Genomic DNA, 60,948 nt, shown 5'->3' on the forward strand with positions numbered 1-60,948 from the left:
TACGTTAGGTGAGCTCGCTAGCGAATACGTCAAAAAATTCTATGAAGATTTTATTTCTTGAAAGTAGCCGCTAGGGGCGCTGCACAATATGTCATACATTTAAATGTCATTTTTTTACGCAGTCGCTAGCGAGCACACCTAACGTAAACTCATGGTAGGCACACAGATTCAATCAAATTACGGACAAGTGTGAAATGTGAATAACATTTCATTTATTTCTCACCAATGTACCAGACACTACTTGAAAATATGCTTTTTCATTAAACGAATTTTGTACCTATTAAATCGAGAGGGAAAACTGGAAATTATAATACAGACTGGTTTTACTAACATCTAAGGGAGAGATGTAGCATGATAGCAGCGTTTTAGCTAATGGCCGCTTGCTTGCTTTGTGTAGCTATGCAGGTAATTTTTATTTCGCAGTGATGAAATGAGAAAAGTTTGTTTTATTAACAAGTATTTTTATGATGGTTTTGTCGGCGGCGGGCATAAATTGCAAAGGGAAATAGGAGCTAGAAAATTTTAATTAGAAGAACATTTTGTTACACCAATCGCACTGGCTTAATACCATATTGTGCGATTACCATTTTAGGGTTTTTTTTAATGCAGAACTAAACAGGTATTTGACAGACTGCAATCACACCTGATGTTAAGTGAGATTCAGTCTAAGATGGTACATACCTGCCCTGCACGTGGCGATTCACTGTAAAATTAATGAATAAGTACAGTCGCCAGCATGTCAACGTTAACACTGATGGTGATGGTGATGGTATCTTACATAGTTGCGATAGGGGCGACTTTGCCGAAAATGTATAGCTTGATGTGCTGCCGACTGTACATTCTTTGATTTTAATATTATGTACCTCAGCGCTATTAAATAAATCCGTGATAATTTTAAAAACATGATAACTTTAAGAGATCGATAGTAAACGGGCCAGAAAAATAAATGAATAAATATTTCGCTTACATTGCAAACGATACAATAAATTCGAAAAAAAATTCATCTACATGAGTCCATCCCGGCGACGCGNTTTTTTTTATTTTAAAGTCCAAAATGACAATGTTCCGAAGATTTCCGAAATGCGACACTTGGTGATAACATAGCTTATATGTTGCATTACATAATACAAACGTCAATTTCTTAAGAAAGCTTAAGAATAACGAATAAAATAAAAATAAATGTTGAGCTCCATACAAAAAAAAAGGAAATTGTCAATAACTTATTAAATAATAACTTTATCAAGAAACGTTACATAACATAAAATATTCCTTTTTGGTAAAGGAACACATTGGCGTATTAATTTTTTCAAAATTCGGCACTTGATTTTTGAGCGACGCTAAGTCTATGAAGCTCTAATATCAGCCCACCGTGCGACGGTCCCTGGGTGTTTATATTTGTATTTCCGTAAGCTTTGACAAGCAATATCGGCGGAAAAAATAAAAAATATGGGAAGTTACGGAAAGGCTAGATAAAATTGAAATTGGTGAACGAATGTCCAAGCATGGCGGACGAGCTCTGAAAGTTGTTTTTTTTTTTAATTCGTGCTAACTTTTGCTTTGGGCTTCCGCTATATTTCGGTCCACATTTATCAATAATTTTAGATAGAACAATTTGACAGCGATTGTTATGTACTTTATTTTTTTCACGTCTCAAAGCTGCCAGAATTGTATTGTCGCCAATTAGATGCAAACATTTATTATGGTTATGTGTAAAGCACTTGATTATAGTGTGAGTACAACCTTATTCCAATTGTAACAAAGACGTTTTGCGAACTTTTTGGCTACTTTGGGTGTCAAGAACTATTTTATGCTGACTGTACATGCAATTTTGCATTTTGCAAATAATGTTCGGTGTGGTATCTCGGTGCTGCTGTAAAGTTATTATTCCTTGAATAATAGATTCAAGTTATGACTGCATTTAAGACAAAGCGGCTACTATATTATATCTGAAACATTTGTAAATTACGTATAAGGCGAAATCAAACTAGATGTTTTTGTAAATTTATTTCAGCATAATAATATACCTATTTGACATATTGTTGAGTAGTAACACAAAATATAACAGAAGGTAAACTCATGTATGTACCTCGCTTTGCATACCTCTCTCGCTCGCACGCTCGGCCGTCGCGCTAGGGTTGTCTTGTCATGTGTTGCGTTTATTTCGTTATGATAGAAAAATGTAACTCTTAATACTATGCAAGAAAGACAATAACAGATATCCACGTATACTTATTTATATTTAGTACGTTATTATAGTAATAGTTTGCAAACAAATACACGAGAAGGAAGTAGTATTTAGTTGAGTGGTTGACACTATTATCCAACTAATATTATAAATGCGAAAGTTTGGATGTCTGGATGTTTGTTGCTCTTTCACGCGATCACTACTGAACGGATTTTGATGTAACTTTACAGTATTATTGTTTATAACCCTGAATAATATATAGGCTATAATTATGACGATCTGTGACAAACTAAATTTCACGCGGGTGAAGCCGCGGGCAAAAGCTAGTTATCTAATAATTCCTAAAACCTCTCTAAACAATTCGATATTCCTAATAATTGAGTTGGCTTTCAATTTCAATTGAAATTCAAATAAATAACTTACTTACCTCCCCGAATCAACTGGTAATTTAAAAAATGAAAATTCGGCATTCAATGATGAGTTTAAGCAACCAAATACCGAACAATTAAAATACGACTTTTTCTGTTCACTCATTTTCGTCAATTGCGCAAAACAAAATAATATCACAGGCGGTTGACCGGCGCGTGACTCAAGCGAACCACAGGGAACATGTGGCGAACGTCTGTCTGTCGCGCCACGTCGCGCTCGCATTCGTCCAAGACAGTCTTGCTCGAGTGGTGTCTGTCTATGTGTGCGTGGCTCGAGCGCGTTTAGTATGGAGTTTGTCTTCTGTTATATTTTGTGGTAGTAATTAGTAGTAATTTAATTTTATGAAAGCCTATTTGTGATCGGCAACCGATAAAAGTCGGTTAATTCAAACACGAATTTTTCAAATAATAAATCATTAATGAAGATATTATATTCAATTAATCCAACTGCACTTAATGATAATGTTAAATTAACTAAATGTTGTCTGAGTAAGATGCCGACAATATTGAAAGCGGTACATCAATCATAAACATCACAATACTTATTTATATTAAAGAATTTTATTACAATAAAGAATAAATAAATATATTGCTCTTTACATATTTCATTAAATGTTCTCCAAACACGCGGCGGTTCAAGACATACAAAGGACAAAAAATTCACCAGCGTCTGGTACCTAATTATAATAGTTTTCTAGAATGGGCTAGACCACCAGTCCTATAAACGGGACTATTCCCAGCTCTAGTTCCCAGCGCTGCAACTCCTGTGTAGCCAGGATCTACAATTCTACAGCTTCTATAAAAACCCAACCAGTGGAGGTCAAGTTTGTCCCGGGGGAAAGTTAAACTGTCATTGGACGCGCAACGACATTAATTAGAAGAACATAGGAAGAGTTCGAAGTTAAGTTTCGACTTCACTCCAGTGAAGTAGACAATTTTTCAAATTGTTGTTCAGAACGCCACATGTCATTTAAAACCAGTTTATTGTTTATGACATTGGCATAATCAATAAATTGGATGCCATAGACTAAAGCAAAAGATATCGAGATTTGTGTTTGCGATTTGGTTGTTTAAACCGGGATTAACATTTCATTTCTGAGGGTCGGGGGTTTAATTAAGCTTGGATAGTCTCCAGATTAGAGAACGCTGCAGATTGGAAGCTTAGCTGCGAAAAAAACATTTTTACTTGGATTCAACTGCTGATAGGTATAACATTATAAACTAATATGTCCCATTTTCACTATAAAAATATCACTGTCACGGGATTTTGCAACAAACTGTGGATGTTTTTAAAGTTCACACGTAAATTAATCGCAAATTAGTAGCGTTTATTCAGAACATCATTGCGTGTAGTTTATTAATAAAATAACATCAGAAAAAATATATAATTATGATACTTGGCGTGCGTGAGCAAATACAATACACAATCAATCGTTTGAAGCTGCAGACACAATTGATAGTACCGTTAAGGTAAAGCAATAAGTTTAGGTGCAATTAGGGTATTTGCCACCACCAATCAATTGACATACTTTTTAAAACTGTCAAAACGAGACTCTCTCATAGATTTTATATGGCAATACTGGCTAGTGACGTCACTGTTCTGTCAACTCAATTAAACTACTTTTTTCAATTACAACGCAACCAATTAATAGGTAATTTAAAATTAATTGTGTTTTTAAAATCGGAATGAAGTGCCTTTATTAAAAAAGTGGTTCTTTAGAATTATTGGGGAGTGGTGGAAATACCCAATTTTTATGCTCAAATGTCATATACAGCAGTATAAATACGGGGCATCTCACTTGTTAGAAATGTTAAAAACGTTCGCAAAGATCACACGACTACGAAATATTATACATACATAAAACCAAACATATAAGAGGAAGAATATCATCACGCATGCAGCCTGATCCAGCACGCTATTTCAGTGCTTAAATCCATGGAACTAGTGGTCAAAATAGCCTAAAATTAGTCACCCCACACACCCAGTGCTCCCGATGCGTCAATCACGACCCTGGGACCATTATCTAATTGACTATTAGTCGGTCGCTGATAAGTTTCGTAGAAAGGCATTATGGAATGAAGGTTAGAAAGACTCGTAACATAACAAAAGAATAAGTAAATAGATATAAAATGAAACTTCCATTGTTTATATAACAAATCTTATCTTGAAAATTTCAAGCGAGTTAGTACTTGAAAGCTTTATTACAAACATGTTTTAAGATGGTCCATTAAAGGTGGAAAACTGGTGCTTCTTAAATAAGGTCCTTATTTAACAAAGAAGACAATTTTTATACTAGTAGTAATTTAACAGCGTTTTCAAAATCAATCATATAGCGTACTGTACCACGAGTGTTCAAAATAAAAGTGGGCGCGACTAGTCTAGGTCTAGACTAAAACAATCTATACATAGTGCTCTGGGTGCCCAGACCAATAGTGTTTACCGTGATCGAAACTGGCAGTGAAGGATGTATATTTAGGGCGCTTTGAAATTAGACTGCAGTCAAACAACGACAAGGCTGACGTACCTACTCACTAAGAACTCGTCATTTTACTAAATAGGTATGACGAAAAATGTTAATAACAAGAAGTAAGGCTACAGTCCTTGAAACTGCAATCTCGCAAGCTGATATAAAACTTTTAATGGGAATAACAACAATCATGAAAAATATATCAGATCCACCGTACAATATCGCCGAAGTAAGCATTTGTATGAAAGTTTACGGAACTTCGATAAGTAGGTACTCCCATAGAAAGTTGTATAGCATCTGATAACGTCGTTATCTTGCGAAGATGTCTTCGCTTCTTTATACATAATTATCTGTATTTTTAGATACTTTAATAACTTTTTCGATATTTTATTTTTATACAGTCTTGTAGTGACTTACTCTGAATGCGATGGCACTAATTAGTTTAAACGGGTCGTACATCGAGCTAACTTTATGTTTTGGAACAAAAATGTAACATCAAATGTAAACGAAGTGGCTTATAACTGATTTGCGGTTTCCAATCAGTGTACTAACCACATGCGTTTTAGAGCTAATTGAAGTGATGTAAATTAACACTACGCATATTATTAAAAGAGCAAACCGAAAAGGGGTTGGGAGGAGGCGCGAAAATTTCCCGGAAAATTCGACCGCACAAATCCAAGTAAAAACACGACAAAATTCACCAGATATTTCAATCCGAAGTTTCAATTTTTAGCAAGTGCACGGCTGGAACTGATATTGAAACATGCTAACAAGAAGTGTAGGTAGGGACATCGACGTTCTTTTTTATTGCCGCAATGGATTTACATGGAAGTCCGAACCGACATTTCGGACTGCCAGCACAGTTTTGACGTTTTGCTTTGACGAAACGTCCAACGAATAAAATCTGCTACAAGATACATGAAACGATATTTCGCTAGTTTTTAAACCAACGGTGAAACAAGGATTTCAACGGAAAACAATTTGGAAGTTAAGAGCGTTTACGCCGTTTGGCGCAAAAACAGTACTTTTTCAACTCGTTACAATCATTAACCAGTAATACTACAAATATGTTATAGGCATAAATAGTTAGGCAATTTCGTCGTCTAAATAGTTAATTGAGAAAATATTGCGATTAGTTTAGTATTTAAGAATTCTATCAAGATAAGTCCACACAGGTTTTGTAAATTTCCACTTTAGCGTCAGTTTACAAGCTGAAATTTTTATAAAAATACTGTGAAAACGATTTAAAAAACATTTATATCCTATAGCATAGATCCTTGGGCAAATAGTTATCTGAGAAAATTTTTAGATTTAAGCATTTTAAAAAAAAAAAAAAAAAAAATCATAAAGTTAGGGTCATCGTGGCTTTGGGAGCTACCCTAAAAAAACTGTCTGGCAAGGAGTTGGAATTGTCAAAACTATCTGGCTGATGTGGAAACAACTTCTAATCATTTCCCAAAAATTATGCATAAAAATCTGATTTTTTGGTGTTACGTAAGAAGAATTACAGTCTATTGAATATACAGAAAAAGCCACCGTAAAAGTTAGGCTAACGTTATAAACTTACGAACATTAAAAAGTTATAGTAACTTCAAATGTGCGATACTAAGTTTTGATGGCCAGTGAAGTTTTAAAGCCAGTTTTAAGTTCCGTATTGATCTTCTGAGTCTCTAACCCCCGTATTCACAAACGATGCTTTCTTAAGTGAAGCAACAAATCGAAAGCACAGCGTTGAATAGAGCTCTGTGATTGGTTCGTGTGTCACCCTGTGCGTCCACGGATACTGTGAGAACTCATAGTAATGTTTGTGAATACGGGCGTAAGAGAACTCATAGAGTGAGCAATACATATTAATTTACTCTCTAGAAGCCGCTACATAATTCCACTCAAGAGAGAATTAGCCGAACCTATTAGATTAGCAATACAATTATAGGTAGCGAGATACCGAAATACGCTTTAACAGGATCAGCGAATTCAGTTCGAGTTTCTGAACTAATCCTAGAACGAAACCTATTAAGCCTGAAATGGATTTTAGCATCTAATTCGAGACCCGTATAGCAGATAATTGCATAGTTCGCTGTTAATTAAGGGCACCGGTAAGGATAATTCACTAGACTAGATAATTAAAAACACCTTCATTGCATTTCAACCCCCAGGTTTCATTATGAAAATTCAATTTATCACACGACGTCGATGTGTAATTGGAAAACCAAACAGTAGGGTATTTTCAGGGAATTTTATCAATGGAATTTTCAATTAAAATTAATAAGCAAAAGCTTTTTCATAATGGGGAAAATCACAGTTTCCGTGACATGTTGAACGATGGAATGGGAAAAAGCTATCACGCGGAATATTTGTGGCCTTGCGACTACAAACAGTTTGGTGCCCAATCATTAACGTTAATAAATCAACATTCCATCGTTTGTGTTGCACTGAAATAACGACGTCGTAACACACAACACTAATGAAACAAATGAATAACAACAAATTCTAAAATTAACATTTTTGATAGAATTTTGTTAATAAGAAATTTTACATTCTTAAAAAAATATGGGTTAAATGAGGGGCCTTAATCACAAATCTTTCTAGAGCTTCTGTACAAATTGTCGTATTGTTGTAAAGTTTATTATTTGGTTGGATATAAATAGAGGCCATAAGCGCTCCTGCACACGACGCCGCTACCGAGCCGCCGCCGTGCGGCGTCGCGTACAGGAGCGCTAACGCTAGCTCGGGTATTTATGATGGCTTTGTAACTGACATCATTAGAAAAAATAAATGAAAGAGCCGTCAGTTAGCCGAGCGGCATTTATTAAAAAATGGCAGCGACATGTGACGTCATCGTAATTCTCAGCCTGATAACAAAGCATAAAAGATAAAGCATGGCTAGCATGAATGCTATGAAATATTTCAGTATCATTGAAATAATTATTTTATATTACTAATCTTAATGATTTAATATTTACCTTTTTAAATAAATCACTTGAATACGTGATTAATAAGAATTTGTAAAATAAGGATTTTAGAAATACTCGTATAAAAATCTAAGAACATTTCTCTGACTTTAAATATCAAATGAATGACTTCGTTATGATTCCGATATCGAGTTCTCAAGTGACTCGAGTGATAAGCCGCTATTCGAGTACTCGAGCAATCAGACAACCCGGTACTCGGATAGAAAGAGAATGAAAAAATTGAAAACTGATTCGATTAGGTTTGCTTTTTCAGAGTGTATGCAACTCCATCACAGACTTATCAATTTTTCCCCAAGGGTCAGTCGGATCGAGTTGAAATTAAATTGTATGTCCGTCAAAAAATAACTACTTGGTATGGTACAGAAAAAAAATACGTGATTTTCAGTGGCATATCACGATATCGTCATAATAAGGAATATGGATTTCATCTAAGTTGGTTAAGCTTTCAATGAATCGCTTATAATTATGTAGAACCAATAAGAGCGATTTTACAACCAATCATTTTCACTGGCACGATATAATCCCCAACGTTGTAGTCTGGTCAACCATGACGCAATTATATTCTGGTGACGCCTAAATTGCCTGTACATGTACAGTCAGCGTCAAATAGTTCGTGACACCCAAAGTAACCAATAGGCTAGATGACAAAATTTTAATTATTTGTCCGTCAGACAGATAATTAGAAAATATTAGACTCGTATTTTTTATTTTCTTTCAAAATTAAATAATAACAGTGCTACATCGAGTTGAAATGGCGCGTTACGTCACGCCTATGTAGATTTTTTACTCAAAAGTGACATCACGCGACATTTCAACTCAATACTGTAATTATTTGATTATGAAAAAATGAAAAAATACGTGTCCAATATTTTTTATTATCTGTCTGACGGACTAAATAGAATTTCGATTTCATTACCCAGTCATCATCCCAATTAGTTCGCAACACGTCTTTGTTATAATTGGAATAAGGATGTGTTGTCAACTTTTTGGCTACTTTGGGTTCACGAACTATTTGACGCCGACTGTACTCGATTGATAGATAAAGCCTCTACCGCGCTAGACTTTCCCCAAATATTTGACGTCACTACAAAGTATTCAAATGAACCTTTAATTAAGCTGTACCTAAAACCGGGATGAATAAATTATGTGGTCCGGCGGAAAACCTCCATTCACCGGACCGCGGAATGGCAAAGGTAAAACAAAACGAGCTTTTACTAAAATAGAGGACCCAATATGTTAATCCATTAGTTAATTAATTTTCAATCGCATTTTACCGACGCTTGAATGTGAAATTTTTGAATTTTTCATTCCATGTAGGTTCTGTACAGAAAATTTTAAACTAAAATAACCTAATCATTTGCTTGTTTTACAACAATGATAACTTATTTTAAGAATACATATTTAATTTTGCTTTTTATTGTATGTAGCAACGGTGACACAAAATAGCATTTGCGTTATTAGAGTATAGGATGAGAGTGTTATTATTTTTAGTCAACATACTAGTTATGTATTCGTGTAAAAGTCGGTGTTATAAACAAAATATTAGAAAAGTTCATATTAATATAATAGTGAAATACTGTTAGTTATATTTACATACTACGCAAGCAATCGAGTCAGTGCGGCGTGTTGTAAACACTCGGCTATTTCTGCATAAAAAAAATCAATGAGCAAATAGAAAGTTGCGATCTGGACCTGTCCCACCGGTCGCAGACACGTCTTCGATGGTCCATTAGCCGGTGCCGACTAAACGAAAAGATATTCACTAGCAGTCGCTATCGCCTTAACAATTAGGTTATGCGGATGTTAACATAACAAAACACAAATTCAATAAATACACACTATCGATCCGGCTAATACATAACATAAGAAGAAACCAAACCCATACAAAAGTTTACATACCTACCACACAGGAATGCAGGTTGTCTAATCCTTAAACCCAGTAAAAAGTACAGCAAGAATGACATCACACCAATGACCGCGCCACAGACAGCGAGCGATAGGTTCTTTACAATGTAGTGACTCACCCGAGTGGTAGCGACTCTCGTTCCGCGTAAGTCGCCTGTTGGTCCTTCCAGGTGGCGAGCGGAGCGCCGCGGCCGATCTCACTGCGACCCAATAAAGAACCAAACGTACACGTAACCACACGCACACAGTCAACGCAGCACAGATTACAGACGCCACGGATCGGATTTTGAATTTGGAATCGAGAACAATCGGCGGGAAAATGAACGTTCATTTGTCATTTGCGAACGTGCACTACATCATCTGTCGCAGATTTACAGATTTTGTGATAGTTAAAAAGGTAGGTAATTAGTTTAAAGTTGTTTTCGATTCCAAATTAGTTTACAAGTTTATACGCCATTGTTGGGTGATTAAATTAAATGCGAAACGGAGGCAACAATAGGTCATTAGCAACATAATTTGCCGGCACACAGCTAAATGGCGTTTAAACTTGTATTTGCTCTTGTTAATTTCTCAAGTGTCTGCGGCCGACAGGCACTCGTTCCTATTTGTTAAAGTTTTGTATCGTTTCGAGTGTTCACTACAACCACAACCACAATTTATCGACACGGAGGATTCTAATTGTACTTTGTACAAGATTCCACTACAGGTTACTGATGAGGCCGGTAAATCAGGAGAGTACAATTGCAATGCAATACCTAAATAAGCATTTTTAAATAGGAAAGAAACTATTAATTATGCACAAAATAGAAATTTATGTGAGGTGTACAGGTAGTTTCTTTTTTTTTCCTTTTTTTTACATGTAAATAAATTAAATAATAAACGTGTTATGAGTAAGAATATTTAAATAGTTCCGTAATCATTTAAATCATAATCATTTGAATGCATATTAATCATTAAACTTAATTGCGTTGAAACTAAATAAAATAATTTAATTAAAATATAGATTACTAATTTTTCGAAACAATCGAATAATGGAACGCACCGCGAAACACACGAAACTTTTTGCGATAAAAAAAAATTAATTAAAACTTTTTTCACTTTACGCAGTCACGATTATTTTTTTTAATTTGTGGCACTGACAGCTTCATATTCATTGACGTCGATTGGAGTTTGAATAAAAAAATATCAGATTTTTTTCTTGTTCCAGTTTAAATTATGAGTGTAAAATCTGAGCCTGATATCGAGGTGAACGTGGAGTCGTTGGATTCGGATGCTTTAAACGAGCAACTGCGGGCCTCGACGGCCGTTCTTCGGGAGATGATGACCAGTGACGACACCGATATCAATATTGTTGTAGAAGTGGGCACCGAGGAGTATATCACAGGGGACTTGCCTGCGTCGGGTTCAGTTGAGAAAGGGCACGCGTGCAAGTATTGCGGGAAGTTGTATAAATCGGCCAGCACGTTGCAGATGCATGCGCGCTTGAAGCACCCGTGCGACTTCGGCGATCGCGTAGAAGTGCGCTGCGCGTCGTGCGACAAGACGTACGCGTCACTGCTGAGCCTGCAGAAGCACCAGCGCTATATGCACCGCCACGCGCACCGCTGCGGCGCGTGCTACCGGACTTTCGAGACGCGCGACAAGCTCGCCGAGCACGCCACGAACTGCGTCAAGTCCGAGAGGCCGTGCCTGACCTGCGGGAGAATGTACGACTCGCAGCTGTCTCTAAGGAACCACGTGAAGTACAAGCACCCGGAGGTTAAGACGTACTGGTGCGGGTTATGTCGACGCGCGTTCACTACATCTCGTCGACTGGTCAACCACATCTCTATGATCCATCCCAGCGGGATCGCGTGCGGCAGTTGCAAGAGGACGTTCAATTCTGTAGCGGCGCTGCAGAGCCACGTGTTATACAAGCACTCGGAGAACGGTCACCGGTGCAGCCAGTGCAAGAAGGTGTTCGCGTCGCACGGCAGCCTGGCGCGGCACCTGGCCAAGAACCACAAGGTGGTGGTGTGCGAGGGCGGCAAGTACTGCTGCGGCGTCTGCGAGGCCCAGTTCCTGGGCTCCAGAGACGTCATCCAGCACGTCATGGAGAAGCACACCGGTATTAAAGAGGATATTGATACCTTGAAGGCAGGAACAAGCGATAACAATTGACTGATTAAAAATTTGCACTTCTTTTTTTTTATTTTCAATACATAGTTGGTGACCAAATTAAATTAGAATTTATGATGTTAATAAAATTTTGTTTCGATATGTCGCTTTTCATTTTAATTTCATTTAGGGAAATATTATTTCAAGTTAAGTATATTGATACCATAATATCTTGATAACTATTAGGCTATTGGAAAATCCTTTAAAAGATTTGAAGAGATAGATAGTTTAGTTATTTATAAGATATAACCATCAAAATATTTTGTACAAATAAAGTTTTGCCATTATTTAGGTAGGTACTTAATTCATTTAATATTAAACATTGAGTGCTAAATATGGTATACATTAAAATTACTTATTTTCCGTCCGGAACAAGCACCCAAAAGGTACAATTTTAGTATTTAATTCCACTGAAACTATTTTCTTAATGTTTTACTAGTGCATTAACTTCCACTCTTAAAATTACAGAATTCAGAGTTGGCACAAAATACTTAGCAAAGCATAAAATCAGTTGCTTGAAATATAGTCTTATCTCTCCGCCTATTTTAATTGATGTCAATTTATTGCAATTAATGAATTTAGTCCTTGGTCGGGGAGGTTTTAGTCCAGCAGTACGTCATTTGGCTGAAACGAACGAACGAATGAATTTAAATGGTTAATACTCGTAGACTCGTACACAAATTGATAAATTCCGTTGGTTTACATAAAATCGACACCGCGATATTGGCCAGCCCAAACGAATGTCTAATAACCGCAAAATTTACATAATTTACAATTAATGGCATTTCAGAATTTGGCCAACGGGGAATGTGCAATCATTATAACATTTATGCATTCCCAGATTTCACACGTCCCAGCATATAATTACGAATTACATATGTACTATTAATTTCAGATAGTGATGGAATTTGAATGGACAGAATATGAAATTTAAAGTTTGAAGCTTCGCGTGCTGAAATTGCTTTACACTGAAATCTGTAATTTAATAACTCATTCGGGAACGAGGTCCGGTGAGTCCGTATTGTTCGCAAACTTTTGTTGCCGTAAACGTTTTATTTATCTCACGTGTTTTGAGTGTGGGAAACCGATTTAGTCGGTTCGATCATACTGACTTTAGCGGTTCAACTCAAATAATATCAATGTATTCTGCATGTCTTCTAAATATACGACACTAGCTGACCCGGCGAACTTTGTTCCGCCTTAATGGCAATAAATAACGGGATAAAAAGTATCCTATGTCCTTCTCCTGGCTCTAAACTACCTCCCTGACAATTTTCAGCTAAATCGGTTCAGCCGTTCTTGAGTTATAAGTGGAGTAGCTAACACGAAAATTTTAGAATGTTCCGCTAAAAGCATATTTTTTATGTTTCTAGCAAAAATTTTGTATCTTGCATCAAAGATAGGAAGTTGATTATTTTTTTCAAAAATCTGCATTTAATAGGGAATCTGTCAAAAAAAAGAAATCTGAGAAAAGTCGACCCAAAAAAAAGATAAAAAAATTTAAAGCCTACTGGGTCATACAATTTGAAAAAATCACAAAATTAACGATAACTTCTAAACTATGAAAAATCGTAGAACATACATGGGGGTGAAATCGATAGGTCTAGTCCTCACCTATCACCTGCCTTCGGCTTGACACCTTACAAGAAACACCCTGTATAATAGATTATTTTTGTTCTTTACTAATTAGTCTTGCCGCAAGCAAGGCGCTTAGAAAACTATGATACATTTTAAAACTACGTTAGTATAGTCTTAACCCTTCAATAGTAAAAGAGCAGCCTTAGCAACAAAGTGCAAGGGGAGTCAATCTAGTCAGACAATTTCGGTGCATTGTCCGTCTTTTTTCTCCATTATCCTCTTATCAGTGAAAGAGACGGACAAAGCGAACACAGGAATTGAGTTACAGAGAGACCCCGAGCGGTGCGCAGTGACCCGCGCGCGTAAGCCTTGGCGACGCAATTGCAGCCATTAGCCAGCTGACCGCATCGCTGCATAAAATGACACGTTCCGAACTTCCGAGATAAGCCACAATGCTCGTTGCATAAAAACGCTTTTATAGTTTAAAAACAGCTTCGAACATAGCTTCGGAATAATAATATTCATATTTAGCTTCATTAATATTAAATAAACATAGCACCTGATATAACATGAATAGCATTATCGCAATAAGGCGTTAATAGGGATATAGAAAAGTTAATTAGGGGTTTCATTAAACTAACAACCTCATTAATATATCTGGGCTACACGGAAAAGCGCACTTAAAAGCTGCCTACACGCTCGGAAAACGGCAAGTTGATGAACGCTCTGATACACGGTCACACGTTTGATCGTGTCCGCCTACGCCCCGCTCCCGCCCCACGCAAAGCCCCGCGTGCGAATAAACGCACGCTTAAACTAATCCTCGACTGGTTAAATGGGACTACGAAGCAAACTGCTAATCCAATTCTGACACGAACGTACACGCCAATTCCCGAGGGAATCGCAATTTTACGATAAAACATTATATTGTTATTGTAATCCGATACAATACGACATGCAATCGATTCAATGAAACTCAAGACTGCATAATATCTGCCCACGTGAATGTGAGTACTACGCTACAACACTATAGACTCAGTTATGAATAAAAATCTTATGAATAACAACTTTATATAGCGTTGAAATAACCAGCAACATTTTCGCTTGAACGTTAAAATGCGCTTATGGACGACGTAATTAATTCTTTCAAGTCTATTGCAGCGCGGAAAATTGAATCCGCAGAGATTCTACTACGAGGGACGTGCTGCGAATAAATTGAGTATTCGAATTCGTTTAGACAACGAACGTATAGTTGTAGGTATGACGATAAAGGATAGTCAAAAAATGTCAAAGGACTCCCAACATGTTAGTTGGATACGTCGCGTGGCACGTGCTCTGAAGGGTGGTACAGACAACAGCAATCAAACTATAACATTTTTGTCGCAAAAGCGCTCTTATTCCAACTACATATGATGCCACAGTGTTAAGCTTGACGTGCTGTCGTCTGTACAAAACTTTCGCTCCGAGCCCGATCCGCTCAATTGTGCAATGGGTCGGAATGCGATCTTTTGCAGCGATCGAGAAGGATCGGATACTGGAATAATCTGCTCTTGGCGCTTGATAAGCCTTTGGCGTTGAAGACTTTTAACGTATTTTGTCTTTGAATTGCGAATCGATTTCGATATTAATTCGATTTCACATCCTGACCTATCTACGAAAAGTTGTCGCATAAAAACAAGACAACATTACGAGTACAGGCGTTAAAATAAAGACTTTAAACGTTTGTTTGAATACAATTTAAAAAGTCACATCGAACATTTCCAGTTACAAGCCTCCAAGCTTCGAGTACCTATTCATGAGAGCTATTTATAAGTTTGCACGTCGAGAGAGAATAGAATTGGTTTGAATGTATTAAATGATAGTGCCTTTTCGAATACCAGTGAGTGCCGAATTCCATTTGGATACATTAAGCAAGGAACTGTCACATTCCGATGCAACCCAGCTGTATTGAAGCCGCATGAACTGGATTGGCACTGCTATTCCAAAGCGAGTGCAATTTCAGATACTATTAAGAAACAATATCAGCTAGACGTTAATTTAATATTTCATTCCTCAGAGAATATGCTCGGAGTAGATATTAGTGTTGTCTAAAAGCTTTCTAGGATAATTGTGAAATAAATAATATAGTTGAAATAATATTCTATTCCCAAATCAGTTATTATTAGATTCGCATAATATCATTTTCTCTCTTTACGTCTAATAATGTTAGGGAACATGATTTCCTCTGACTTGTTAAAAATTAACAGCTATTCTTTCGTTCGACTTTTTCCTCTCCGTAGTCCATATTCGTACATAATAGTTAACTTTCGCCAACATTTCCCAAAATTTCCATCAGAGATGAAATTGAATTTTTCTTTTACATACACTGGAGAGAAAAAATCCATTACCAAGTAAGCAGTGGTATCAAAAATATTCGTAACATTTCATATCTATATTTGGATGACATTTATAGTACGGTCCCGCGTTAAAAGGACGCTCCAAAGCCGTGTAGGCGGAATTAAAATAAAAAAGCTTTTACATCACTTTGACACGATGCCTGTTAGCTGAATTTAACAAAGTTGGTACTTGCTAGCGCTAACAGTTCGGCGAGAGTTCACGCTGTTCTGCAATAATTTTTATTCGTGCTGCTAATTTTTATTTTTGAAACTTTTGACTGCCCGATGTAAAGCGGAGTGAATCGCCCTCCGCGCAATAGATTTTCGTACCATCATTTTTGGCATAGGTAGCCATTTTTTTTTATATTTTGTAAATAACTAATGGCTTTTGCCGCAGTTTTCACCGCTCAAGTTGCGTTTTTTACTTTTTAAATTTTTCCATTTGTTGTTGATTTCAACGAATATGTATTGGAAAAAATATTGGTTCAGCTGTTCAAGTTTTATGTTTATAGCGTTAAGTGTTTAATTTTTATTTGCACAGAATGTGGATGCAGTTTTCTAAACGACCGCGTAATATTTAGAAATATAGGTACTTTGGCTTCTCTATCCACTAAATGCTTTGGATTTTTCTTTGATGCATTTCGCCAGAGGGTGGGTGGTCGCCACGCTGCAGCGCTTAAAGAATGGCTCTATTAAAAATATCTGAGCCACTGAATCGTCTGTGCACGAGTCTGATAAACTAAGTATAAGATAAAATTTCATATAGAGATACTTGAAAATCAATATGAAAATTGAAGGGAGCGTTGTATGGAGACGGGAGTGCCCGCCCGGGCTAAGCTTTATTGCATTTTCAGAGTAACGAACTACATTCACATTTTTACCTCGTATGCATTTTGGGTTTCCCTTAAAATTTTACCCGGTATGCGAAACAATGTTTGACTTGCTATGGTTTATTTTGAATGTTTCTTTGTTTGATCTTTTAAAACAAGTATTGGAAATGTTTGGAGCATGTTTACAAAGGGAACGAGGTTTTAAGTTTTTAAAAACACTTGTGTTTATCAATCTCAGTTACGAAACGATATGTAAGAAGTTTAATTTAGATATATTGTTTTCTTTTTGTTTTACTAATATAACATTAATTTACTACCTGTTTATTATAATTACGTACATACAAATACTAATTATAACCTAACGTTTATTATAATCACTTAACTTTTACTTTCAATAAATACTCCACACACCTGTCCACACTGAAACAACTGAACATTCTGACGTAACGACACGAAAGTTAGGTAGGTACATGTCACACCATGTACATTTCAAGATTTCAAGGACAAAGTTCGTTAAAACAGTTATCCATAGCCCACAATGGCCGAAATATGATTTGCATGCATTTCAGGCATGCAAAAGTTTGTATGGATATCTTGATGTTAACATGTTTGTTACTCTTTGACGCAAAAACTACTGAACGGATTTTGATGAAACTTTGAAGTATTATAGTTTATAACCCAGAATAACATAAAGGCTATAATTTATGATGATCTGTGACAAACTTAATTTCACGCGGGTGCAGCCGCGGGCAAAAGCTAGTGTTTTCATAAGATTATTTAAACTATTGGCATTGCTAATAAATATCAGGATGTTGACAGGCTCATTAGGATCCAACCCTACGTTCACTTCAGGGTTTTGTTGCGTGCTGTTACCGTTATTAGTCCAGTCAATGAATGCCTTAACGACGGTGTAGAGAGAAATCCGTGGAACACAATTTCTGACCTCGGGACTTTATTTAGCCTAGTTAGGAGGTGAACATAGCAAAAGTCCCCGCCCTTAGCCCTTGGGCCGGCGGGCGGAGGGGGGTTTAAAGGTACCACTTTTCGGTTTTTCGCTTAATCCTCGGAAACTATGCGTCCTAGTGACATGACTACTAGGAACCAAATAAAGCTTATTCAATTTACTACAGGCGAGACTGTCAAGTTTTTCTATATCTTGTATAGTTTTTGCGGCATCTGCTCTCGAAGGTCTGTAAAATTGGAAATTTTATTTTTGTCTTATTTGTTCCTATCAGGAGAAAATCGACTAAATCAACATTGAGCAAACACTATAGACATGCGGGAGCATGTTAAGTCTAGTTCCAGGGAGGGGACTGCACCGTGCGTATATTTAGACGAACCAATTGTAGCCACTTTTAACTCCTCATCATTCAAAAACTACTGCGCATTAACACTTCAAATTTGGCTCATGTATTGAGACTTGCAAGATATACATCAGCTTCAAATTTCATAAATATACCTCAAACGGTTATTTAGGTATTGACGTTCAAAAATCGACATTTAGAACACTAAAATCTATCTATCACCTGTGAAATGTTAAAATTTACTGGTTTTTTATTTGTTCCTTTGTATTTACATAACTACCTTTCTGGATGCAAAATTTGAACCTTCGAGGTCATCTGGAAGTGGTTAGAATTTGGTCTATAGGTCAGACATGTAGATTTTTGGACGTCAATATCTAAAGAACCGTTTAAGGCATATTTATGAAATTTGAAGCTGATGTATATCTTGCAAGTCTCAACATATGAGCCAAATTTGAAGTGTTAATGCACAGTAGTTTTTGAATGATGAGGAGTCAAAAGTGGCTACAATTGGTTCGTCTAAATATACGCACGGTGCAGTCCCCTCCCTGGAACTAGGCTTAACATGCTCCCGCATGTCTATAGTGTTTGTTCAATGTTGATTTAGTCGATTTTCTCCTGATAGAAACATATAAGACAAAAATAAAATTTCCAATTTTACAGACCTTCTAGAGCAGATGCCGCAAAAACTATACAAGATATAGAAAAACTTGACGGTCTCGCCTGTAGCAAATTGAATAAGCTTTATTTGGTTCATAATAGTTATGTCACTAGGACGCATAGTTTCCGAGGATTAAGCGAAAAACCGAAAAGTGGTACCTTTAAACCCCCCTCTCCCCGCCGGCTCAAAAGCTAAGGGCGGGGACTTTTGCTATGTTCACCTCCTAACTAGGCTAAATAAAGTCCCGAGGTCAGAAATTGTGTTCTACAGTTTTCCATCTATAATGCTTTATTGACTGGACTATATGCTCTGCCACCGATATGTAATTTAAAACAGCAACTAATTTCACTTATAAAATCACTTACCTACTTAAAACTATTCAATAAATCATTTATGTATTTTTTCAATTTCGACAAGTTAAACGATTAATTCATGCTTTCCGGAAAAACGATAAATTCTTACTTTTTACACTTACTAATTGATTGTTTGATTTGTTTTTGTAACAACCCAATATTTTAAATTGCACAAGTTTACTTTATTCCTTTATTTTGTAAACATTCACTTGTAATTTTTTGTTGTTTTTTATGTAATACAATACACTAACAAAGTATGTGTCTTCATTAGTTGTCAATCTTTTTACCAGTAGGTGTGATCTTTGGCGTATCTGTTGCTAAGTTAGTTTACGAAGTGGGAAAATGGATTAAGAATGTTTAAGCCATACCCTCGAACAGTTTGCGATCAAACCGCCCTTTCATGACGTAATAGTCCGTCAACCACAGTGTTTGCGCGCTGTGGCCGCTCGCCGCATGCCTACGACGAATCACTTAGTGCTCAGCGCTAGACTGCCGCAAATGGTTCTAGTGCATTATTAATTAATTAATCGATTGATGACGTTGACCGACATGCACTTAACTGTTGATAATTATAAGACCGCGATCCGTATGCATGATAAAAGAGAAAACGGAACACTTAGAGAGGGAAGGTGGAATGTCAAAAACTTAGGGATGATACCTACTCCTTTCCTGTCTGGTAGCCAGGAGCAGGAGCCTGGTTCCTTGAGGCTCTTATATTCTTATGGAACAAAAGGCAGTGCATGGGATGAGTAATTATCCGTCATTTCGCCAATAGCGGCCCAAAGGAACACGCGGAAGTTTTAAGTAGAACATACTTTTTGATGAAAAGAAAATATTGAACAATAATAAAAATATCCATAACACAAATCATGCTCGCAAATTGCGTAATCAATACGCTATTGTTTAGTAAATTGGCCATCTTCCCTCCAAGTAACCACATATCTGGTTAATTACTAAGCAGTAAGCACAATCCGCTCACCTTTGTCCCGAGACGCGTGACAAGTCCACAATGGGGTGTCACGTCACCTCACGCGTAGATCAATTTGATTGCCCACTAATATCGGCTAATGTGCGATAACACAATTTACGGATTGCCCGACGACAATACCCGGCGATAAAGCAAAAACATTAAGAAACATAACACCACATATGGGTGAACTAATTCGCGGTCAGAGGGCAATGTGAGTACAGCACGCCATACACAAATGATGTATGACTTTTACACGGATGCAGGGGTAGTTTGATAGTGACGTTTATCATTATGTGTAGTCAGTAAGGTCAGTCGGTCATCATCAAATAATACTCGTAGTATAAAATACGTGCTTCTTGACGACGTAGATGGTAATATTTTGCTATAATTTAAATCCAGATAAGAAAACTTTGAAGGCAACACCGCTGAAGCGCCTGTTTAAAGGCGCTTCTTACTGGGAATAAACTTACTCGGAATAACAAGACTTATAAACTACTTTTTTCCATTAGTGAGGAGCTTTAGAATTTTCATCGCCGATAGCATTTTTAAAACCTCAGCACCGCTTGGAAAAAACGCCGAATTACTAAGTTTTTCATGTCATGAATTATGTAAGGTTTTTCTATATTAAGGGTCTAATATTTGTTTAGCAAACCGAGCGGTTGCCAAAAAGCAATTAGAAATGGAAGACGTAAAAAGGAGATAAGACACATTCCCGTTTAAGGTAATAACTGCGAATGAGACCGCAGCGGGAGCGATCGCCCTAAATTAATGTAAAACACAATAATTACTAGTATTGATAAGTGCCATATGAAAAGTTCTAATTAAATATTAATATAAAAATTATGAGTTACTTTAACGTAAGAAACTTCAAACATGATTAAAGTACGGTCGCCGAGCACGTAGAATTTCGTTCAATGACCCAAGCTACCCATCCTTATCGCTCGCGCGTAATTATATTGCTGTCGCGACTGTGCGACGGGTGGCCGCAGTAAGTGTGCAAGTGAATAAGCCTTGGCGCATAAGGGCTAAAATTCTTCTTCTCATTATGGTTACTTCTCAATTGGGCTACATCTCATTTGGGAGACTTCTCACTTGGTCTACTTCTCAAAATTTGGTAATGTTTATGGAAATAAGTACTGTCTTTGTGTATAAACATACGGTAAAAACAATATTTATGTAAATGCAAAATATGTAGGTACGTTTGTTTTACATAACGACGCGCCATCTTAAAGTTCAAAGCGCCGCAACACGCTCCGCTAAGCACAAAATGTCCTCCCTAACTTACTAAACAACCTTAAGGAATACTGAAGGACACTACAAACTAAAGTGCCTTTGAGTTTCAGCGGCTCACAAGTGCCGAATCGAAGCTGGCTGTTTGAAGTAAAAATTTATTAATTTTGACTCTCAATAAATTCATATAATTAATTTACTTTTAGTAGCTTTTAAACCTCTCAACTCTAACATTGCTTTGGGACAAATAATGTGGGCTAAAGCTGAAATTAAGCGGCAGATTCTATCACCATAAGCCAGCTAAATAAAACCATAAAAAATTCTACCCTGTAAATAAATACTTAGACGTCGTGTTGTCTACTATACATAACATTACATTTACTACAACATGTAAGCTTACCTACATAGTTAAATACTAAATAATACACAGTCTGTCTGGGATGAGGCAACAAGGCTGAGTGGCTTTTCCACTCTCGTCTTTACAATAACAATTATATTCAGTCTCAAGGTAAGCACATCTTCATTCATTGTCGTTTGATTCTTTAATCGTGTTACCAGATTCATATAAAATTCGTATCGTATCATAAATAGAATAAAATAGAATTCATTCATTGATCGACCACTTCAAGTTTCGTTTCAGGAATTTTATTCAGTTAGTTTGTGTTGTGAAAGAACCAGTGTGCTTACCACGAGTTTACGTTAGGTGAACTCGATAGCGAATGCGTCAAAAAAATCGATGACGATTTTAGGGTATTTATTTATTTAATGGAAGAAACATACAGCTTTTATATCTGGGGGCACTGCAAGTCGAGCAAAAAGCGGCACGGCCGTACCATCCTTTTCTCGAAGCAATTCAGGCCATTTTCGACCGCCTGTAACTTCGTTGTGGATAAAACTAGAAGGCTGAATTTTCATTAGCTATGCAGGCATTGTAAAGACNGCGAGACTTGGTTTTTTTTGACAAGTATTGTTTTTGATGGGATTACATATAGGTACAGGAAAAGTTTAGTTTATTCATAAGCCAAAAAAGTTTCCAATGTTAGTTTGTCAATAGCGAAGACATATTGTTATTATAAAAAGTTTCGTAGTAACTAGGTAATTTCGTTCATCAGAAACAAGTTTTTGAAAGTAGCCGCTAGAGACAATCTGTCATACATTTAATAAAATATCATTTTTTACGCATTCGTTAGCGAGCACACCTCACGTAAACTCATGGTAAGCACACAGATAGGCAAATACCGCAATTTATTTTCTCCCTGGGGATTTTTCTAGCGAAACCGTAATCCGTGCGATAATACGGTTAAGTCACCCATTAACCACGTGGGCGGCCGCTGGTCCAGACAATTTGATTTTCATTGTGTCTGCCTCGCACCCTTGATATTTGTTGAAGGGCAACAATTGTGCCATATTTAGAGCCTTTAAAAACAGTAGATAAAAATACTCTTGCAGCACAAGTAAGAATAGTCGAAATAAGTTATTTTTCATCATCATCAGGTCTGTTTAGTAATGAATATTAAATAGGTACTAGCGACCGCCCGCGACTTCGTACGCGTGGACCCGGTTTTACACCCCCTTAGGGGTGGAGTTTCGTAAAATCCGTTCTTATTGAGTACCTACGTCCTAAAAGGAACCCCTATGCAAAATTTCAAACTCCTAGCACTTAAGCCTTGGGTAGACCAAACGCGGGGCAGTAGCAGCGCAGTTTGAATGCGGGCCCGCGCAAGTTGTAATACAAGAAACTTTTTGAAGTATGTCACACCAAATTTGAACGCGTGCCCGCGCTCCAACCGCGCCGCACTGCAACTTCCGAAATACAAACGAGGCGGCGCGGGTGCGGGACAGAAGAGGCGCGAGCGCGGGCCCGCGCTGTTGTATTACTATGGCGGACATATTAGCATGACACACCGGACGCAGGGCGGTAGCAGCGCGTTGAAAGCGGTTTTCGAATATTTAAATTTTTGACAACCGCCCGCGTTGCAACTGCTTTGAAACTGCGCTGCTTTCAGTGTGCCTCAGCCGCGCTGCAACTGACCCGCACTGTTTCTGACCTGCGTTTGATCTGTGGAAGCCTTTAAAGTTTCTGTAATTTTGTGTGATGAGTGAGTCAGTCAAATTATAGATATAGCATTCAAATCCTAGCTAACGACTGTTCTCACCTCAGCTTGGCTATTTCATCCTGCATGATAGTTTCCTTCCTGCCGTAGCGAGGGCGAACTGCTGCAAACAATGTGATATACATATTCTCCACAAGACTATTTATTACTGGACAGTCCACATAGTATGTCCAGTCCAAGTCCATCTCCAAGCCTGAGCTGTTCAAAGACCACCATTCTGCTCTTGACTATCTTTATTTTCGTCATCACATTAGTCCACAAGTACATTTTTTACTGGATAGTGATTTCTTAGTATGCCTGAGCTTTTTCTACTCTTGGCAATCAGACATCTGACATCTGTGTGTCAGCGCCGCCAGCCGGTCTGGAGTAGTCGATTGATTTTCCATTGTTTGTGCACGTCGACGTATTAATTGGCAGAGCGAGGCATCGCACGCGGTAGGCGTCCACCGCAGCGGATGTGGACTTCCGCCACCGCAGGGCTGCCGTTACATCGACACTAATATATTGCTGATGATATAAGGTCACCTATTATACAGTAACCACCTCTAAATTCACTATTACAACTTCGTTAAGATGCCGATGCCACAGTATTTATCTTGATATACCGTAAACGACGTGACAATCAACTACAACGCACCTGACATTTAAATATCTATTCATCTTCAGCGGGTCATTTAGTCACTACAGACAGGTGCACGACCCTCTATGACCTTCAACTATAACAAAATACATATTTTGGTTTATTTGTTGTTTTTCTATACGTATTTTTACCCGCCTCTGTGGTCTAGTGGTAAGACCACCTGCTTCAGACGCAGAGGTCCCGGGTTCGATTTCCAGTGGGGGCAGATTTTTCTGTTCGGTTTGGTTGGTGGTAGGGCTTGTTCTAAGTCCGCCTGGCTAGCTACCACCATCTTACCTAAGTCTGTCGCCATAACAACAGTGTTAACAGCATTGTTGTGTTCCGGCAGTTAGAGGTAAGATAGCCAGTTCCTCCGTGGTTGAGGATTCCGGGTGAAGCTCGCTTCCACCTTCGGCCTGATCGTCACTTACCATCAGGTGAGATACAGGCCAAGAGCTTCCTCGTTGTGTATAAAAAAAAAAAAAAAATTCAATAAAAAAAACTGTATTTTGTGTATTCATGTCTACAAAATACATTTCTAGAATCATTGTGAAACCCACTTACCTACCTATAATTGAATATTCATGAGCTTTTCATTACAGAAATTTAAAACTAAAACTTTTAGTTAGTATAATATTAGTGACAGAACTATGCGTGCAAAGCGGGAAAAGTAATTACACGTTTTATATGACGTATTTAGATAACAAGTGAGTTAACTGCACATTTACTATCACGTCAAAACGTTATTTCATCGTCATTAAAAATAACGTGTCTATCATTTCGTTTTCAACATCGAATTAATGAATCAGTTTAAAAAATTGAAAGATAATTATGCAAAAGAAAAGCATTATTTAATATAATGTGAGACGATGTGGAAAATAACCGATCAGCATGAATTTATAACATCAATCGAGAAGAAAAACATTAAATCAGTCTTCAGCTAATCTTACGGTATCCATATCTTAACAAACTTAAGAACTAACTTTACTTACGAGTTCTGCAGTCGGCAAAGTTTAATAAAAAAGAACTGAGCGTTTAAGAGTTAGTGGTACTTCTATCTAAGGTTAGAGAAGTACCGTTTATCGAGGTTTAAAATTTCAGTTCTAGAAAGTATATAGTGGCGGCAGCCCTAAAGGATCGCCTAAATACCTGTACATAATTAGGGCTTCTGTCCCGGGCTCTCCACGTACGATAAGCGGTCATCGTGGTTTCACTTTTGCAATAACGTTGTTTATTTGTGATAAAAAAAAAACCATGAAATTGACGGCCCCATGGCACATTGGTGCAATAAATCCGCTCAATTTGAGTTATGCCCGTTTTCACCATCACTCCATAATTTTTAAGTGACCCCTATGAAAACAAAATTCCTGTTATGTGTTACCACAGAGGTCACTTAATAATCAGGGATGATAGTGAAAACGGGCTTTAGTATCACGAGGTGGATCAATGAAGGTAAACTATGATTAGTAAGTTGTCGTGTTGTAAAGTTCATGCAGATATTATAATAAGGTATCGAAATTCAAGGCTAATAAGAACTAAGTTACAACTAAACTAAACTTTATTCAAAACTAGCTGACCCGGCGAACTTCGTACCGCCTTAGCGTAGAGATTTTCTTAATATTTTTTTCCGTAAGAACCATCCTTGGACTTCCACAAACATTTAAAAAAAAGAATTATCGAAATCGGTTCAGCCGTTCACACGTGATGCCGTGACAACGCGAAACGGGTTTCATTTTTATATATATAAGATTATGACAAGGAATCAAACGAGTATATTTCCCATGATATACTTGCGATAGTTAGATACTAATACAGCTTTAATTGTGTCGACAATAAGCCTTTATCGGAGTATCTAAACACGTTGCTCGATCGCTAATTCTCTACCACATAATCCCATGTAACAGCGGATTATGTCGCAAATAATGTACAATAGTATTGCCGTTAAACGCTTTAGTTTTATTAATCAACAGGATCTGTAATGAAAGGTATTTTCTTGAGTAAAATATAGATATAAAATTAAGTAGACCTAAGACACTTATTATACTTTACTAGATATTTTTATTTCGTTTAATATGACGTTTAAAATTCTCAATGTCCAAAGGTCGTAAACATTTTATTAAGGATCTCCTCCTCGGATAATCGAAGATTAAACATTTATAGCGACGGAAGATAACTAGGAATAAATAGAAGATTATAGACCTACAAACGACGGTATATGAAAATAATACGTAATTAAATTTTAAGAAGTGATTTTTCATCAAATCTTTAACCTTTATTTCATCAAAATAATTACTAATTACCTACTTATTTATTAGGACGAATTATTAATATTTATGTAGGTAGGTATACCATGATTGATACTTTTGGAGTCGGTGCAGGCAAACTTTACATGTTTCATAATCTTGGCACCGACTCCAGAAGTATCAATCATGGTATACCTACCTACATAAATATTAATAATTCGTCCTAATAAATAAGTAGGTAATTAGTAATTATTTTTCTACTTTTTAGTATTAGGTTTTTTGGAGTCGGTTTTATTTTTTTTTATAAAATTTTACTTATTAGATATCTTGTACAGTTTAGAAATAATCGAGTGAGATCACTTATCGTTTCCACCCTGTATGCATACCTCATCAGATATGCAACGGCATTACGCTTTTAATTCCTTTTGTATCTTTATGAAATATATTTTCAAAATAACTATCAGGGGGTGATTAGTGGTCGATACTGATGCCAAAAATGCAATCAGTAAAATTTTTGTCTGTGTCTGTCTGTCTGTCTGTCTGTATGTTCCTTATAGAAACAAAATCTACTCGACGGATTTATCGAAACTTGGTACAATTATTCTTCATACTCCTGGGCAGGTTATAGTATACTTAGGAATTCCCACGGGAACGGGAATTAGCGAGAAAATCTTTTTGTATGAAAAATCTAAACCGCGTAAGATAGATGAAGGGGGTAAAACGGGATCCACGCGTACGAAGTCACAGGCGGCCGCTAGTACTTACATAAACGGTGTTTTATTAATAAAAATCAGTCTTGGACCTCCAACACTGATTTTTATTAGTAAAACACCGTTTACCAAGTAGGTATCACCAGCCTCTAACAATAAAACTTGATCATTTAGTATCTATTTACTTACAGATTCGGGAATAAATAAAAAAGTCCAAGGAAATAATTTAGTTAGTATAAGTGGAATAGACTACTTTACTTCCTAATTAGGGCCCGACACAATCATCACTATTCACCATCCACAAGTAGACTTTGGCGATAAAACCGATTTATCTAATTTACAAGTGATACCGTAGATAGAGCTCACACTGAACTTGAACAGGTAGTTCATTAGTTAGTCAAATAGAAAATATCTTATTTTATAATTATCTCATATTGCGGAAGATCAACAATTACAAGACGCAGAGGTCCCGGGTTCGATTCCCAGTGGGGGCAGATTTTTCTGTTCGGTTTGGTTGGTGGTAGGGCTTGTTCTAAGTCCGCCTGGCTAGCTACCACCATCTTACCTAAGTCTGTCGCCATAACAACAATGCATTGTTGTATTCCGGCAGTTAGAGGTAAGATAGCCAGTTCCTCCGTGGTTGAGGATTCCGTGGGTGAAGCTCGCTTCCACCTTCGGCCTGATCGTCACTTACGATCAGGTGAGATACAGGCCAAGAGCTTCCTCGTTGTGGATAAAAAAAAACCCTCAATAAAAAATTGCTCAGTTTTTTTTATGAAAAATCGTAAATATTTTCCCTCGATTAAAGCGAAGAATGTTCGATCACATTAAAGTTAGGTCAACTCATCTACCTAATTTTAATTTAACATGGTATCATAAATATTAGAAAGAAAAAAGATTTTGTGACAACAAGGGTAGCGGATCGAGGCATACACAATTTATAGATTGTAGCATGAATTTATTCCTTACAACATACAAATATTGATGTCCTATTACAACAATAGAAGTACTAAAATAAAGGTCTTAACTTTATGGCTAATATCGTTCTCCTAGTTCATACCTATGTAATGATCTCTTTTAATTTATTAGGCTACACAATACAATTGAATCTGCACGCGATACTTTAGGGATTATAGGTAACATAAGAAAATCCATAAAGCATCGCGTTTCAATTAATTTCCACTAGCATAGGTAATGTATGCACCAGACTTTCGTAGCTGCTACGAATCCGAAAAAAAAATCGCTGGTCTAAAATTAAATAGCCAACCAAATACCATTTTTAGATTCTTTAAAAAAGGAAAATCGATTGTTTTGTTTCTTCATGACGTTTTCAAATGTCACATTGTATTGTTTCAGAGTGCAGCGTGTGCGCCGCGGCGGCGGCCGCAGCGGCAGCGGCGGCGGCGTGGGCGAACGGCCACGGGCAAGGCGACGCTAGCAAACCACCAACACCGGTGCTTATCCCCAATGGCACCGTCGTCAATGGCGGGCCACCCATATACAGCACAGCAAAGATTTGTAAGTTAATGATATGATCGTTTTGGATGTATGGTTTTTATTTCTCATGTTTTACTAGCCTCGGCATTGATTAATCAGCTATTAGGTTACTTTTATAAAATTTTCTATACTAGGTATATGTACTTGAGTTTTTTTCTTCTTTATGGCTCTCGCGGATTGCGTTTACACACGACCGGGTTCAATAAGTATTGAATTCAAGTGAGTTAGAGAGACTCAAATACTCGTCACTTGTCATTTGGCTGAAACAAATGAACGACGAAATCCCGTGTCGTCACACATGACGTGATAGTCTGAAAAACTTAGTTGCTATGGTCACCTTTTTTATTTATGGTAACATGGTCCAATTTCAATATTCGGTGCTTTATTTTGTTTTGCCTTAACAAAAATTATGAAGTGGTACATTCATAATTAATTTATTTGAAAACCTACGCATTTTACTAATTGTGTGGTTTGGTGATACGAGTACGTCTCTACAAAATACATTTTCAGACTAGATTCAATTTATTTAACCAAAATGAGTAAGATCCTAATGAAGTTATTCGCTCGTTGAGTCACCCATCGTGTTCTATGGGCGTGTGATCTTGGAAACAAGAACGTGACCTTATATTTATTTCAATCTAGAGCGTAGGTGTCTATTTCCGCTAATTATTTTACCGTTTTCGTCACTGAGGAAAGATGAGGAAAAACTCATGCTTTCCGGCGCTTTTCCCTTCTCTTAATATCATGTTACAGGTTTATTATCACAAATTATCGGTAGGTATGTGGCTATACCATTTTAAAGGTTTAGTTAGTTCACATTTATAGAGATTCGATTAAAAAGTAAATTCGAATAATTTATTGAAATCGTTTCAGAAGTTGCAGATGTTAGATACTAATTCCTACAAAAACACAAAAAAACCTTCGAACCTGAATTTAATTTTAGCATGATTTTGGACTATAATATAAACATTTACAAAAAAATTAAGTATACTCGTAAAATAAACGTAAAATTAATAATAGAGCCTCGCTTACATGCACAAACTAAAAAAAGTAAAATCGATATTTATTTATTGATAAATCTGTTCTTTTATGACTTTTTAGGATATCTTATTAGAATTTTGTTCTAAATTCAAATNTCCAAAATGAGTAAGATCCTAATGAAGTTATTCACTCGTTGAGTCACCCATCATGTTCTATGGGCGTGTGATCTTGGAAACAGGAACGTGACCTTATGTTTATTTCAATCTAGTGCGTAGGTGTCTATTTCCGCTAATTATTTTACCGTTTTCGTCACTATGAGGAAAAACTCATGTTTTCCGGCGCTTTTCCCTTCTCTTAATATCATGTTATAGGTTTATTATCGCAAATAATCGGTAGGTATGTGGCTATACCGTTTTAAAGGTTTAGTTAGTTCACAACTTATTTTATAGTGTCGATTAAAAAGTAAATTCGAATAATTTATTGAAGTCGTTTCATCTGCATGTTACTAATTCCTACAAAAACACTCACAAACCTCCGAGCCTTAATACAATTTTAGCATGATTTTGGACTATAATATAAACATTTACAGAACATTTAAGTCTTAGTATACTCGTAAAATAAAAGTAAAATTAATAATGGAGCCTCGCTTTTTTAAGCGAACGTTACACGCACAAACTAAAAAAGTAAAATCAATATTTATTATTGATTGACAAATCTGTTCTTTTATGACTTTTTAGGATATCTTATTAGATTTTTGTTCTAAATTCAAATTTCGAAATTGAAATTTGACAGCGATAATATAATTAAATCATAGTTTTTTTTTAAATTTTTAACGTTAAGAGTCGCATCTCAAACTAATTTGAAAATTATAAATAACTTGAAAATTAATTAATATTATTATTTAAAACTCGTTTAATTAATATTATTATTGTCATTATTTTTTGGTTGATTAAAAAAACATTCGTTGTATCTTGTTCATCGTAATTTTCTTCAATATAAATACCTATTGTAGAATAGGGCTAACGCAAGCACCACCCTTCGAGGGAAACGCCTCTACCAAACATAAACATAACAATAGGTACCCGAATCGAGGCCCTTCGTGGCAAAGCTTAGGGGCGCCTCAAAGTTGAACTTAAAAGTTGCTATTAAGCTCTAACTAGATGGCAGTGTTGTGCTACGAGAATGCCGCCATCTATAGTTTGAATACTGTACTTTAACTTTGAAGCTTCGGAGGATGCGGAACCTCGACTAATATGATCGAGAGCTTTTATAAAAACATGTAGAGTTTTGAAGCCATTATAGATGGCGCTGTTGTAAAACTTGTAAAGTTAGCTAAATTATGTAGAGTCATTTTTAAACAATGCTGGAATGTAATATTTTGTTGAGTATAATATTCTTGGTTATAAGTTTTTAATGAGAGAGAGATTTTGTTTGTGACGAAACGATCTAAATCACTTAATAAAACAATTTACTAACTAATAACTTCTGCAAATACTTATGTAATTCTAGTTTCTAGGAATTTGACAACTGTACAGCTTTTTATAACAGATTCATTATTTATTTACAAATTAAATTACAAAATATGCTATACTTACTAATAATGTACGTATAATGCATTTGAGAGTTTGTTGAAGTATTTGAAAATATGTATAATAAAATTAAAAAGAATCAAATTACGTCTAAAATAATGATTTATTATCTCTTATTTTTTTTTTTGCTTATTCCACACTTTTAGAATTAGCAATCGTTTGCAAAGCAATTTTAAACTTTCAGTGATCCAAATAATATTTCTTTCTTTTGCAAAGTAATACCATGCGCATTTGTTCATTATAATGTTGTAGTTTAAAAATAGAGGATACGGAAGTGGACCTAAATAGTAGGTATTGATCTCTTAAGATATTACAAATTAAGTGGACCGTTAACAGTAGATTTCATTTGAAATATTAATTTAATCTTGTTAGCAGCGGTTTTAAGATTCGCACCAAATTATTTTTGATTGTTCGCTGTCTCCTCGAGATTGGGGAAGAAAATCTGAATGACAAAGGCCGTGATTAGCGAGTGGACATCAAAATTAACATAGTGCATCATAGAAAATAATTCAGCTTACGTCGTGTCTAGTTAGTAAGCCGTGGGGTGAGAGATCAGTGAAAGTACACGACAATCGGTTGAGTTTCATTATTTTCAAAACTTGTCTCTATTGTGGGTCTTCTATTGTCGATGCATAATCATATGTGGATTAGAATAGTGACAATGGGTCCGGTTAGGTCCGTCACATTTTGACATCTCCGCGAAGGGGCTGCTCCTTGCTACACGGGTACTGAAAACATCGAAACGTGGAAAAAGTCGACGTGAAATTGTCACACTAATAACAATAAAGCTTTATAAATAGCAAACATTATAAATGCGAGGGGTTTGTATGGCAATTTTTGAACAATTAGCTTACCTTTTGTGAGTTTGTGATTATACGACTGATATTTATTTAGAAAGGACACTTGCCCTTTGAAGGTGACAATCCTGGTTAAAAGATAAGCTTTTGCGATTTTTCCGTTGATAACAAATATGAATGTAATGGGTGTTAGAAAGTAGTATCGAATTACCTTCGTACAATAAATAGAACAGCACAGAGATTACGATCTATCTTTACGTTTAAATATCAGGTGTTCTGAAATGTAAATTGAAAACTGATGCATTATCTAACATTATAAATAGAGACATAAAATCGTAGAAAACTTACTAAGCAGTTGAGAAGATAGTAATTAATTAAGTTGAATTATGCACGTGCAAAATGGATGTATCCCTCTTGACTTCTCTTCCGTTTTAATATTGACCAAAAGTTTTATCTTCCTGTTTTGGCTATTATATTCCCATCCTTCAGGATTTTGGAATAAACTGAGAACCTTTAATAATACGATAGTGAATCTTAACAATATTTAAGCGCAAGAATTTACTAATGATCCTTATTTCGCGGATGCCGAGCTAAAGACAAAGTTAGTAGATGCCAACTCCGCATTCCGGAAACTTGAGCCTTGAGGCCGGAGGAGCTTGATCGGGATGCTTCAATGCAGGATAGTAAGGCTAGTGACACATAATGGTGATTTAAAAACTCATCGATCACCTGAACAACTGACAAGCTGAATAAAAGAATAAGATAATACGTTTAAAATTGACTCTACATAAAAATAAGTAAAAAATGCCACCTAATTTAAACTTTATTGCAGAATATTGATTCGTTATCATCCCCACCAGGACATTTCCTGATCTTGGTGCTGTATGTGTATGCTATACCGCTCTACCTTTTAAAAAAATAACTCAGTTAAAACAATCAAAACCATTAAATTAAGTCAGATTCAAGAATTCAGTGTTTATAATAAAAACAGATAAAAGTGTTAATAAAATCAAACAAAACTACGGCGATCGCGCTGAAGACGCGCTTTTAAAAACAAAAGAGGCATCAAAACTTGGATATCCCCAATAGATCCCTTTACGGCTTCGGTTCTGTATTGAGAAATGTTTTTTGTGGAGTGTTTGTGTCGGCGGCGCGGCCGGTGGCGCTGGGTGGTGCCGTTCACCCTGCAGCGTGCCCTTTCTGCCTTCTGGTGGAAGCGTAGCTCGAGACGCGGCGCACCGTCAAGTGACACATTTCGTGTCGGGGACTTGGGGTAAAGCGGCCGGCGCTTTCGGGCAGTGCACACGTTCCGTTAGATTCTCTATTTAAAAAATTACTTGCTTAGCGATATCCGGGAAGGGACCGACCGCATCGCCGCGCCACTCCGCTGCTCTGAGCCACTGTCACTAGTTTTCGATGCAGTCGAGCTGCGTACGCGTCGTAGGTCGCTTCGCGCGCACGCGCGTTCGGTCTCATGCACCTACATTTTGATAGTTGATAACATTAAGAAAGCGCGCAAACTGTAAATTTAAATGAGAATAACCTAATTAAAGTGCCTTTTATTCATGTGAATGATGGATATTACGAAGAGGTGATATTTGTGGTGCCAGTTATTTTTTAGTTACTTACATACCATGAGCGGGAGGGAAGGCGGAAATGCAGTTCCCTCTTCGAGTAAGTATAAACTCACTCAAGATTTTAAATTTCTCACAGCAATTTGTTTGTGCTTTCAGTTACCTGGTTTGTATTTGTAGTTTAGATTGACACGTGGTAAGGGTGCGTGCATACGCTTAAGTGGTCGACTGTATTGGAACTTGAGTCCTTATCGAACGGATGTGATGTATGCAGGGCTCGGGAAGCGAGTCCCAAACAGTTGTTTTTTACATCAATGGAAATATTTGAATCGAGGTTAATAGTGGCCCGATCCCGATCCGCTGTCACACATGTGTACCATGTTTACTGGTGGTGTTGATCAACAACAACATACATTAATAAAATTATGAATGTTTTGGAAGCTTTAACTCTATTCTTGTTAAGTCGTTATTTGCGCATTTGTTATTCGCTTTGATCTGTGAACACCAAACGAATGACGTAGCACTATTATACCAATAACAAAGCATACATAATTTTATTTCCAAATATTGGTAAACATCTATTAGTTAAACTGACTTTGATCGCAACATCAATTTGTATTTTATTGAACGAATTGGAATATTATAAATAATAGAATGATAAAGTAGTTGCATGAGTATTTATCTAACAAGGTCTACGCATCGAAGCGGCAATTGTTTACTATGCCTACGACTCTGTTTTACTCGCGTGCGAGCGATTGCGTGCACCGTTCTGTGCCGACGAGCACTCTATAACGATTAGAATAAGGTCTCAAATGCGACCGCTGCCGTTTGGCTCTAGTGAAAAACACTTGTGTGTGCTTAGGTAGGCCGACTGCATTTTAGAAGGACCTTAATCTTCGCTCCCGATCCCCACCATTCCTCCACTACGTGTTTTTGTCATCGGCATGCCGAAGCTCTAGTGACGAACGCACTGTCGATATTTTTATGCTGATTAGACAATTCTGTTTACACTGTTACACAACTGCGCACACAGTATCAAAACTATAACGTATTTTAGGCGCAAAGTCGACAAGTTTAAGTCATTTTAATTAACAACTAATCAGTCTCAAATTAATAGTTATTTGAAACGAAAATATTTGCTATGAGCGCGTCATTCCAAGAGGAACTATTTGGAATGTTTAGAAAGTCGATGTTAAGTAACGTTACGTCCCTACGGCAGGGTCCGAGTTCGTAACCAGTCAATTAAATCTGAATGGTGGTACATTCGGCTGTCTCTTTCCCTCCTAGCTTTAGATCCCAAAGCAAAAGCGCCACTTGACGATGATTCACGTTCAAATTCCATACCGACGATTGATAACAGCCGAACTAGTGAATGGCAGAATGTTTTAGGTCATTTCATTTACTTGCTGGTCATGCATCACACAATCAATGCAGATATGTGTTTTGTATACCAAATCAAGTAGGTAACTATCTAAGAATTTGTGAATGAATGACAATTTAAATATTTGGCTATTTTGGCAAAGATTTTATTTCATTCACGCAAAAAAGGAATATATTTTCATTAAAATCACCTAATTATAATGTTTAGGCATCAAAGAGTGTGCCTTGATGATGTAACGAAGTGTTGCTGGAAACCTCCACATTTTGTACAGCACGTTGCATGTCAATGACCTTATGGAACGGGAATACTAGGCCCAATGTAATCCTACATTTTTGTCGCCGTCACACGATGCCATGTTGATATTCTCTGAATATGTCACGACTAATCGGTTTAACGTTTTCAGGATTGTATTTTTTTTACACAATTTTATGAATGTAAAATTAAAATCTTATTATTTTTTTGGTTTTCCTATCCCATGGTGTAATATCGTAGGTATATTTTTTCATTCAAAATTGTTTGGTTGAGTCATTAATATCATGATGTCAATGAGCTTCCGACGTAAATGAACACGTGTGCTCTACGCCTAATGTCCCTAATAGTATTATTGTGTTAGTCCAGCTTTTATCTTCATACAAATTGTTTCTCACGATGATTATTTGCAATTTGGGTTTCTATGTAAATAATAATAAAGTTCTCAATAAATACACGCCTTTATTTATGAAAAGCTTTTAAGTAAGTAATGTACTAAGTTTAGTTTATTCAAAAAATTATCATGAATTATTTCTTAAAAATTACCGAAATAAAAATCGATAATAGTTAAGAAAATCATTAATAAAAGATTTTAATATTCATTAATAATTATTTTTTTAACTTAACGACTTAGTAAGTAAGTATTGGTCGCGAAAATAAATTTACACCGAAATCAAATCACGTGCTGTTAAGAATAACGCGTAAAAATAACGAATTATAGTAGTTAATTCATTCATATAAAAATAAGAAATATTCATCAATGGTTTTGGTGCCAAAAGAGAAAAAAAATGTCTTTAACCAACAGGGTTATGTATTTTGAAAGATTTTATAATGTTAAAAGTTTAATTTAATTCACGAAAAACGGTGTGTTCAAATCTTATAAGATTTCCGAGGTAAACAAATTTTTTGTCTCTAAGCGCTTTTAGAACTAAAAAGTTAAGAGCCTAAAATATAGGTAGGTAGGTAATAGATAAACTATATTGTTTTAATTAAAGTTATTTATCTGACATGACATTAGAATCTTATGAAGGTACTCGTATTATGTTATCACGAGTTCACTCAGTTATTAAATTTAAATTAAGCAATCAAATAATCGAAAATAATTGGCACTTCATACGCTTTTCATATCTATGTTATACGTATAGGGGAGAGGGGGGCATAGTGGAAGGGGTGGGCAAAGCGAAAAATTTGATTTTACCAACACTCTTTCACCCAACGGCACTCGTGCTTCACGTAAGCCAAGCACAGGGCCGACCAAGGTCATTGACCAAAATCAGTCCGGCTAGCGCCACCGAGCTGGCTACATGACTGCGCGATGTAGATCGTGTGAGTTTCTTACGAAATTCAAGGATTTTGGAGACTGGATATTATTGTGAAAAGTGAGTAGTGATGGTATTTTTATTATTTAAATCTAATATCTGTTTATCATAGATTCCTTTGACATTTTGTAGATTGAACAAATTTTAATACTTTCTTAGTTATCAATTGAAAACTGTAATTATTATCAAAAAGGCAAAGTGGAAAAAATTACAAGGGGGCAAAGTGGAATGATTCCCACATACATATAAATATTTAATTTGTTTTTTCAGATGGTTCATAATTATTACAAAAGTAAAACGAACCAAGGCTCATGGAGAGAAGATCAAATGAGAAGAGCGACGCGATGGAGGAAGCGAGTCTTACTACGATTAGTTCGGCATCAAAAAATATGGTATCCTAATTGGAACTCTTCATTATAATTTGAAATCTGGTGATGCATCGAAGAAGATTGATAGGTTTCGTCCAGTATTTAAAAAAATCTGGCAAGCAAAAAATATATGATCTTGCAGTAGTAAGGGACAAGGTTTTTATGGCCTAAAACAGTTCCTAATTACTAAATAAGTTGTTTATGTTATTTCATTTAATTGACCTCATTAGCAAAATGCTCAAATACAGTAGATAAACGCTTAATAAGTGCCTTTTTCACTTTGCCCAAAATTCAATTCCACTTTACCCTTGTGATAAGGGCAAAGCGGAAAATTATAGACTATAAAAAAAACTTCTTTTATGCCAAAATAGTTAATAATTCGTAAATTTTTTTTAGAGTTATCTATAATATAATACTTGTAGTATCATTTCGATTAAAACTTGTCTTCGTAACTTATCTGGTTCTTTTTATTTTTTCGATTGAAGTTAAGTACTCCACTATGCCCCCCCTTCCCCTACTTAGATAATAGTAACATAGATAAGTAATAATAGCTTAATGTGGCTGTTTTTAATTACAAAACTTACCTATTTCATTATATACGACAAATAATGACAATGTGTAGGTTAAATGAATAAAAAAATCAAAGACATCGCCGAGATTTGACATTTAGGTACTAGTTAAATTATATCATCTTGTGACATCATAATAATATGTGCTGAAAAAAACTTGTATAGAAGGCCACGATGAAGACACGAAACTAAAACGAAAGCTGCTAAAAGCTTGGGCGACCAAATCCGTAAAAAACTGTAAAGCTGTACAATTTATCCAACTCTACATTTCCTTTAGGGTAATTCATTTTCAGAAAATGTTTTAAAGTTGACTTAGGGCCGATTTTTCAATCGTCGGATAACTTTTAATAAAGGAATAAGTTTGGCACATTGACAGTTTCAGTATGGGAAATATGTCAAAATGACAAGCTTATTCTTCAGTTAAAAGATATCTGACTATTGAAAAATCAGCCCTTAATCAATGAAAAAGACGGACAATTATATGTCAAAGCTCATTTAAAGTTCCTGAAACAAAGAGCTACAGCATATCACGCTGTATTATAAGCTCAAAACATTGCACTCTTTAAACAACTAACTGCCTTAAATTATTATCAGCAGTAGTTGTATTAAACAGTTTTTGTTAACAAAACAATAATAAAAGTTTCCTAGCTATTTCTCAAGATAAGAGTCGTAAGCTGTGTGCGCGTAAGCTTAAAATGCCCTACTTAAAATATGCGTAGAATTTCCCCTTCCTGCTTTTAAAATAACACGAGCTTAATTTAACTCAAGTTCTAAAATAGCATAATCGCCGTAGGAACTAACAATAAACATGAAATGTCACGATTGCTGTCTCCCGCCCGGTAATTTGGGCGATGTCGTCCTGTTAACATTTTTCCGGAAACGCACGTATTTAAGTGTTTATTTTAGTATGGAATTGGCTGTTTATTCGAATTGGATATCATAAAGTTCGGCAATGAGTTGCAATTGAAATAATTCAATGGGATCTTAGCGGCGCAGTGTTTGTCTGCGAAGCGTGCTGGGAGTGGGAGGGTTATGTTTTACTATCAAATATTTGAAGGCTCGCTCTGAACGGAATGCAACGAAATGTTACGCATGCGCAAGAATTTTGGTTGCATTGAAATTCCGGCGTGTGAGTATGTCGGCGCGGGCGGCGGCGGCCGGCGGGGCGCGGGCGGGCGCCATGCTGAATAAACAGAACTACAAAACAGATACACGCCTTCGCTGCGCTTGCGCTGCCGATTGTACGCTGCTACCACATTATATTAATAAGCGCCACTCTATTCAAGCGGGCTGGATGTCATATTTCTCAATCCCCTTAATTCTTAGTGACGTCTATTTACGTTTTAGTGGATGCAGTTCCTATGTTTCCCTCGCATTTGGAGTGTAGTTGAAACATAATTTTAAACTTTCACGTTGAATTTTAAGTTATGAAAGTAAAATGTCGTAGCAAAGGAATGTTAACTACAAATACGATATAACTTCGTTCTTTAAATTCAAGGCATCACCATAAGCATTTTGATAAGACCCTTCATAGATAAGTTCATGGGTGTCCTGAGATAGTCTACAAGAAGTGTTCATTAATGAAATCGGGTTGGATAAGAATCTCTTACGAAACGATTTTATCTACTCGTAATTAGGCGCTGAAAAAAAGTTTCATTAAATACAATCGGAAATATGTACCTCATTATCTATCATTAATGGTTCTCTCACGTGATAGCTTTAAGAAACAAAGAAGATTATGTGAAGAAAAGAATAACCCGTAAGAATCTGTACACGTTAATTCATTAACAAAACTCTATCCGCAACCATTTTTCATTCCCATTGAAAACACTATAACAATAAAAACCAAATAAAAAACATCCAAGTTACCCTAGAAAAGGTAGCTCGTACTTGCAGGCGCGTGCATGTTCTCACGTAGCGAATGTCAAAACAACAACATTCATTACGACATAAGAACTGTAAACAAGTACTTATTGTCAGCTTTCTAAAAGCTTTCAGTGGCGGCTCCGACTGGATTCCAGAGTGAACATCGATTTTGCTTGGAATTTGAATCGATGGTGCATTTAATCGTGAGTTCGCTGCCTTCGCGGCGGCCTTAGGTGCAGTGCTAGAGCAATGAATGAAAAGGTACCAGAAACGCAAGCCACGCAACCCAAATACCTCGCATTCCTCGCCTCCCCCCGCAGCCACGTGTGTGCGCTCGCTTTTACCTCCGCCGCGTAGCCAGAAATAATTTGCTTAGCTTTCATACCAGCACATGGAAATGCATATCGAATTAGCGAAGACTTGAGGTTGTTGTAGCGTTCGCAGCATGCCGGAGGACGAGCTAGAAGCTAGGTGTAATTAAAATGATGCATAATTTATGATAATATGACTCAGGAGCAGCAAAATTTCAGCTTCCTCTACAGCATAAGACATCCTTAACAACCCAGTATTGAGGTTGATAGGTACGGTTAATATTTAAGTATTTTGTGAGTTTGAAGTTATTTTAATACATTTTAAATTAACTTGGTTAGGTTTAATATCACTGTAAAGATAACGACATAATTAATTACAAGAATGCTTGATATACCTACTATAGTTTGAAAAATATAAGCGTATTTTTATCAGAGTATGTCGTCACACGATTAATCTGAAAGCAAGTAGGTAAGGTATATCGGTTATCTGCTCAAGACATAATGATTCAAATCAAATGCAAAATAAAGATATGAATGGAATTCTCGGTAGTATTGTTTTACCGTATCACTTAGTCATCGTGACCTTTTACATCCGAATTGTTCAATACACAGTCACACGTTCAGCGGAAGCGTTCTCTTCATTAGTCATTACCAAACTTTGATAGAACACTAAAAGTTGACTAATAAGATTATAAATATTAAGTTATTCACAGAATATAACCGATGCCGTGATTTATAATGAAACTTAATATGCTTAAGTACGTCTTTGAGGTTAATAGCTATAGTGACATATAAAAAGAGGAGTGTATTTTTCGATTCAGTTCCCACGTTCTTTTTTGTGAAGCAGCCGATAAGGGGAATGGTATACCCTTTCTTAGTCCAGTAAGCGATCGTGGGCCCTTATTTATTGCTAATAGATTTCCGAACGGCAAATGTCTATGCATGCATTTACGAGGGGACAACCCACTTAATGCAATCAAAGTAAACCGAACTCCATTCTATAAAATTGTAATGTATGATTACCAAATCTCTATCAAAGACGCGCAGTTTTCGTAAAATATTATTACTAACAACACTAACTTGAGTTAGTGAGCTGGGAAAAGTCATTGGGATCTGTTGGAATGTACATACACAATCACAATGTAGATTTTTATTGGATTTAAAAGTGTTATGCACCGTAATTTGTATGGTTATCAAAAACTATTAGCTGATGTAACTAGACACGCGTATGTATCCAATACATGTACTGAGTATCGAATTCGTTTGGTTCAACAGTCGTAAATAGTCGTAATAGAACAAGACTATGATGTAATTAAAGATAAAGTGGTTTTATCGAATAGGTACCTATCCACATATCGTATAAATGTAACAGTTACCTACTATCTTATTCTACAGTTACATTGACTATTATTTTTAGTTTAGAAGTTTAAATCTCTACTAATATTATAAAGCTGAAGAGTATGTTTGATGAACGTGCTCACTTCGGGAACTGGTCTGATTTGAAAAAAATATTTTTGTATTGGATAGCTCATATCGAGGAAGGTACCATCACGCTAACCGACATGAGCAGAGCAGCAATGAAAAATGTTGCGAAAACGGGAAAAATATTCAAATGATTTTCACGCATACGAAGTCGTGGACATAGCTAATCGAATAAGTTATTACTTTTACTTTATATTGAAGAATGAAACTCGATGTTTACCTTTGTAAAAATGGTTTACTTTATTTAAAAGACAAGATTTGTAAGTAATTGTAATTGCATTGCAGGTGCAGGGGGCGCGAGCGGCGCGGCCGGCGTGATAGGGGTGACCCGGCGCGGCCGCTGCAAGTGGTTCAACGTGGCCAAGGGCTGGGGGTTCATCACCCCTGACGATGGCGGCCAAGACGTCTTCGTTCATCAGGTAAAAAGACACAAAAAATCGCTTATTTTAAGTAGGTATGTTTTAGTTTTTTTACCTGTTCCAATTTTTTCATTTGTATTACTTATCTCTACAATTCGGGACAGTAATAATGTGCCAGTGCTTAGAAGAGGCAGTGCAAGAAACTCAGTCAACTAGTATCAAGCAATTTGCTTTAATCTTGGAAATTGTTTAGACTCTACATATATGTATTTGTAGAGCTTCTTTTACCTAACGAATATAAGATTTTTCCAAGATATCTATCTGTATTCGTGGATTACTGTTAGGAAAACCTAATTAACAAAAATAAATGCACGTAAATTTCTCTTGTTTGCGCTTGTTTAATACTCTTCCATGTCTTAATATCTTTAACATTACCCGTAATTAAAACCTAATCGATTACTAAAGTTTTACAGCGATAAACAATAACAACGGGAAATCGTTAAATCTTATTACTAAATCATAAAACTTTTACTACTGTAAGTTCATAAGCTCGGTGATAATTGTTTCACTATTAAACCTTACCGCTGGGTCGACATGAGGTAGTCAATAAGATGCTTTTCTATGGAATTCATTTGGAGCGCAGGTGACATTTTACGATGGTCGTAACCACATTCTTCACAACGCATCGTGCCGCGGGGGGCTGTTCACAATATTCATAATGCAATAAAGAAATGCATAGTTTTATAGCCTCATCTTGTCTTCGGCAGATTTAAAAAGGTTACTAATTTGACATTAGTAGAAATATTTGAGTGATCGTAATATTATAAATAATAGACCTAGCGAGTATATTGCTTTCTAGAAATCAATTTTCTTAAACGATTCTATTTTAATTTTTTAATTAAGTCAATTTGAAAAACCCTTGTTAGTTTTTGACTCAAACTGGATGCGTTGTTTGTTTATAACTACCGTTTCAATTCAGACCAGTTATTGTTAAAACGTATCTAACATAACTTTGTAAGCGTAGGAAAACTTTTTATTATGGATGACACAATTTGAACACCTGTTGATGAACACTTATTAGCATAATTGCTTAAAATGAAGTTAAATGCGTTGAATTTTAAATGTAAGTTCCACCCTATAATTGGGTAAGATGTTCCTGATAACGTATAAAGTTCGTTCCTCGACATCCGGTTCTTTAAGGGCCTATCAATTGTGTGCCTTTGTTTGAGCGCGTGTTTTTTATAATTGAAGTAGTGTCGAGTATTGCGTACTTATTGGCTAATGCTTTATTTATTCGGGTATCTACTCGGACGACGGAATTGCGCCGTTGTGTTGCGATAGGTCCTGCGACGTACTCGGCTACTTGCTACGAGCGTGTTTGTAACGTCTTAAAATATCCAATTTAGAATAGATTAGATTACTTCATCATCAAACATGTGTTTACGTTTTATTTATTCATACTCACAAAGGAATCTAACCACTGTTAACACAAATTTTAAATGGGATTAAAATTATGAATTGCTATTTAAGGAAACAATCTATTACTAGGTGTCCAAAGTTTGGTGTAGCAGAAGAAAAAGTAAAATCATTGACAAAATATGTAGTCGTATCTAGCGGTTGACCCGATAGAGCGCTTATTTGTTTGCTCGGCTTATCAAGGCCGGATGTTTTTTCCATACATTTACGCCACCAAACTTGTACTTCGTACGCTACAGCGAGACGTTAGCAGTAAAATTTAATATTGGGTCAAGACTATATTGTCGGAAGTTTGATAATGTCATTTTTTCTCGTAAACGATACGTTGGTTAATGGTTTTGTTGCATACACATTGATAACATTTCAACTTTCCACACACGTTTGTAATTCAATACATATTTCAATTGGATTTTAAAGTTCATTTCACTTTATCTATTACGCTGCCTGCTCGAAGGAGGGTTATGTTTTTGGTGCATGATATCTAGGGTGTTCGAGCGTGTCTATCACTACATATTGTTTCTCCTTTACCGTTAATGGGTTTCCCAAGTACATATTTGATACGTACAAGACATCTAAATATGTAGATAAAAAACCGAAACCATTGTGTAATATTGTATTTCTATTATCAAATAGGTAGGTACTACATAACTAATTAACTTCGGCAAAGGCTGAATTTTTTTTGAGTATTTTTGTGGAACAAGAATAGAAACAAATACTAGATTTTTATCTATTGGACTTCTAATCACTTTCATTTCATCATTCTTAAACATGACGCTAATATTTGAAAACGTATCCTTAATAGAGGATTATTAAAAAAAACCTTTATTAAAACTACTAAGATGCATAATATTTTAATCCGAATATCGAATTCCATGCGGACGAAGCCAAGGACAGAAGCTAGTACTGTATAAATCTAATCTAACATCTCCACCAAAGGGTTAATAATAACTGGATTCATTTATTTGTGACGTTTGTGTTATCTGACTATTCCCATAACAGTGCAATATGTGCATCCTATGATTAATAGTTAGTACACGTGCCTCTAGTCCCTCATGCGGGTAATCAAATGCGTGGATAAGATTTTACTTACGTGTTCAATAGTCAAGTATCCCGTTTTATAATGAAAAGTTAAAAATACTTAACTAGTTCGATGAGTAGGTGCTTTGAAGTAGTATTGACTGGCACAAACAGGATTAACTGAAAAAACCAGAAAAACTTTCACGATTACCACTTCTAGCTTTCTGACCTAAGCGCTGTTACATTTCCAAAAGTATTATCTGGTATTATCTGGACGAATATAAATCAATTTGAATTACTTTGGTCATTATATTCAATTGATGGTCAAGTTTTAAGGAGTGGGGAATGGGTATATCACTAGATTTAAAAGTCCTATAATACATACTGATCTGCTATCAAGTTCCCTTTCTACAAGAGACGTAAAAGAATTTGTAACGTGATGGGATCGAAAGAATGCTAAGGAGCTAGTCTTGTATTTTATTAATCTAATTTGATAACATTACTTTTTAGGTGGTTAAACTATTCCTTCCTCCATTTGCGAGCCCATGGTGTAAATGTAATGCATTTTTTTCAAACATCTAATCTTACCAGTGCTTACTCAACTTTCTTTCTTCAGAGCGTCATCCAAATGCACGGCTTCCGATCGCTGGGCGACGAAGAGGAGGTGGAGTTCGAGTGCAAGGAGTCCGACAAGGGGCTGGAGGCGACGCGCGTGTCCGGGCCCTCCGCCGTCGACTGCCAGGGCTCGCATCGCCGCCCACTCTCCAAGAAGCGCTTCAGGAAGATTCGGTGAGTTCCTTTGATGAGCGACGAAGAGCAGGTCAAGTGCAAGGAGTTGGACAAGAGGCTGGAGGTGACGCGCGTGTCTGGGCCCTCCGCCGTCGACTGCCAGGGCTCGCATTGTAGCCCGCTCTCCAAGAAGCGCTTCAGGAAGATCCGGTGAGTTCTCTTGATGGGCGACAAAAGGAGGTGGAGAGGGCAAAGAGTCCGACAAGGGGCTGGAGAAGCGCTTCAGAAAGATCCGGTAAGTTTTCTTGATGCCGAAGAGGAGCTGGAGTTCGAGTGCAAGGAGTTTAACAAGGGGCTGGAGGCGACGCGCGTGTCCGGGCCCTCCGCCGTCGACTGCCAGAGCTCGCATCGCCGCCCACTCTCCAAGAAGCGCTTCAGGAAAATCCGGTGATATCCTTCATGGGCGACAAGTGCGAGGGTTAGTAGATTATGAGTGCCAAATATTTATAAAAAGTTTAACGTCAGGTGAAGTTACTGACTCTTTGACATTCTATAGAGCCTTTTCAGAAGTTTCAGTGGTACCAATAGTTGACAGATACAGTTTGATTCTATTTCACATAAAATTAGGCTTAATAAAAGCTCATGGACTGCTCTAGGCATGCACCTTCGCCATAACATGTCACTCACAAGACAGTAGTACCACATTTGAGTTGATACGTAAAAGTAACAAAATACTCGTAGTAGTGTTTTCTGATATTTTTACTACCACAGGTCCTCCTCCCCAATTTAATATGAACAACAGTGTAACCCGAAAATATTAAATTATCGAGGTAAAACGTGTTGTAAATGACATGAAAATAATATTATTATTTTATTTCTCATTCCAGCTGCTACAATTGTGGTGAGTTCGCCAACCACATAGCCGCCAAGTGCAGCATCGGGCCGCAACCAAAGAGATGTCACAACTGCAAGAGCGAAGATCACCTCATTGCCGACTGCCCAGTGAAGGTATTATTGACTTAATATTTAATTCTTACATAAAATTATTACAATAGGAATCAGTAAAAAGGATTTTAAGGAGAATTTTTACAATTTCTATTGCCATAAGGAAATAAGAATCGTAAAAATCGGTTCTTCACAGTGTCTGAGTCCCCCAACTTTATGAAACAAAAATAGCTTAGAGTTTGACTAACAAGGATTAAGTAGATTAAAGACGTTTCTAAACTCATAACTGTAACTTTGATTAACGAATACGAGTATTATTAATAATGTGAAATTATTTATCAAATTATTGGTGACGAAGAAGAGGTGGAGTGCAAGGAGTCCGACAAGGGGCTGGAGGCGACGCGCGTGTCCGGGCCCTCCGCCGTCGACTGCCAGGGCTCGCATCGTCGCCCGTTCTCCAAGAAGCGCTTCAGGAAGATCCGGTGAGTTCTCTTGATGGGTGACGAAGAGGAGGTGGTGTATGCAAGGAGTCCGACAAGAGGCTGGAGGCGACTCGCGTGTCCGGGCCCTCCGCCGTCGATTGCCAGAGCTCACATCGATGTCCGCTTTCCAAGAAGCGCTTCAGGAAGATCCGGGGAGTTTCCTTGATGAGCGACAAGGCTTAGCTACTGTTATAGCTGTACATAGCTTCTGCGTGCTAAGGGTTAGTAGATGGTGATTGCCAACTATTTATAAAAAGTTTAACGTCAGGTCATTATAGAGCCTTTTCAGAAGTTTTAGTGGTACCAATAGTTGACAGATACAGTTTGTATTAATTCTATTTCACATAAAATTAGGCTTTATAACAGCTCATGGCCTGCTCTGGGCATGCACCTTCGCCATAACATCTCACTCACAAGACAGTACCATATATTTTGAAACACATCTTTATATTGACACTCACTTGTTCTCTAAATTCCAAGTTGGTAACTCCAGATACAAAACATTTATTAAACTAAGTTGATACGTAACTTAAAAACACTCGTAGTAATGTCCTCTCCATGAAATGCATAGCGATGCACTACCTCACTTTATAAGGTACGTCAGTAAAGATGTTCCTCTGATCATTTTTCTACCACAGGCCCTCCTCCCCTTTAATATAAACGACAGTGTATTTCAAAAATATAAAATTAGTGAGGAAAAACGTGTTGTAAATGACAAATAATATTGTAATTGTATTTCTCATTCCAGCTGCTACAATTGTGGTGAGTTCGCCAACCACATAGCCGCCAAGTGCAGCATCGGACCGCAACCAAAGAGATGTCACAACTGCAAGAGCGAAGATCACCTCATTGCCGACTGCCCAGTGAAGGTATTATTGACTTACTATTTAATTCTTACATAAAATTATTACATTTAATTAAAAGTAAAAAGGCTTTCACGGAGACTTTTTACAATTTCTATTGCCTTAAGGAAATAAGAATCGTAAAAATCGGTTCTTCACAGTGTGTGAGTCCCCCAACTTTATGAAACAAAAATAGCTTAGAGTTGACTAACAAGGATTAAGTAGATTAAAAACGTTTCTAAACTCATAACTGTAACTTTGAATAACGAATACGAGTATTATTAATGTGCAATTATTTATAAAATAATGAAAAACTAATTCAAAAATGTTATTGATATGGATACAAAATATTGTTCAATTGTTATACGTCTTAAATCATAATCACCGATTTCTAGGTTGAGAAAAAGGATGATCCGCAATCGAAGAGTTCAGGCAGCTCCCAGGGGAGTCAGCAGGGGAGCCCGCAGCAGTCATAACTCCTTCATTTGAATACATCCACCTTATTCACGGCTGGCAACATTTTATCATTTACTTGTTAAGCGCATTTACCTACTTTTACGCCGAAAGTACAAAATGTAACGATAAGAGTTCCCGATAACGTAAACTAATGCATTTACCAGTTCTTTAATGTAAACACAACTACCTCATTTACTTAATATGCCTCTAGATACAGTATCAACTAGAATTACAACAAGACTGATCAGTACAAATCCATAATGTAGTACAAAAATTATACATATTTTTATTGATAGAATCTTTATTACCTAAGTTTGCAAATGTAACGTAAGTACAAATTTTATGTGTTCGAGTGTCAATATCTTAATTGATTTACTTTATATTGTATTTACCCAAAGTTAAGTGTGTGTTTATATCACTATTATTAATTTGTTGCTATATTATAATATTATGACAAACTTTATGTTAGAATTTTAGATCGTAGCCGTAAAATAGATTTAGAAGTATTAGAATGGCTATGAAAATATTTTATGAACTTCGAATAATTTATACATACGTAAAAATAACTTGATTTTACAGTTTACTACATTTTCTACCATACTATTTCAGAACCAGAATATTGGAGAAACTTATAACTATTATTATCATAATAACTACAAATAAGAAAATAATGAAGTACTTTTTACAACCTGATATCAATTTACCTGTCTAACAATAAGCCAATGTTATTAATAACAGAAATGTTTTGATAGATATAGTTTTAAATGTCATAGTTTTATTGTAATCTTTCACACTGTTAAATTATGAAAACGTGCCAAAGCAAACATTATTGCAATAATAATTACTAAGTATAAAATACAAAGAGCTAAACTCATAGTGTCCTGAAGTATAGCAGATAAAGTTGTAAGAATGCCGCCTTTAATCAGAGCCTAGCAATCAGAAATATTTTTAAGTTGCTGATTTTAAAGTACAAAACTACTATTGTTATACTAATACTGTACAATGACTGCATTATTGAGACTTTTGTTTGCTCAAAGTACTAATCATAGGTTTGTGAAGTTCGTTAATATTGCGTAAGTAGACATTGGCACTGCAGTCGTGAACAATTTTTTTTAAGTTTAAGATGTGGTATAACTTTTGCAATAGTTACATTTATTATTAAGTGTGTAAACTAGTGGGAGATTGGCTTAGTTTTGTGTTCAATATTATTATTATTTTTTCATTTATTTACCAAATAGAAAGAATTACAGACAATTAATTTGTTTTGACAGCATTCAGGATTCTGAATTCAAGTGCCAACAACAATGCTAAACGGAAATAATTAAGTCAAGACATTGTAAGAATGCTTACCAAGCGAATCAATTTATCAAAAGAAACATTCGTACAGCTTATGGGTGCAACTAACATATTCACTATGCAAAATGTTTTTTCATATTTGTTATTGTTACTAATCACCCAATTAGCCAGTTAACCAAACATATAGATTCAACTGGTAATGTCTGTTGTAGTTGTCTAGATACCTCTTAATTATTTATTTGAATTTATATTTAATTAACACTTTCAACTTCATAATAATATCGTCCAGGCACATTTTGATCCCACTGCACTAGACCTGCTTACAGCGCCATGTACCTTTACTTTTAATTACTCGTAGTAATTAAGGCTTTTTACGAGAAGTATCAAGACTACTGGCATTTCAGAAAGTACGCGTTTGTTTTGTGCATTTTTTCCGAGTCCAATCATAACACTAGTTTAGTTTGAAGTCACACCATTAAGTGTTCTAACATTTTAGTTTGAGGAGTCTGTAATGTTTTAGAAGATAATTTATAGTATAGTTTAAACTACCCATCGATGTAATCACTTTATACCACATTATAACAGGCTGGAATGTTTCAAGGGAGCTTTAAGTATGTAGGTCGCAACAGATAGATGTTTACACATTCTTTGTCAGCTGTCGACAATCATAGTAAAGAATATCATCACATAGAAGGTGTATTACCAGTAACTTTAATATATTACGGGTTTTTTGCGTTTTCAATTACAATTAGAATGTAGTTTTAATGTAATTATTTATAATTAAGATTTTAAATGAAAGACTATTGGAAACATCTACCTCATAATTTAATATCGTTAAATAGAGTTTATTCTTAAGTTAATTAACATTTTACAAATTCTAGCAATTATATTTTTCAAACTATCTTTGCTAAATGCCGAATTTCTTGAGGAATGTATTTCGTTTAGAGTTTAATTTTTGTTTTTTTATTATTCAAGAAAAATAAACAGTAAAAGTAAACCGCGTTTTTCTAATAGGTACGACATTTACTTATGATTATTCCAACGTAAGTCCATTAATACAAACATAATGTAGCCAATCACGTAAAAGAAAATAATATTCTCGGTAGAAAAGAAGCTGTCAATTTTATATTTATAGACTAACCCTAATAATAATAAAAAGTTACACCCTAGTTAAACACTGTTTTAAAGTGACATTTTCAAATGTCACTTTGGAACAGTGTTCAACTAGGGTGTAACTTTTTATTGATAATCCTTTGAGACTGAAGAAAACCTGAAACTACCGTTAATGTGTTGGATAAGCCCATAATTACATTTATTATTATTGGCATTTTAAAACCTCACAAAATAAACAAAAGAATCAAGCCAGTATGTTAATCATTCATGGTTATTAAGCCTACGAATTAATGACCTGTGTGCAAATTACTATCGTGTGTGTAAAATCTTTACCAAATCGTTGTTTACACGCACGTCACAACTCGTTCCGACGCCGTAATCCGTTGATGGATGTCGTCACGCGACGTAGCGTTTCGGCGTTATAATATAATTAGGTGTGTCAATATAGACGGCCGTTATCAGCCATCGTATCAGGTAATGAGCTCCTGCAACAAATGACCGCGAGTGAGTGACGGTCTTGGAGAGGTCCAGGAGGGAGGGAGGGGTCGGCGCGGAGATGTCACGTTTTTGAGCGGAGCCGGGCGAAGTTGGGCGCCCGAGGATGCAGCAGTGCGGGGCCCCCCGCGCGCGCCCCCGCCGCTGACGTAACGCTGCCGTGTCTCCCGCCCGCCCTAGTGTGTGCCGCGCCGCGCTCCGACTGGGCCATCACGCACGGCTCGCGCCCTGCACCACACCAGTGCAAATCATTTGACGTTTCATTCCTGAACTCTCACCTGGGCTCGATCAGTGAATGAGGTGCATGACGAGTTGTGCTTAAGCTCCACACCCCTATACAAAGCTGTAGCTCGTATTCCTTGTAAAGCCGACACCGCCCTTAGAGTCCGGATGCATCTGTGTCATTCTTCAATGACGCTAATAGCGTTGCAAAATCTTAGTTTACCCGTGACTGCGCCCTTATCAAATTTCGAAACTATTAATGTAGTTAAGTCAAGTTAGATGGAGTGAGGGATAATTGAATTTATTTACACATGGATACTCAAATTAGATGCTAAATTTTGAAATTGTTAAACATCGAAACGATAACATTTATGAATATTAGTGAGTCTAATACATTAAATACTCAAATAGCATTAAACGTATGCTTCTTATTCATTATAATTGAAAATATGCGGGTATTTTTGACATTTATTTAGTTATTATCTGTAATAGTTGATGCTATGTTAAAAACAAGTACATTAATTAATTAAAACAGTATTAGAGCGGTTTGACTAATCATTTTATAATTTTAGGTACAATATTTATGGAAAAAAACGTGTAATACGTTACATAGATAGACGATACATAATTATTAATGAGGCCTTAAATTAAATTAGACTGTAACAGTTGAGCAGTTTAAAGTAATTTAAGTTTTTAACTAAAGGGTTGTGCTTTCAACAGCGATGTGTACGACGTAAATCAAAGATCAATTGACTAAAAAATAAACCGCGTTCTTTAAAATCATATGGTAAGTTAGATGTGATCGAATTTGGCAATCGCTCGTAGAGAATCAAAGCTTTTTAGTGATAGAGGCATCATGTGCATTGTACATTTTGAGTATCCCAGAATAATTCATCTGGTGACTGATATCGGCCGTCCAATCATCCATTCCATCGTAGACCATATTTGCGCTAGCAGCATCATAAATGGCCTTGATATTAGAGTACTGTGTTATTTGTTATTTTATATTGTCATGATATGATGTAATTTTGTATACGAATTTAGAAGAAACTAGAAATGCATCAATTTAGGGCGTAGATTTGTGTCTTACGAAAGGTTCTTGCGTCGATGCTGCAGAATGCAGATATTCTCAGTCAAGATTGTTCATGACCTCTGAAACGTATTTCAAATAGATTTACATTAGGTTTTTTGGACGTTTTCTGTGTATGTTGGATGCTTACTTGTCATTACCATCTTTTAATATCATATGACCTTCTTAGAGTATTATATTATCTGTGTTCTTAGTAATGAATTTATAACCATGCTCGATATTATCCAATTAGCGTATTTGTAATGAACTTCAAAATAATGTCTTGTATTTGTTACCGAGTAGCAACCTTCTTCTAACCTTTAATGCTTTTAAATCTACTTCTGCTATTAAAGCTACCGGAATATATTACTTGAGTATTTTGAAACTCACTTTTATGATGACGTAGTTTGGAAAATGATTGATTTTTTATCGTAGCTTAGCTTAATAAGGTTCCTATTATTATGTACTATAATTATGCCACTTACAAATTAACTATTCTATTATAATTATGTATTTATTATAAGTCTTCATTAACGGATGTAGCGTTATCGTATACATGGCTGAAATCAATCGTGTTATTTATTACCTTATGAGACTTGACATCCATAATGGCCTTATTTCAGGAACTTTAAAATGAAATATTTAATAGGTACATGGGAGATTTTAAATAATATGGCACTGTCTGCTTAAGGTTGAAATTGCAGTTTACACTCCTTCTGAGTTTGTAAGAATTCCGTCTCAGATGCGTCATATCAAGCTACCCTGCAAAGTTCATGTTCATAGCTTAAGCTTAGCACTGAACGCGAACGAATGAGCGAGTCAGAAATATGCTTTCACATTCACTCTAGCTTGGCCCACGGCTTGGCTCACGTGGAATAGGTTCGTTGAATTGCGAATTGCTTGGAAAATAGTTATTTTCGGGAAAATAATCTGTTAAAAGGATGAAAATTCCAATAGTATGTAGAGTCGTGTTATTGCGAAAGCACCTTGCGGCAGCCTTAATGACTTTTTCATAATCGAAGTGATACGATAGACAAAAATTTTAATGCCCTTAATTATATTAAAGAGAAAAGTATCATTAGTACCTATTACTGTTTTTTTTTGGTGATGTAGCTACGATTTATAGTTCATTATTGATATTGTCACGACTGACAGTTTACAGTCACTACAATTTTGATCAAAAAATGTTTTCATTCGGTCAGCAATCAATCGTTAGCCCGAATAGGGCATAAATTACTATTTATTGATATGTTTTTGCTAGCGAGTTTGTCATGCATTAAAAATCGAAACGTTAATCTACTACAGTTTGGTATCAACAGTTGCTGCTGTTTATTTACTTTGATGAAGGTCATACAGGAAACGTTTTCCAATAACCCGAAATTATTTTTAACGAAAGGAATTTACGCTTATTAAAACTCAAATTATGTGAAGTAATAACAAAAGACTACAATTCGTTTGTCTTTGCTCAGATAAATAAACTTCCATTTAGTCTAGTTGAAAATATTAACAGAAACCATCATATTCATTATAGTGTTATGTAGTTAAGTTCAATTGTAGTCATATTCAACAAATTACTACTAACGTAGCTTCAAGAAGTGCCTATCCTAATAATTATAATACTCAATGATTCAAAAACGGCTCTATTACTTGACCTAGCGACGTCAACATACATATTCATAGATATGTACGGGTATGATTATAGTAGGATATTGTATTGTCATTGGAAACACAATTAACGATGAAACTTTTCAACACATGTTTTCTTTTCAATAAATGAAGCTCTGTAAAAGTTTGTAAGATATTTAATACCAAAAGGCCTTATTCGGTCAGTCTTCCGATTATCGCTGATGATTGAGCTAAAAGTTCATATTTCAGCTAAAAGTTCAAGTATAGTCTTTTCTAGCATTGTCAAACAGGTACGTTCTCGAAGAAAATCGAGGTTTGACTTACGAAAAAGGCTAACTGTACAGTAAGGAACAAGAAAGAAAAAACTTTTAGTCCTTGGTAAAATAATTTTACATACTCCTTTCAATAAATACAAGTAACTGTCTCTCATTTTATTATTTTAACATTTAAAAACTAGTTCTGTCCGATTAACTTGACGATAGTAGTCATAGGTGCAACACAGAAAGTAGTTAGTTGTACCGATGAAAATGTTTTTGCACTCTGAAATACTTACTTCAGTACGATATCACCTACTTTAAAGACTCACATTTATCCAATTGCGATCGAAACTTCGATGCATTTAAGTTCAATTCTGAGTGGGAATTTCTTGGAATAAAAGTTGCAAAATCGTATTCTAAACTTTTGAACACTTAAAAAACTGCAGTCTGAACACAATCTCATTTGTAAATATTTAATTAAAACTTGCGCCGTTTCTCTATCTGAGTAGTGGAATTTATAAAAGTTCCGCATTTTGCAGGATATGCCTCTTTTCCATGGATATCCGGTGTAACAACATACGATACAGGTTGAAACCGGAGATGTTGAGAGAGCATGCTATGCGTCATAAAAGCGATTCATATCACAGCTGAACACAATCAGACGATATAATTAAACTAAAGTATACTTCCGTATTTTTCTTTATTACTGTAGAAATGAGAAATTAATTCATTTCACTCAATATAAAATGGACAAGTTCTATATTCGAATATTTAGGAGATCAAGCTGCTAAAAATTTCAAATTGATTTTGAATTACCTAATTTACGGTGTACAGGAAGTACGGTAGTAGTAAGTAGTAGTATCTACGGTGTACAGGAGAACAAATGGAAAAAATAGTAAAGTTGTAAAATAAAAATTTACAACATAATAACTCTATAAATTGCGTTTATTTGTATAGAGGTGAAGTCAGAATTTATCCTACGGCAGAACTACTTGGTTAGTTACAAAATACATGTAGCACTTATTAGGCAATTAATGTAAGAAAGTAGAGATGTTAGAAATCAGTTAGATAAGAGCATTTGTGCTACAAAACTCGCGGAAATCGATACCTACTAGTAGCCACCGAACCTGCAGCCGTATTTATATCGATGCCCGAGTTTGAAAGGTTGCCGTAAATATATGGGTGATGTTCCTTGATCGCCATAAAACAAGTTGGGTGATATACGTACCTACTTATGCATTCATATAAAATTTTCTCATACTCCACTTTCTACTTACTGAGACAGAATTTTGCGTGATATTTTGTATACAATGTACAACGTTGCTTATTGAAGTGCATTGTATTATTGTAGGTGTTGAAAGTGCACGGATTTTTTTAATTAGTGACATTCTGATTCAGCTTACCTTTTGGTTAGAGATAGTACGACTTACGACTTCACTACGACGTAGCAGGTGATGATACCAGATTATATTATGTTAAACTAGCGGCCGCCCGCGACTTCGTACGCGTGGATCCCGTTTTACCCCCTTCATCTATCTTACGCGGTTTAGATGTTTTGATACAAATGTTTTTTCCCGCTAACTCCCGTTCCCGTGGGAATTTTGCAATATCCTGTTGTAACTAAGCTTTAAGTTTACTAAGGTATCTGCATGCCAAATTTCAAGCGTATAACTTAAGCGGTTTAGATTTTTCATACAAAAGGATTTTCCCGCTAATTCCTGTTCCCGTGTGAATTTCGGGTATTCCTTTCTTAGTGCACCTTTACGGTACCTAAGCTACGTCCATTCCAAATTTCAAGTGCATACGTATAGCCGTTTAGGCTTAATGCTGCACACGCGACGGAAGCTTAAAGAATGGAATAACTTCTACCGTTTTCCACAAATTTCTCTTCACTACTCTGCTCCTAAGTATACTATAACCTGTCTAGGAGTATGAAGAATAATTGTACCAAGTTTCGTTAAAATCCGTCGAGTAGTTTTTATTTCTATAAGGAACATACAGACATACAGACAGACAGACTGACACACAGACAAAAAATTTACTAATTACACTTTTGGCACCAGTATCGATCACTAATCACCCCCTGATAGTTATTTTGAAAATATATTTCATGTACAGAATTGACCTCTCTACAGATTTATTATAAGTAAAGATAATGTCAATTTTAAGTATTTTATTACTTACATAATGTATAAACGACGAAGGAGACTATACTAACAGCATTAATTAATTGCATTCAACCAACATCTATTAAATTAGCGTCATTTCTGCAGTATCCCAAAAATATTATATCTATGTAGGTACCTACCTATATTTTGACGTTGATATTTCGATGCTTTATTTCAAGTGCTGTTTCTTTTACGAAGTTATTTTTAGTCAAAAGATATCCGCTCACGTCATAAGTTCCCGTGTTTCATAAGCATTGCTGTTGCTGATGAGGAACTTCAATAATTTCGGTAAGATTTAATTAATAGAATACAATTGAGTTCAAAGCTCTACAATTGAACTCAAGCTTTTCGAAAAAAATAAGATCCTTATTTTATAGGTATAGGGAGATAATTAAATATGTAAAGTATTATGTGATTAGCCGTTTGCCGCATGAATTTTAGACTGTCACAGAAAAATACAGCAAGTCACTGAGGAATTATGTAGCTTTTTACTGGGGAAAGAATTATCAGTTAACTCGTTTCAGAGACTATTTAAACCTATTATACACAAACTTACAAACTTAATACTACCTACCTCTGTATGATATTAGTGTGGGTAGATAATATCACAGCTAGAAATACTCTTATAGAAGTACCGTTTAACTCAAAAACTTTTAAATCTCATAAATATCAGTAAACGAAAACAAATCTTTTAGTGCAACCATTAATCCTAATCTATGGCCTGCACCTCAGTTACTAGGAACTTTCACATTACACTAGCTCCAGAGCTAGTCTCGCCCTAACTTTTGTCAGTTCTTTGACGGTTATGGCCAGCTCATTACCACTCAAGTTTGCTAACTTTCAGAACTGTATCAAACCCAATTTAAAACTAGCCGTGCCATAGTTAGATGATAACATTATGGTATCGCAAAAATTGCATCCGTAATCGTCGATACAAATGATTACGTTGGTAGTAACCTAACCATATGAACCAACCTATAAGTAACTTAAATTTTAATGGGGGCAATATTGTTTTAGTTAACCAAAGGGTTAAGGTGTGAGGTACTTTTTGTAATAAATTAATCAGAATCAGAATCATCATTTATTTGCTTTAAATGTGGTACAGAAAATGGATAAGTGTTCATGATTTTCATGAAATTTTCATTTTTTGCTATTTTTTCGGTATCCTTCCGTTTGGCCAAATTACTTTTCGCCAAATTTGACTTCACAAACAACTTATCGCCAAAGTTTCATTTGCCAAATAAACTTTTAGCAACTGTACTTTTCGCAACTAATTCATTTGGTCAAATTAACATTTGGCCAAATTTTAAAAATATATTAACTACCCACTAAACAAAATAATAACCACAAGCTAATTTGTATTCCATTCTATGCACCAATCAAATTGTTTTGTAAATAGTTTATCGTGAAATATTGTTGCCAAATTAAACATTTGGCAAAACATACTTTGCCAAACAATAATATGCCAAAAACGACATTTGCGAATTAAAAGTTTGCAATAAGTTGTTTTGCCAAATGAGAATTTGCCAAATGAAAATTTGCGAAACGTTGTTTGCGATGTGATAATTTGGGAAACGTTTTTGGCCAAACATTAGTAATCCTATTTTTTCATATAAATTACTGTCTCTCTAATTGGTTTCTGTCGAGCATTTTTAAATACTTAATACAAGTGGTTTTCACAATAATTTCAACAATCTAATGATGCGCTGAAAAAATATGTAGTTCAACAGTTGAAAATAACATAAAATTTAAACAAAAAAACTATTGTGAAAAACAAATTGATTCCGCTTACACATGGCGAATGTTATTTTAGTTGTTACCGTCACTTTTAATCTACGTGAATACGTTTTCGCGGTGAAAATTGCGGAGTTAATCGATTCGGTGGCAAATGAATCTGCACCAGTAGCTCGTTTGCGGTGTTTGGTGTGCATACAAGTTTGGCTCGCGGCGCCGTTTGTTACTGCGTACAATCCGTCGCTGGGTCACCTAATGCATGCATTAGCATATCTGTGGCGCGGGTGATATACACGCTGTAGTTTAAATAACGCAAAACCTGGTAATGGGAGATTCTGCTGGCTAAATACGTGCAGCACTGCATAATTTAGGTGCACTGGAATTTATATTAGGTTCTTAACCTACCTTATATGTACTTTGGCCTATGCTACTTTGTACTATGTTATATGTACAGTCGCGGAAAGAAAAGGTTCGTCAGTTTTCAAATTGATTCCTTCAACGAATCGCGAGCACATATTACCTTTTGAAACTATGTTACAGAATAATCTCGAGTTAGAGAAAATAATCTTTAACTGTTCGTCAGCAAAGTTCAAAAAAATTCAGATCGAAGTTGTTTGACGATTTAACTTGTCAAGAAGATTATTATGATTGATAAACTACAACCTTCTTGTTGGTTCAACCTGCCATTATCTATTAAACAAAAAAAACTACATTTTGTAACATTGCACTGATGGGATAAAAAAATAAACAAGCAAAACCTTATTCGTTAGCAAACGTCATATTTATTTAAATGTTAGCAGCAATGTATCTTGCACGGTTATGTTGGCAGGTTTGACTCTTACAGTACCTAGTGCAAGCGAAAACCGACACTAAGGTGACGAACCTTTTCATTCCGCGACTGTACTTTGGCCTGCGGCTTTGCCCGCGTAAAATTCAGATTGTCAGAGATTGTTATAAAATAAATTATGCAGGGTGGAATTTTGTAATGCCACCTGGAGGGAAAGTACTCTTAATACTGCAGATAGAAAATTTTACTGAAAGAAAACATTCCTTTTTTTTTTTAAAAGAAAGAGAACTGCATTCATAGATTTTCGATTTTTTTTCGAAAATTCACTACCATACCATACAATTTTCTGTACATAATTAAAATAATTTAAGATTTTATGGATTTCTATTTCTATTGCTATTTTAGTATCGCCTGTTATTTAGCATTATTACTGTTTTTATTTTATCAGGATATACCGCTTAGTTTAAAAGTTATTACGTTTTCTTTACAATAAGTAATTGGAAGAAAAAAAATTCTATAAAAAATAAAAAAAAAATCTCAAAAAAATTTTGACCTCTTTTTTGTCGATAAAAATAGGTTTAGTTTAGTAACAATATAGTAAAGTGTCATCAAAATCCGTTAATTAGGTAGTTTTTGTGTGAAAGAGTAACAAACATCTATCTATCCAAACAATCGCGTTTATATGTATTAATAAGGATGAAGCTAATAGTTGGAAGGTGCAGTGTAAATCGGTAGCGCATTTTCTTACATAACTTTTCAATTCCTATCATTGGAGGTCCGAAAATTTTTCTCATACAATTTGATACCATAATGATCATTCTTCATAAAAAATTTAAAACCTACATATTTAAAAACATAATCATTGATATTCATAATATCACTAATCATACACTCAGTTTTTACTAATATTTGTTTTCATATATTTTTCTATACTAATGATCGAAACTCATAATCATTCGAATAAATAACTATAANGTATTGATAAAAAAATTATGATTACTAACTGTTATGAGCTCCGATGGTAGTAATAAAAATGTATGAATAAAAAAAGTATGAAAAATAAAATTATGAAGAGAGATTATTATGAACACAAATCGGTAGTAAGACAAAGAATAGGATTTAGAATTTTATGTGAGCCAATATAGAACCGTGTAAATCACTTTGATATTAGAAGTCATAAAATATTGAGCGCTTCGAATAAATGGGTGTTTTTATTGACAAACACACGTACAATATGTCTACTTATACATGTATATAATATTTTCTCCGATAGGTAGCATTGAAAACAATTTATTATTATTTGCAAATACCTAAATACTTTGACTTGACTTCCTAAAAGAAAGAAAGTTAGTAGGTAGTTATAGCTTTCCAAACCATGCGCAAAGTAACTTTAAACTAACATTTGGAAAACTATCTTTTAGTAGTGAGTAGTGACTATAACTTGAATTGATTGTTAATTTTAAATCCATATTGAATTTTCGCCGCGACAATCATAGGTTGAATCGATTCGGTGGGTAAATGAATCCCACGCCAGTAGCTCGTTTGCGGTGTTTGGTCGGCATACATGCTTCGTATTCTACCCCGTTTGTTAGCTTTAGGATGGAATCATAGATGGTGGGTCGTAATTTGTTTAATTAATTACTGAAAATTTTGTTAAGTTGTCTCACGTTTTCATATTAGATGCTGCAGTATTTTTCTTAATCACATATTCCAATCAATGAAGTTTATTAATACATTTAGTTCATCCTAATTCACTCTTTTCTTTCTTTCGAACTTCATATGAATGCATTATTACTATTTTACCCGGCGAACTTCGAATATACTTTTAATTTTAATCGCAGATTAATAGCCTACTAGCTTTTGCCCGCGGCTTCACCCGCGTGAAATATCGTTTGTCACAGATCGTCATAAATTATAGCCTTATGTTATTTTGGGTTATCTATACTTATAATAAATCTGTAGAGAGATCAATTCTGTACATGAAATATATTTTCAAAATAACTATCAGGGGGTGATTAGTGATCGACACTGAATTTTTGTCTGTCTGTCTGTCTGTCTGTCTGTCCGCCTATATGTTCCTTATAGAAACAAAAACTACTCGACGGATTTTAACGAAACTTGGTACAATTATTCTTCGTTCTCCTAGGCAGGTTATAGTATACTTAGGAATTCCGGGAACGGGAATTAGCGGGAAAATCCTTTTGTGTAAAAAATCTAAACCGCTTAAGTTAGACGCTTGAAATTTGGCATGCAGGTATCTTAGTAAACTTAAAGCTTAGTTACAACAGGATATTGCAAAATTCCCACGGGAACGGGAGTTAGTGGGAAAAAACATTTGTATGAAAAAATCTAAACCGCGTAAGATAGATGAAGGGGGTAAAACGGCATCCACGCGTACAAAGTCGCGGGCGGCCGCTAGTAAACTATAATACTGTAATGTTTCATCAAAATCCGTTCAGTAATTTTTGCGTGAAAGAGTAACAAACATCCAGACATTAGTAGGATAGTAGGATGATCAGCAGAAAAAATGTAGGGCTCGGACTAGTACTTTTTATAATCTGTGAGCACTTGACTCTCTATCATTATATACCACCTTTAGATTATACAAAACCGTATAATCTAAAGGTGGTTCACGGATTGGCTAAAAATTACAAGCAACAGATATCTTGTAAACAATCCATTCAAGTGTAAAATGATACCGTATCAGTCCACATCACGGTGACGTTAAAAAGCACGCGTTATTATCACGTTATTTCCTTAGAGCAGTGGAGAGGACGGAATTATTAAACGACA

At 35.9% G+C, this 60,948-nt stretch overlaps 2 protein-coding genes and 1 long non-coding RNA gene across 4 annotated transcripts; all 3 read left to right on the plus strand.

Moving 5' to 3' along the window:
• The first annotated feature begins 10,075 nt into the window (after positions 1–10,075).
• Positions 10,076–12,162, plus strand: LOC114363382 (zinc finger protein 62-like). Of its 2 annotated transcripts, none has more exons than XM_028319068.1 (2): positions 10,076–10,355; positions 11,166–12,162. In XM_028319068.1, exon 2 carries the CDS (start codon positions 11,174–11,176, stop codon positions 12,116–12,118), a length of 945 nt encoding a protein of 314 aa, XP_028174869.1. In that variant the 5' UTR covers positions 10,076–10,355; positions 11,166–11,173; the 3' UTR covers positions 12,119–12,162. The 2 variants fall into 2 exon arrangements, with proteins under 2 accessions (XP_028174869.1, XP_028174871.1); XM_028319070.1 differs by lacking the exon at positions 10,076–10,355 and adding an exon at positions 10,376–10,786.
• A 16,298-nt stretch (positions 12,163–28,460) lies between these two features.
• Positions 28,461–48,525, plus strand: lin-28 (protein lin-28 homolog). The gene is made up of 6 exons (XM_028319081.1): positions 28,461–28,617; positions 41,368–41,501; positions 44,551–44,616; positions 45,984–46,090; positions 46,839–46,959; positions 47,328–48,525. Exons 3-6 carry the CDS (start codon positions 44,563–44,565, stop codon positions 47,406–47,408), a joined length of 363 nt encoding a protein of 120 aa, XP_028174882.1. The 5' UTR covers positions 28,461–28,617; positions 41,368–41,501; positions 44,551–44,562; the 3' UTR covers positions 47,409–48,525.
• LOC114363387 (uncharacterized) lies at positions 36,318–36,958 on the plus strand. The gene is made up of 2 exons (XR_003656777.1): positions 36,318–36,546; positions 36,757–36,958. It is a non-coding gene; the product is annotated as an uncharacterized LOC114363387 (long non-coding RNA).
• Positions 48,526–60,948: the final 12,423 nt, after the last annotated feature.

This window comes from Ostrinia furnacalis, unplaced genomic scaffold, assembly GCF_004193835.3.
Source record: "Ostrinia furnacalis isolate ACB-3 unplaced genomic scaffold, ASM419383v2 OfSCF7086, whole genome shotgun sequence".
Taxonomy (NCBI): domain Eukaryota; kingdom Metazoa; phylum Arthropoda; class Insecta; order Lepidoptera; family Crambidae; genus Ostrinia; species Ostrinia furnacalis.

Bases quoted from the DNA above. Each gene is read 5' to 3' on its own strand.
- LOC114363382 (XM_028319068.1), top strand. From the start codon at position 11,174: ATGAGTGTAAAATCTGAGCCTGATATCGAGGTGAACGTGGAGTCGTTG.
- lin-28 (XM_028319081.1), top strand. From the start codon at position 44,563: ATGCACGGCTTCCGATCGCTGGGCGACGAAGAGGAGGTGGAGTTCGAG. The intron at 44,617-45,983 runs GAGTCCGACAAG...GTGGAGTGCAAG, and splicing joins AGGTGGAGTTCGAGTGCAAG to GAGTCCGACAAGGGGCTGGA. The intron at 46,091-46,838 runs GTGAGTTCTCTT...TTCTCATTCCAG, and splicing joins AAGCGCTTCAGGAAGATCCG to CTGCTACAATTGTGGTGAGT.